The following is a 70,597-nucleotide window of genomic DNA, read 5'->3' on the forward strand; positions in this document are numbered from 1 at the left end:
AATTTCTAAAAACGTTGCTTTGGGCAGCAGCTGACACCACGACATAAGAATCTTCGCTGTGTGACTGAAGGGAAGTGGCGGCGGCCATTTTGTGCCTGAGCCCACCACACTCTTTTTCAGAATTTCCACAGGTTGAAAAAGACAGAGGACTTCTGAGTTAAACCCTATAATCTGCTTCTTCTCAACCCCTGCCCTTCATATCCCTGGACCTCGTCTGCCTTACCTGCCAAGCGAGTTTCTGATCTCCAAGGAGCAGGGCAGGGCGACCCAAAGGGTCAAAGGTCTGGATTCTATGCCCTAAGAGGAGAGAGCTGGGTATGTTTAAGTCTGGAGAAGAGAAAGTTGTGGGGTGACATGATAGCCCTGTTTAAAGATTTGAAAGGATGTCGTGTTGAAGAGGGAGCAAGCTTGTCTTCTGCTGTTCCTGAGACCGGGACGAGGTGTAATGGATTCAAGGTGCAGGAAAAGAGATTCCACCTAAACATTAGGAGGAACTTCCTGACAGTCAGGGCTGTTCGACAGTGGAATTCGCTGCCTCAGAGGGTGGTGGAGTCTCCTTCTTTGGAGACTTTTAAACAGAGGATGGATGCCTGTCTGTTTAGAAGAGCTTTGATTGGGTATTCCTGCATAGCAGGGGGTTGGACTGGATGGCCCCTCTGGTCTCTTCCAACTCCATGATCCTATGAGGGCCCAAATCTTCCCACCCACCGCAAAAATGTGGACCATGTTTCAGGATATTCTTCAGCCACACTTTTCCTAGATGGCAACAGCAGTCTGGATGAATATACGACGCATGTATACAGAACACTTTACTATACAAAGCGAGTGTGGTTCAGAGTTTGGACACGGATCTTAGAGACAGAGGGCCTTTCCCCACTTACCTTCTGCTGCGCGCTACTCGGGCCAAGTAGCGCGGGGTTCCGCAGTACTCCCCACTACAGGGGTGGCGACAACTCAGCCGCCCCGACGCTGCCGCTGTCGCGCCCCCTCAGCGTGCATCATTCCTGGTGCTGGAGAAAACGGCGCCTTTTGACGACCCCGCGCAGAGCACGAGGTCGTGGGGAGTGCCAGAAATGACGCACGCAGTGAGTAGCGCGCAGCGACGGAGGTAAAGGGAAAAGTGGGGAAAGGCCCTTAGGTTCTAATCCCCACTCTGCCATGGAAGGTTGCTGACTTCTTTCACTCTCCACCCAGCCTACCCTACAGGTTTGTTGTGAGGGCAGAAGGGAGGAGAGAAGGTCGATACAAGCCCCTTGGTGTGCCCAAAGTGGCCGAAGGTGGAGCATCAGTGAAGTAACTGAAATAAATAATAATGAGAAATGATAATAGCACATGAATGGTGCCACACTGAGCCCTCTAGGGAAGGGCGGTATACAACTCTAATAAACCATAACCCATACACAAATAAATAATTGACTGTGTCCCTTAAAGAAACACAGCACAAAGGCGGGTACATTTCCCATGCTCAGATATCTGCCCAAAGTGACCACCAGTAATAAGGAAAACTGTTTTGTTTTGTTATAATATAATGATCTCAATAAATAGGACTGTGGCGAAATAGGCTTGCTTTTGGCTGGCAGACCCTATTTCGCACTCTGCACACCCCCAGGAGTTACCGACTTTTCCTGGGGAGGGCTAACTTTCTCTCTGGGTATGCTGCCACCACCTGATCATTTGAGGACTGCCTGCTGGCAGACCCCGCCCTCCTTTGACCAGGTCAGGCTGGGTCAAGATATCATTTCCCCCTAGGTCAGGTAGCATTTCCTGATGTTTCTCTGGGATTTCTAAGTCCTCCAAATCTCTGGTACCTGGTTGGAGAAGGAGAGGATGAAAGAAAAAGGAAACGGAAGGCGGGGGGCGGGGGGGGGGGAGGAGCCATTTCTCCACAAGGACAATAACAGTTCCCGGTGATTCCTCTTTTGAACAACTTCCGTGACTTATAATCAAGCAGTAAATATTATTTCCACAAGCGACAGATTCCACGGTCTTCAAGCAGATTCCATGATCTTCAAAACAAACGTAATGTTCTTACTCTCTGGCAACCTGTAGTTGACAAATGGGGATACGTTGCTGTAACCTACTCATCCTCAGCTACACCAGTCTCCAGTGGAGACCCAGGAAAACGTCAAGTTTAATAAAATGACGGCTCGTCAGACAAATATGAAATCGCTTCGACAAATTAGCAAACCTGTCATTTAAACACAACAATTTTGCGTCGATTAGAGATAAATCATAGGCTCATTCCGCACATGCAGAATAATGCACTTTCAAACTGCTTTCAGTGCTCTTTGAAGCTGTGAGGAATAGCAAAATCCTCTTGCAAACAGTTGTGAAGGTGGTTTGAAAATGCATTATTTTGTGTGTGCGGAAGGGGCCATAGTGGATAACTCAAATTATACAAAATCTTCAGTGCCTTTCAAGAAAAACCTCAAAACAGTTACAATTACTGACAGTGCCCAGTAAATAAAGAAAAGCAAGAAAGTCCAGACAATCAATAATGCAGGGATTCTTTATTCCATCTGTTCTTCTGTGTAGATTGTAGCTGCTGAAGGTCTTTCTGCAAGTTGGGCCAGTAAAAAACAAGCAATTCCCTGAATTAAGTTGCGACCCTTCCGTCTCCTATTGCAGGCCAGATCAACTGAGGAGGGTGGGGCTCTTGAGTGATAATATGCAAGCAAGTTTACCGACTGCACATGCTCTGTGAGCTCTTGTCTCCTGGGCCCTGAGATCCAACCAAAACACAAATACAAAATTGGCATGGGTTACGCTGCCAGAATGTGACACCATAAGGCACCCCACTCCTTTCCCACTCTCAGAATGGCGCCCTGCATTCAGGCAGGCCTGCCTTCTACCCCTGCAAGGTAGGCCACCACAGTCAACACTGCTTCCAACCCAGACGGGAGGAAAAGCCCAGGCCCACCTGGGGCAGCGACTTCCTAGTACTCAGCTCAGCCACCCTCTGCACCGGCTGGACGCCTGCCTGCCTGCGCACGGGGGTGGCTCGACTCACGACAGCCCCGCGAGGCAGACGCGCGGAAAGGCCAGACTCGCGAGGTAACGCCGGCTCTCTTCACCCCACCTCCTCTCCAAGGGGCCGGCCCTCTTTCCTCCCCGGCCCGAGAGCCCAGCCTCCCTCTCCGCCCACTAGGCGGCCCAGCCCCTGCTGGAGGAGGCTGCAAGGGCGGCGGCTAACCTCATTGCTTCTCGGCCAGCCGTCGCTGCAGGCTCCTTTCTCCTTCCAGCCGCTCAGATCCGCCTCGGTGAGTTTTTTTTTCTTCTGATTCTTATTCCCTGTGCGTAACGGGGACTTTGGAGAGCCTTTGGCCGTGCGTACAACAAGAGCGCATTCGGTGCGCTTTGGCGCCCATGCCAAAACTTTCGTCTTGGCGCACAGAGGAAAAAAAACGGGGGCGGGGGTCCCCGAGAGAGCAAAATAATCTGCATTCAAAAGAAAAGAAGAGGGTTTTTTTTTCCAGAATTGGGATTTCTCCCATCCTTGCCCCCAAAAAGGCGAGACCTCTTTGGATCAGGGTGGCAGTTTTGGCGAGGTGGGGCCGTTTTGGAAAGCGATAGGAGAGGGCGTGGGCCGGGTAGGAAAGGTTGGGGGTCAAGAGGATGGAGGGAATGTTCCGTCTGATGCTGCCAAGAAAAAGGGGGATCCCCGGTTAGAACCAGTCAATGTCTCTGAGTCTGGCAAGAAGGGGGGGGGGTGTTAAGTGGGAGCGAAATTCCCATCTGATGCTTCAAAGAAGAAGGGAGATCCCCGATTAGAATCAGCTACTGTCTCCGGGGAGGACAGTTTGGGGAAGGGGGGGGGGTGAGTGGGAGAGCCTGCTACCTTTAAAACCCCAGACGTCCTGCTTTAAGGAAAAGGGGCCAGTCTCTAGGTGGAACTAGAGGGCTCTGCGGATCCTCCACAGGGAGCCAGTGGGTTCCTTGCCAGGAAAAAAAAGGGTGTGTCCTTAGGAGCCCTTTGCCCAGGGAAGTTGTGAAAGATCTAGAAGGTTGGAGAAGGGATGGGGCTGCTGGGGGGGATCGAACATGCAGCCCCAGGCCAGGTCCGACCTCTTGAAGGGGCTTATCGGGCCTGCTAGCCAGCTGCAGGCAGCCCCCCTCCCAAAAAAATATCTGGCTTTGCAAACCAGCTGTAGGCTCAGTAGTCCAAAGAGCTCCCCACCTTGGTGCTGATATGGTCTGGGGAGCCGGCTGAGGCGGTCGCCTCTCCCAGTGACATTCTGGGCTGGTGAATCCTCCAAGTTCAACAGCCAAGGTAGCAGCTCCACCCCACCCACCACCACCAGGGCCAATGTGCAGCCGTGAAAAAGGCAAACTCTATGCTGGGGATCATTAGGAAAGGAATTGAGAATAAAACTGCAAAGATTGTCATGCCCTTATATAAAGCCGTGGTGCGACCGCACTTGGAGTCCTGTGTTCAGTTCTGGTCGCCACATCTCAAAAAGGATATGGAAGAGATAGAAAAAGTGCAGAGAAGGGCAACGAGGATGATTGAGGGACTGGAGCACCTTCCTTAGGAGGAGAGGCTGCAGCGTTTGGGACTCTTTAGTTCGGAGAGGAGACGTCTGAGGGGGGATATGATTGAAGTCTATAAAATTATGCATGGGGTAGAAAATGTTGACAGAGAGAAATTTTTCTCTCTTTCTCACAATACTAGAACCAGGGGGCATACATTGAAAATGCTGGGGGGGAGAATTAGGACTAATAAAAAGAAACACTTCTTCACGCAACGTGTGATTGGTGTTTGGAATTTGCTGCCACAGGAGGTAGTGATGGCCACTAACCTGGATAGCTTTAAAAAGGGCTTGGACAGATTTATGGAGGAGAAGTCAATCTATGGCAACCAATCTTGATCCTCCTTGATCTCAGATTGCAAATGCCTTAACAGTCCAGGTGCTCGGGAGCAACAGTCGCAGAAGGCCATTGCTTTCACCTCCTGCCTGTGAGCTCCCAAAGGCACCTGGTGGGCCACTGCAAGTAGCAGAGAGCTGGACTAGATCCAGCTGGCTTGTTCTTATGTGGGGTCACCGGACAAAGCAGCCACCTCCCCACCCCCACCCCTCCGGGCCCAGCCTTGTCATATCTGACCCTGGTAACAAATGAGTTCGACACCTCTGAATAGAGGTTAGCAGGGCCCTTCTCCAGGTCAGAACTAGTACAGCCACACCCATTTCTGATGTCCTATCCGAGAAGATCTGCTTATTCCAACCCAGGATGAAAGAGAGAAAGGGCTACCTGAGGTTATGGCAGTTTTTCAAGGTTCCTTCCAGTTAACTCTTTCCATCCTGGAATCTGGCTGGTTTTAAATTTGCAAAGCGCGAATTCCACACTTGGGTTCTTGGAGGAATGATTGAAGTAGAGCCCTTCTAGGCTGCCATGCATCGGCCGTGACTTTACACGTGCGCACTCCTGTTTATGGCCGGCCTGGATGGCTCAGGCTACTGGTGGTTCCCAACCTGCAGCATGTCTGCCCTTGGGGTTATGCGTCAGAGTGTTTGGGGGTACATTTAAACATTGCATAATGCGTTTGCCAATTCAGGGGTACAATTTTAGGGACACGGGTTGACAAGGGGTGCACAAGTGAAGAAAGGTTGGGAACCTCTGGGTTAGACTGATCTCATCAGATACAAGAAATTACTCTAGTTAGTACTTTGAGGGCAGACCACCGGGGAAGTCTAAGGCTACTACGCAGAGGCAGGCGATGGCAAACAACCTCTGTTTGCCGCCGTAACTTCTCTGCCATGCTTCCAGGGCGTGGTATAGGCCCTGCGATATGAACACGGGAGCGGCCCTTTCTTCCACTTTTCCCAGGGTAACTCTGGAATAAATGAGGGGCACTTTAAAGACAGGTGACATGTAAGCCAGGAAAAGCTTTGGTGCCTCTCAGCTCATTTCATCAGAGGTTTGGAATTGCACCAAACTCGTTTGTATGCACTACAGAGGAATGTGTAGGCGGGATAGAATGCTACAAACAGAGCTTAGTTCAAAGTAGAATACAATCCGAAGCGTGGGTTAGTTTGCTCCAACTGGGTAAGCCCACCCCCCCCCATCTTTTCTTTACCTTTTAGGAGTCTCAAAATGGCTTACAATCACCTTCCCCTCCCCACCACAGATACCTTGTTAGGTAGGTGGGGCTGAGAGAGTTCTGAGAGAACTGTGACTATAGTCCAGGGGTCTGCAACCTGCGGCTCTCCAGATGTGCATGGACTACAATGCATGCTGGCAAGGGCGGATGGGAATTGTAGTCTATGAACATCTGGAGATCCGCAGGTTGCAGACTCACGGACTAGTCCAAGGGCACCCAGCAGGAATGTAGGAGTGGGGAAACAAATCTAGTTCTCCAGCCAAGAATCCACTGCTCACGTGGCAGAGTCGGGACTCAAGCTCGGTTCTGCAGATCGGAGTCCACCTGCTCTCAACCACCGCCCCATGCTGGCTCTCCCTCGACTGTTGTTCGAAAGCTGAGATGCAAATGTCATGCGTGGATGTAGCCAGATAAGCAGATGCACTAGGAAGTTACAGCAAGATAGCTGCGTTAATGAATGCGCGTGTGTGGGTGGAGATGTTAATGTTTGCAGCCGTTCCTTGGCACCGTCTTATTGCGTTTTCTTATCTCGCCCCGTCCTGCGCTCTGTTTTACATTTTGCCTGTCGATCAGCGATCGAGAAAAAATCACACCCACTCTGAGTTAAGTGTTTACTTGTCAACCCGGATCCTGTTTTGAACCGATGCCTCTGTAATATTTCCCCCCGTTTCTTATTACGATGTGCATAAATCGGCTTGATGGGCAAGTCCCGGGGCACTTGAGGAAGTGGGGTCTGACTCACAGAAGCATATGATTCAGTAAATGGCTTGAGTCCTTGATGAATCTGATGAATCCTTGAAATAAATACTGCTGGATGTACGCTGGATGTACGCCAGACTCCTGTTTTATTCCCTTGCGATGGTCGAAGGGGTCCGGAGCGGAATACGGCGGTGGGAGATTGCTCTCTTCGTTTTGTTTGAAACATTTTTTAATCCCTGGTTCGAGACGGCTTTGTTCGGGTGGAGATTGGAGAAAGGGAGTCGAAGCACGAGGGAAGGAGATGGCAGAACTGCCCCCTCCCTCCCACCCCCCAGCCACGCTTGCCAAACTGTGAACTACAGGAAATCACGCGGCTATAAGACGGAACAGATAAGAGAGGCTTCAGAAAATCTCTAATGCAGGCTAGTCTATCTGGGTGTGTCCGGCTTCACAGATCTGCAAATCCCAGCAGGCTCTAGCTGTTATAGGGAAAGTTGGAGTTGTGCATTGCGTAGGTGCTCAGGGGCACGAAACTCTAGATTTTTAAACTTGCAATTTTGGGAGCATGAGCCGCAGCCCACCTGGGGGTTGTTGAAGGTGGTCCACATGTTATCTTTGGGGCGGGGAGGCCAAATTGGACAGAATACGCTCTCGGAGCAGACGGAGGGGATGCATGAGGACAGACAGTTCTTCTGGAATTGGTGACCTACTTAAGATGGGCTTAGATCACATGTTGGCAGGGAGGCCTGGCTGTTCTCGTCCCAAGAGCCGCTCTGTCATCGTAAAGGGAGCCTTAACTCCTTCTTGTTCAGACCGGGAGGGTTAAGGGTGGGGGCAGACACGCCAGCGTGGGAGAGTGGTTAAGTGGTTAGCCTAGGACAGTGATGGCGAACCTTTTTGAGACCGAGTGCCCAAATTGCAACCCAAAACCCACTTATTTATTGCAAAGTGCCAACACGGCAATTTCACCTGAATGCTGAGGTTTTAGTTTAGAAAAAAGAGTTGTCTCCAAGGCGTGCGTTACTCGGGAGTAAGCTTGGTGGTAGTCAGTTGCTTTGCTTTGAAGCAACCGGGCAACTCTTCCAACAGGTGAATCACAACCCTGGGAGGGTTTACTCAGAAGCAAGCCCCATTGCCAGCAACCGAGCTTACTCCCAGGTAAAGGATCGCGCTTTAGTTCTTCCCATGAAAATCAGTGGGGTTTAACAGCGCTTAATAGAGTTACCTACACTGCTTCCACAAAATTAGGTCTTAGGTTTAATGCTAATAATCGAGCCCAGTGGCCCAGGCCAGCCTAGATGTGTATGGGAGGGGCACTCTGTTTGCACGTGCCCACAGAGTGGGCTCTGAGTGCCACCTCTGGCACCCGTGCCATAGGTTCGCCACCACTGGCCTAGGATCTGAGAAACCCGGATTTGGATTCCCACTCTGCCGTGGAAGCTTGCTGGGTCGCCCACTCTTTGGGTGCTATTTGGCTGCTACTTGGGTGGGAGCTCTCCAAGGAATACCAGGGGTGTGACGTGAAGGCGGGTAATATGGCGAGCCACCTCTGAACGTCTCTTACCTTGAAAAGCCCGCGGGGTCTCCGTAAGACTGCTGTGACTGGATGAAAATAAAATGAAAGCATGCCAGCCTCCGGGTGGGACTCGGGCCCCTTCCGCACACGCAGAATAATGCACGTTCGATCCACTTTCACGATTGTTTGCAAGTGGATTTTGCTATTCCGCACAGTAAAATCCAGCTGCAAAGTACATTGGAAGTGGATTGAAAGTGCATTATTCTGCACGTGCGGGAGGGGCCTTGGAGATCTCCTGGAATGGCAGCTCCTCTCCAGACTTCAGAGATCGGTTCTTCTGGAGAAAATGGCTGCTTTGGAGAAGAAGAAGAGTTTGGATTTATGCCCCACCTTTCTCTCCTGCAAGGAGACTCAGGGGGGCTTACAAGCTCCTTTCCCTTCCTCTCTCTACAACAGACACCTTGTGAAAAAGGTGGGGCTGAGAGAGTTCAGAGAGGACTGTGACTAGCCCAAGGTTGCCCAGCAGGAATGTCGGAGTTCGGGAACACATCTGGTTCACTAGATAAGCCTCTGCCACTCAGGTAGGTCCTATGGCAGGGGTCTGCAACCTGCGGCTCTCCAGATGTTCACGGACTACAAATCCCATCAGCCCCTGCCAGCATGGCCAATTGGCAGGGACTGATGGGAATTATAGTCCATGAACATATGGAGAGTCACAGGTTGCAGACCCCTGTCCTAACTCAGGATCCATCCCCAAATCTCCAGATGTTCCTCAACCGGAATCTGTCATGCCTACGCCCATATTTCCGGCCAGGGGCAACCATAGCTAGAGCCCTTGAGTGGTCCAAGAATGCCGATTTGCATGGTAGCCATTGGTTATCGTGTCTCTTTGGATCACAAGAAGAGGAACAGAGCAACAGTTCTACATCGAGTACCTGTCAAAGACTCGTGGAAAACCCAAAAGTGGCACTGGTACTATCCTGCTACGTGCCTGCTCCCCAGAAAGTCATTTTCAAAAGCTTGCTGCTATAGTGGTTAAGCCAGCGTGGCGCAGTGGTTAAGAGTAGATGGAGTTTAATCTGGAGAACCAGGTTTGATTCCCCGCTCCTCCACATGAGCTGCACACTGTAGTCCAGTGAGCTGGACTTGTTTCCCTGCTCCTCCACATGAAGCTTGCTGGGTGACCTTTGGCCAATCACAGTTCTCTCAGGACTCTCCCAACCCTATCTATCTCACAAGGGGTCTGTTGTGGGGAGAAGAAGGGAAAAGCCGCCTTGAGATGCCTTACAGCACAGGTGTCAAACTCGTGGCCCTCCAGATGTTATGGACTACAGTTCCCATCATGATGCTGGCAGGGAATGATGGGAACTGTAGTCCATAACATCTGAAGGGCCGCGCGTTTGACACCTATGCCTTATAGGAATCTAAGGCAGGATATAAATCCAAACTCCTCTTGTCCTTCTGTTTCTGTGCACTGTCTCCTCACAAAGAAACCGCTCCCGTTTGGGAAATCTGAGCGATGCTTGAAGATGCCGGGCAAAATTCCCCTCAGTGGGTGGGATTATGCGATTGTTTTGGCAATTATGCGGTGATTCAAAATGGGTGAGCTCTCTCCAGGTTACTCTTCTGGGAGGTCTGATGGTTCTGAGCGTTTGCTAAGGATCAGACGGGCAGTTGAACGTGCCGGCTCTTGTCGCTCCTGTAGGATTTTCAAGGCTGGAGATAAGCAGAGGTGGTTTGCCATTACCGGCCTGTGTAGCTACCTTGGTGGCCTCTCCTCCAAATACGAACCGAGGCCAGCCCTGCTTAGCTTCTAGTCTCCAATGAGCTAAGGCCGGTCTGAACTACTCAAGCTACTACACAGCACCTGTTGGTGGAAAGTGCCATTAAGTTACAGCCGACTTTTGATGACCCAGAAGACAAGAGACGTGCAGAGGTGGTTTGCCATTACCAGCCTGTGTAGCTACCTTGGTGGCCTCTCCTCCAAATACGAACCGAGGCCAACCCTGCTTGGCTTCTAGTCTCCAATGAGCTAAGGCCGGTCTGAACTACTTGAGCTGCTACACACCACCTGTTGGTGGAAAGTGCCGTTAAGTCACTGCCGACTTTTGATGACCCAGAAGACCAGAGACGTGCAGAGGTGGTTTGGCATGGCCATTGCATGCTTCTGCACGCCCACACTGGACTTCCTTGCTGGTCTCCCATCCAACTGTTAATCGGAGCCAACCCTGGTTAGCCTCAAAGATCTGAAAAGATCGAACTAGCCTGGGCCATCCAGGTCAAGCCAAGAGATGAGAAGAGGTAGTTTGCCAATGCCTGCGTCTGCATAGTGACTCTGGACTTCTTTGGAGGTCTCCCATCAGGGCCAATCCTCCTTATCTTCCAGGAACAGGGCAGATTGGGCTAGCCGGGGATAGCCAGGTCAGGAGGCAGAGGTGGTTTGCCATTGCCCTCCTCTGATTAGCAACCCTTTGGGGTTGCCCCTTCAAGTACTAACCAGGACCCACCCTTGTTAGCATCGGAGATCCGGCAAGATCAGGCTAGCATGGGCTGTCCAGGTCAGAGTCGAGACAAACAGAGGTGGTTTGCCGTTGCGTGCCTCTGCACAGCAACCTTGGGCTTCCTTGTGATCTCCCATTCAAGTGCTAACCAGGACACACTCTGGTTAGCATCTGAAATTCAACAAGATCAGGCTAGCATGGGCCGTCCAGGTCATGACTGAGACAAACAGAGGTGGTTTGCCATTGCCTCCCTCTGCATAGCAACCCTGCACTTCCGTGGTGGTCTCCCATCCATTCAGTATTCACGACCGACCCTGCTTAGCATCAAAGACCTAGCAAGATCAAGCTAGCCCAGATGGGTGGTAGCCTTATCAAAATGACCAAGGCTAGGGGAGTCTGCCCACTGTATTTAAAATCTGGGTAGTCGAGGAACAGTCAGAACGACAATATGTCCTGATTTCACATCAGCCCCTGCGAGGAACCCGAAGGTGGGGCTGAGCTTGGGAATACGCTGATCGAAACTTCGAGCACTACGCTCAGTCTTTCCTTTCCAGATGGTTATCTGTCTCCTTATTAAATTGTTGCAACTTTAATTAAGACTTGCTGCAAATTGCCCGTGCATAGTGAGCAGCTGTTTATAGATGCCCTTGGAACGGCAGATTCCATGGTAGTTTCTGGAGAGGTTGACGTGGGTTCTTTGCCGGTGATTTCCATTTTTTTTTTTAATCCCACACTTTGCCCAAAGAGCTCAGGGCAGTATATGAACCTAGGCTCCGAAACCTCCGTTTTAGCCACACAACAACCCTGTGAGGTAGGGATAGGTCAAGAGACAGCGCTGACTGGCCTGATGTCTCCCACTGATGGTGTCATGTTGGTGAGGGAGCAGTTTTCTGCTGCCTCAGAGGCTGGGACACGGAGTAATGGATTCAAGGTGCAGGAAAAGAGATTCCACCTAAACATGAGGAAGAACTTCCTGACCGTCAGGGCTGTTCGACAGTGGAATGCACTACCTCGGAGAGTGGTGGAGTCTCCTTCTTTGGAGGTTTTTAAACAGAGGCTGGATGAACGTATGTCAGGATCGGGAGTGCTTTGATTGTGTGTTCCTACATGGCAGGGGGTCGGACTTGATGGCCCTTGGAGTATCTTCCAACTCTACGATTCTATGAGTGGGGATTTGAACCAGACTCTCCGAAGTCCTAATCTAATGCTCAAAGCATGAGACCTCTCTCAAACGTGCACTGTGAAGCTCAGCAGACTGGTGGTGTGGTTTTAAAGACATTCTTGGATCACTTGTGAGCGCAGCTATCCGGAGATAGCTGAGGGCATTTTCTTAAGCACTCCCCAGAATCCTTTGCAGTGAGCAGCAGGTGCTGGGGCAGACTCCTCACTGTTGCTTAGCATGCAAATTGACGTGGAATGGGAATTTGGGAGTGGTGGGAAGTGCCGTCAAGTTACAGCCGACTTGTGGCACCCCGGTAGCTTTTTCAAGGCAAGGACTGAGGTGGTTTGCCATTGTTCACCTCTGCATCGCGACCCTGTTGTCGAAATAGCTGAACTTTAAATTGGATTCATGTTAAAGGTGGGATGCCCCCGAGCTCTTGAGGAAGGGCAAGAGAGATCCTGATGCATTTTTCTGTATTTTTCTCCTAGACAGGAAATGTTTAGACTTGTGGAAGACACCCTAAAAGGGTCTCTTGTTCTCTCTGTAGCCTCAGACTTCCTCCATTGTAAGATCTCTTTCCTGCAGGGTGTACTCTTAAGAGAGCCAGGGTGATGTGGCGGTTCAGGTATCAGACTAAGACCTGGGAAACCGAGGTTCGAATCCAGGTCAAGAGGCAGAGGTGGTTTGCCATTACCTGCATAGCAACCCTGGGCTTGTTAGTGGTTTGCCATTACCTGCATAGCAACCCTGGGCTTGTTAGCATCAGAAACTTGCTGTGAGACCTTCGGCCGGTCACACCCTCTCAGCCTTGACCCGGGCGAGTTATTTGGTTGGGGGACCTCCAAGGAATACCAGGGGCATGCCATGGAGGCAGGTGATGGCAAAGCCCCTTTGAATTGAAAACCCGACTGGGTTGCCATTTGTCAGCTGTGGTTTGACTGCAAAAAAAAAATAATACTCTTAATTCCTCATGTAAATCCATGCTGGAGAAATGAACCAGTTGGGGCCATGAGACATCTCACCAAGAAAATACCTGCTCCCCAAAATACCTGCTACAGGGGTAGTTTGGCAACAGCAACTTCCAGAAAGGAGTGGTTTCAGAATTAAAAGTCAGGCCTTTTCAATTATTGTTGTTAATCCGTATTAACGATTTTAGAGGGAAAAACATTTTCAATGACTAACAGCTAGAGCAGATCGTGTCCAGCGCCCCTTTCGCCCACAGTGGCTAAGGTGCCTCTAGCAAGCCTCCAAGTAGAACACAAAAGAAATAGCCCACCCCTACAGCTGAAATTTTGAGATATACTGCTTTTGAACATAGAAGCTCAATGCTTATCTATGGGAGTTCACATTGACTGAGAGGCTTAGCTCCGAATAGAAGTGTTTATTTACTCAGAGCATTTTTATGCCACCTTTCTACCCCAGAAGGGTCCACAAAGCAGCGAACGTAGAAAATATTATTTACACAATAAAAGAACATTTAAAATCTAATATTCAAGTAGAAGCCCGTAAACAATGCCAGAACGAAGGCCAATCACTGTTCCTGGTGTTATGCCAAAATTGATCCTATACCTTTCCACATATTACACCTCTGTGAAGAGAGAGAGAAGAAGAGGTGTTTGGATTTATATCCCGCCTTTCTCTCCTGTAAGGAGACTCAGGGTGGCTGACAAGCTCCTTTCCCTTCCTCTCCCCATAACAGACACCTTGTGAGGCAGGTGGGGCTGAGAGAGTTCCAAAGAACTGGGACTAGCCCAAGGTCACCCAGCAGAAATGCAGGAGTGCGGAAACACATCTGGTTCACCAGATAAGCCTCTGCCACTCAGGTGGACGAATGGGGCAAGATGTTTCAGCATTCCTATCTGGGTCAGGCTACAGATCAATTCAGTCCAGTATCCTGTTTCCAACAGCGGTCAGCTCGGAAGTCCACAAGTTTGCCCACATCCTTTTGCCATCAAAGGTGTTCAGGGGTACACTGCCTGAGAACATGGAGGATCCGTTGACCGGCACGGCTGGTAGAGCTGCTACGTTGTTGGCATTTTTCTAGCCCGGTTTACTGGACGTCTGAGGGACAGTCCCAAGATAGTTTGGCAACGAGGTCAGAAAGCTGATAGCTGTGTCCCGTGTGAACTGTTTCCGTTCTATCCATGGCTTAGTTTTGGCGGGCGCCACCCAGTTCCATCAAAACTCCCGCCCTTTTCTGTTGGCTGGGCCTTGTCTATTCCCCTCAGAAAGCTCCCTGTGCGAAACATGGTTTATGGATGAGTGTACAGATGGGAGTACAAGCTGGGGCGGAGGTGGTAACGCAGGAAGCAAGGTTTCGAACAAAGGGCCTCCCTGAAAGCAAACAAAGGCCGGCTTTCTATGCACGGTGTGCATACTTTGGAAGGCCTTTGAGACAGCCTGAATGGAATTCCGCCCATGAAAACCTCACTCCTCGCAACAAGAATGATGCTTCTGTCATACGCCCTGCCCCGAAAGAGCGGCCATCACTGGGGCAATGTGTCACAGCTTCGGTTGGGGTTCATTTTGGCTGCCTGAGTGAGGGGCTGTATGGTCTAGCAGCTAGAGCATTAAGAAATTGGAGACCCGTTCGCATCTCTGCTGACAAATCTCACTTGGTTTATTCTAGCTGAGCTGTCAAGTCTCAGGCAACTGAACGGCAACGCTGAAGGGTTTTCATGTCGAACACGAACAGAGGTGGTTTGCCATTAACTCCCTCTGCATAGCAACCCTGGACATCTTTGGTGCAGAGGTGGGATCCAACAGGTTCTCACCGGTCCCCGAGAGGGGGTTACTAGTTATTTGTGTGTGCCGAGAGGGGGTTACTAATTGGGTCCGCTTTTCCGCCTCCACGCCCTCGCCTCCCCGAGAGGCATCCTGCCTTTGAATGTGAAGGTTCCATATAGCAATTGCAACTAATAATGTCACTCCCTGAACTGGGTTAATCCCTTCCAGGCATCGCAATTCATTGATTCCCAGCCTTTCCTACCTTTTAACTCACCAGTCTCTATCAAAGAACCTGTGCGTTTCACCATTGCTGTGTGTCAGATTTGTGAGTTGGGGCATTTTCTATAATGTGATGATGATTTAGAAATGACCTGGTGCAAAAAAAAATTGGGGGGGTCGTGGTGGGGTGGCTGCCTGTGGGGGGGGCATCCAACTCAGGTTTTGCCCAGGGCTCAGGTTTGCCTAGGTACGCCTCTGCCCCCTTTGCTGAGGGGCGGGGGGCTGGCGAGGGAACCTGTTACTAAAAATTTTGGATCCCACCACTGCTTTGATGGTTTACCAACTAAGCGCTAGCCAGAGCTGACCCGGCTGAGATTCTGAGATCAAACAAAATTAGGCTAGCCTGATCTATCCAGGTCAAGGCAAGAAATGGACGAAGGTAGTTTGCCATTTCCTGCCTCTGCGTAGCAATCTTAGACTTCTTTTTTGCTTTTCCATCGAAGTCCTAATCAGGGCCAACCCTTCTCAGATTCTCAGATCCAATGAGATCAGACTAGTCTGAACCATCCAGGTCACAAACGGAGGTGGTTTGCCATTATCTGCCTTTGTATACCAACCCCTGGACTTCCTTGGTGGTCTCCCATCTCAACACTAGCCAGGGCCAGACCTCCTTCGCATCTAAAATCTGACAAGATCAGGCTAGCCTGGGCCATCCAGATCAGGGCAACGTTTACCCCAACTTAAAAACACACACAACACCCTTGCTCCATGTCAGAACTTAGCATACCAGGGAGAGGAATTCTTCCCTTGGCTTGCTGCATTTCTACATGCGGAGAGTCTATTTATAGTTGGGACAGAAGCTCTTCTGCCTGCAGTCTTCCATCTCTAGATGGTGCCAGGAAGACTGTAGCATGTGATTGCTCATTGTGACTTGAATGCCAGAGTGCATTGATTTGGATCGGATTTCTCGTGCACCAAACGCTTCAGGTATTGATGTTTCGACAGTCCACTGCCAGGCAGCTGCGACATGCGAGCTCCTTTTCTCGGCTGTGTTGGCAGCACCCTTTCAAACCAAAGCACGTTCATCTTGCTCCTTTATTAGCCTTGCCAACCTCCAGGTGGGGCCTGGAGATCTTCTGGAATTAAAACTGATCTCTGGGTGACACAGATCAGTTTCTCTAGAGAAAATGGCTGCTTTAAAGGATGGAGTCTGTGACATTATGGCCCAGTGTGGCTCCTCCCTTCCTAAAAACCACCCTCAGACTCCCCCTCCCCCATGTTTGGGATTTTCCCAACCTGGGGTTGGCAACCCTATTATATTTAGGGTTGTGTTTCATTTCTGGATCTCTGTGTAGTAGTAGTAGAAGAAGAGGAGGAGGAGGAGGAGGAGTTTGGATTTATATCCACCCTTGCTCTCCTGTAAGGAGACTCAAAGGGGCTTACGATCTCTTTTCCCTTCCCCACCCAACAACAAACACCCTGTGAGGTGGGTGGGGCTGAGAGAGCCCCGAAGAGCTGTGACTAGCCCAAAGTCACCCACCTGGCATGTGTGGGAGCGCACGAGCTAATCTGGTTCACCAGATAAGCCTCCACAGCTCAAGTGGCAAAGTGGGGGATCAAAACCCGGTTCTCCAGATTAGAGTGCACCTGCTCTTAACCACCACGCCACGCTGGCTCTCTTCCTCACTGCCATGCGTAGCTTCTGAAATGGTTGAAGGTATAGAGCACAGAGGAGGGGTCACGGGAGGAGTGGAAGAGAAAGGTATCATTACTATTATTTTGAATGTCGCAGCTGCCAGTTCTTTAGCTGGTTGTTTGCCTTTCATTACAATTCGGGCCTCACCCAGAGGCCTAGGATGTTGTAATGTATCGGCGTAGTATTCGTGCAGATCCCAGCAGGGCTGCCTTCTGGATTTGACAGACGTTGATTTTGTTGATTTGAAGAAGTTTAAAGTGCCGCCCTAGCGTTTTCGGGATGATACCCAGGGTGCTGAGTACAACTGGGATGACCTCAGCTGATTTGTGCCATAGTCGCTGGATCTCAACTTTCAAATCGTGGTATTTAGTGACCTTCTCGTATTCTTTTTCAACGACCCTGCTGTCGCCAGGTATTGCTATGTCAATGACGGTCGCTTTCTTGTCCTCGATCGCTCTGATATCCCAGTGTATTACCGTGTTTCCCCGAAAATAAGACAGTGTCTTATATTAATTTTTGCTCCCAAAGATGTGGTATGTCTTATTTTCAGGGGATGTCTTATTTTTCTGCTCCACAGCTGCATGCTCTGGTCGACGGGCACGCTTCCAAACAAAAACTTTGCTACGTCTTACTTTCGGGGGATGCTTTATATTTAGCACTTCAGCAAAACCTCTACTATGTCTTATTTTCCGGGGATGTCTTATTTTCGGGGAAACAGGGTATGTGCCAACACTTTGTCCATTGGATTCGAGAGTCCTACAAGATCTTGATCTTCTCATTTTCCGTGACGTTCTCTGGACAATGTTCCCACCAGTTTTTAGCTGTTCTTATGTTGTAATTCTTGCATTAATTCCAGTGGATCATCTTGGCCACTGAGTTGTTCGTACTCGGTCTGTGTGATCTTTTTGCAGCCGCTGAGGACACGATCTCCCGTTTCGTCGGCTTCCTTTCACAATCTACTCCTTGCATCACCTGAGGATTTTTAGATTCTGGCCTTGATCGTATTTGTCCTAATGGCCTGCTCTTGAGCTGCTAAAATCAGCGATTCCGTTTTATCACACAGCCCTCCCCTTTCGGGCTCGGGATGGTGGGCAACAGCAATAAAAACAAGAACATTAAAAACATTCAATATCCCAAATATCTCATTAATAAATATAAGTTGTCAGATGGCAATTGGATCCAGTCATCTTAATTATAGCATTCACAATATCAAGTGGCAATAAGACAGGCCTCCTGTTAACCGGAAATGCCTCAACCATATGCCTGGTGGAACACCTTCATCTTGCAGGCTTTGTGGAACTGCGTAAGGTCCCGCAGGGCGCGGACCTTCTCTGACAGAGTGTTCGATCAGGCAGGGGCCAGAGACGAAAAAGCCCTGGCACTGGTTGAGGCCAGAGAGACCTCCCTGGGGCCGGGGACCAATAGTAGATTTTCACTTGCTGAATGGAGTGATCTTTGGGGGACATACCAGGAGAGACAGTCCCGTATATACGCTGGTCGCGAACTGTGCAGGGCTTTGTATGATAATACAAGAACCTCAAATCTAATTCGGTGCTCCATCAGAAGTCAGTGCAGCTGGCGAAGGACAGGTTGTATGCAGAGGTGGGATCCAGCAGGTTCTCACCGGTTCCCGAGAGGGGGTTACTAATTATTTGTGTGTGCTGAGAGGGGGTTACTAATTGGGTCCGCTTTCCCACCTCCACGCCCTTGCCTCCCCGAGAGGCATCCTGCCTTTGAACGTGAAGGTTCCATGTAGCAATTGCAACTAATCATGTAACTCCCTGAACTGGGTTAATCCCTTTCAGGTACTGCAGTTCATTGATTCTCAGCCTTCCGTACCTTTTATCTCACCAGTCTCCATCAAAGAACCTGTGTGTTTCACCATTGCTGTGTGTCAGATTTGTGAGTTGGGGCATTTTCTATAATGTGATAATGATTTAGAAATGACCTGGTGCCAAAAAATTTTTTAAGGCCGTGGTGGGGTGGCTACCCATGGGGGGGGGGCATCCAACTTAGGTTTTGCCCAAGGCTCAGGTTTGCCTCTGCCCCCTTTGATGAGGGGGGGGGCTGGCGAGGGAACCTGTTACTAAAATTTTTGGATCCCACCACTGGTTGTATGTGCATCCACCATGAGGATCCAGTGAGAACTCTCGCTGCCGCACAGCATACAACTTGGAGCTATCCTTGCCCTACATAATTTGTGGATTTCCTGCATTGTGCAGCAGGTTGGACTAGATGTCCCTTGAGGCCCCTCCTCAGCAGCAGCCAGGCCTGATGTTTGCAAAGAGACCCTGTGAGAAAGCCACTCCGAGGCAGAGGAATGCATCTGCTCTGGCTGGAAGGGACTCTTCCGCAATCCCTTCCACGACAGTGTGGTGTTTGTCTGCTCCGGGACCTGTTCTTTCACGCCAACAGTATAAAACATGCAAATTTAAGCAGCAGTGGAATCGTTGCTGGGGCCGATGTGCATAATTTATTCCAGTTTTGTTTGGCATGGGGCAGAGTAGGGCAGAACCTCACGGCATCTGATCCCATGCCACTGTTATGAGGTCACCCTTTGAGAATCTGGCAGGTTGAGCCACACACACGCCGAGCATTCCTTTGCCACCCAGAGGACTAGAGCCTTGAGCTCTCGTTTTAAAATGAATGGTGAGATTGCACAATAGCAAGCCACCTCTGCTATTCCTGATTGCACACACGAGGGGGATTGTGTATGTGTGTATATTGTGTATGTGTGTATATTTCCTGGGCACAGGCAGCTGGTACACACTTGTGTAAGGGAAAGCTTTAACTTGTCCAGATGAGGGTGACCAAAATGGTAAGGGGTTCGGAATCCGTGCCCTGTGAGGAGCAGCTTCGGGAACTGGGGTTCAGTCTGGAGAAGAGAAGGTCAAGGGGTGACATGATAGCCGTGTTTCAATATTTGAAGGGATGCCGTGTTGAAGACGGAGCAAGCTTGTTATACTGCTGCTACAGAGACTCAGGCTCATTCCGCACATGCAAAATAATGCACTTTCCAACTGCTTTCAGTGCTCTTTGAAGCTGTGCGGAATAGCAAAATCTCCTTGCAAACAGTTCTGAAAGTGGTTTGAAAACGCATTATTTTGCATGTGCGGAAGGGGCCTCAGGCATGGAATAATGGATTCAAAGAACAGGAAAAGAGATTCCACCTAAACATTAGGAAGGACTTCCTGACCATCAGGGCTGTTCGATAGTGGAATAGGCTGCCTCAGAGGGTGGTGGAGTCTCCTTCTTCGGAGGTTTTTTAACAGAGACTGGATTTCCATTTGTTGGGAGGGTTTTGATTGTGTGTTTCTGCGTGGTAGGGGACTGGACTCGATGACTTTTGAGGTATCTACAAACCCTATGATTCTCTGTGTACCTACCAAACCCCCAAAATATCTTTGCATCTCGCCCCTGTTAAAAATATAAAGATATTGGGGGAAGGGAGACAAAAGATTTGTAACTTCCATGAAGAAAGGCAGTATTCTCCGTTATACTCCAGGATTCCCCCACGTGACGCCCGTGGCCACCTTGAGCACTCTTCCTGTTGCCCACCAAGAGTTTTTAGATAATAGAAGAGGAGGAGGAGGAGGAGTTTGGATTTATATCCCCCCTTTCTCTCCTGCAGGAGACTCAAAGGGGCTGACAATCTCCTTGCCCTCACAACAAACACCCTGTGAGGTGGGTGGGGCTGAGAGAGCTCCGAGAAGCTGTGACTAGCCCAAGGTCACCCAGCTGGCGTGTGTGGGAGTGTACACGCTAATCTGAATTCCCCAGATAAGCCTCCACAGCTCAGGCGGCAGAGCTGGGAATCAAACCCTGTTCCTCCAGATTAGATACATGAGCTCTTAACCTCTTACGCCACTGCTGCTCCTGCCACATGGCAGGGCCATGTGGGGTCTTTTTTGCCCAGCAGGGCTTCAGATTGGCAAGGCATTCTGTTAAAGAGAGCTTCTTAAAATGTTGAAGAGTTTTAGATATGCATGACCTCACTCGGTGAGATGTTGTGGTTGGCGCAGCCTTTTACGGCAGCCATTTTGAGGTTGCGCCCACCATCCAGAGATGCTGACCGGCTAAAAACAGTTGGGGACCGAGGCATACCCGGCACTGGAGATAAACATCTGTGAAGGGTCACCTGTCCTTATTATCCATGGCGTAGTGGTTAAGAGCAGGTGGATTCTAATCTGGAGGAACCGGGTTTGATTCCCCGCTCTGCCGCCTAAGCTGTGGAGGCTTATCTGGGGAACTAGACTAGCTTGTGCACTCCAACACACGCCAGCTGGGTGACCTTGGGCTAATCACAGTTCATCAGAGCTCTCTCAGCCCCACCCATCTCACAGGGTGTTTGTTGTTAGGGGTAAAGGGCAAGGAGATTGTCAGCCCCTTTGAGTCTCCTACAGGAGAGAAAGGGGGGATATAAATCCAAACTCTTCTTCTTCTTTTGTGCGTGCCCAAAACGTTTGGCTAAGCTCTATTGGAGACAAAGCACTAGGTTAAACCGGAGGTGGGATCCAACCAGTTCTCACCACTTCTCTAGAAGTGGTTACTAATTTTTTCTGAGTGCCGAGAAGGGGTTACTAAAGCAACCTCCCTGCCCAATAGGGACTGGAGGTGCGTGTGTGTGGCGGCGCCACTGTTTGAATCCCACCACCATCGGAACCTGTTATTAAAATTTTTGGATCCCACCACTGGGTTAAGCGGTTCTTCATTCCAACCCAGCAAGGCAGTTCTGAAGTTCCTGCGATCCAAAGACCGAATTCTACAGCCAGGGCACAGAAGTGCGATGTGCAGAATCTAACAAGCACCCCAGTCTTCTCAGGCTCTTTGAAAAGTAAAAGCAAAGTTTCTAGTCCCAAAGATTTCAAAAGGCATCCATGAAGGAAGGCCGGGATCAAAAACAGAGGGGCCGGGATCGAATGCACCAGAATACAAGGCGTGCTGAGTCCGCACTGTAAATTTAAAACCGGTTCAACACGCACAACTTCCTCCAAAGCCCGATGAGGAAGGGGCCGAGGATGATTTAAGCGGACGGTTTCTAGGCCAGGCCAAGGACTTCCTCTTCCGCCCCAGAATAAAGTCTGTTAAACGAGCTCTACTTTTTTTTTTGCATGATTTACGGCGTGGTCCCAGACGGAGTTACACCCTTCCGAACAACTTCAGTTCTGTTTAGGATTGCACTGTAAATCAGGGCTCCGAACGAGCGGCAGACGTCCGTCTCCAATGTGACATTTCCCAAGAGCCGTTTCCCAAGAGGCTGCGGCTGACGGCCAGACAGGCGAGGGCTCTAGATGCTGGGAGGGGAGAGAGCAGGGCCGTGGGTGGTGGCAGCTGCCCAGGAGGGTGGGGCCGGGAAGGGAACGTTGCCAGGGCCTCTTCAACCCCTGTTTATTCGTCGTGGCAATTGGCAGCAAACGTTTAATTTTCCTGTCTCCCTTCCCCGCACCCCAGCTCTTTGCAAAGGCAACTTCCCCTGTCAAAGAACATCGACCTCCAGAGAACACCCAGCAGGCAACAGGAAACTGCTGCGGTTAAACAGAAATGCCACCCGTGCCTGTCGTCAGGGGTTCCTTTTTTCCGCAGTTCTCCCCTCTGGTCCCTGTAGGCCGATTTTTTAAAAAAACACTTTTGCCTTGCCTCTCGAGTGGTTAAAGGCCTCTGAACGTTTTTTGTGGGAGGCCCACGTAGTGTAGTGGCTGGAAGGTCAGTTCGAGACTGGAGGCCTGAGTTTGAATCTTCCCTCTTCTGCAGAGGCCAAGTCCCCCATTGCGTGTTCCTTGCGCTGTTGGTTATTCAGAGATGGGATCCAGCAGGTTCTCACAGGTTCCCGAGAGTAGGTTACTCATTATTTGTGTGTGCCGAGAGGGGGTTACTAATTGGTGATTTTGCCATGTGATTTTTGCCTTAGTTACACCCCTCCTCTCAGCAGTAGCGTGCAGAACTTGAAGCAGTCTAGCAGGAGGTGCACCGGCGTGCGCGGCAGCCTGCACCTGCGTGCATTCGTTTCCTGCCCAAGGACCGGCGCAGCGGCTGCGTCCTTGCCACAGCCCCGCCCAGGAACGCCCCGCCCCTGGAATGCCCAGCAACGCCCCCGTCGTGCCCCGCCCAGCCCCGTTGGCGCTACGCCACGGTTTGAATCCCACCACCATGGGAACCTGTTACTAAAATTTTTGGATCCCACCACTGTGGTTATTGCTTGGCCAAAACGACCTCGCAGGGTTGTTGTGAGGCTGAAGCTGATGGGAAGAGGGTGAACAACCTATAGCTGCAGTCTAGAGGTCTCCCAGAGTTACAGCTTTTCTCTAGACTAAAGAGATTGGTTCCTCAACAGAAAATGGATCCATCCGAGGGTAGACTCTATGGCTTTATACCCTGCTACCTCCCTTCCTGAAACACCTCTTCCTCAGGGTCTATGCACACATTAGGGGGAATTTCCAAACCCAGAATTGACAGTTGTGGCATTAGGGTTCTGTACAGTTCTGAGGAAAACTGGAGTAAACGTGAAGGGGGAATAAGTATATATATGCATTCATCTCCAGGGCAAACTTAAAATGGGTTTAACAGTTGTGCCTTCCTTCCTTTGGAGAAACTGTCACAATTAAAACCAGTTCAGATTTGCCTGTCTGAGTTCCAAGATGGCAGAAGCGGTTCGATTTTGACTGCTCAAGATGGCAGACATTCTCGCACACGAAATCTGTCTCAGCTTGGATCAGACTTGGAGCTGCCCTGAAAAACCCAGGCCAGAGAGTCCAACTCCTCGAATCTTCGGCTGGGTAGTGGGTTTTCGATTCCCAAGAGTTTTGACAAAAGATGTTCTTGCAGGAGGCACGTTCAACCTTGATGAGTATATGGAATGATGCTGAGTCATATCTTTTAATATTTTATACGTATTTTTATATTGGGTTTTGTTGGCTTGTGAGATCAATTTATTGTGATGTTGTTTTAAGAATCGTAAGTCGCCGTGAGGCCGATGGGTGAGCGGGCAGATTTTTAAAAACATAATAAATAAGACAACTCCCTTGAGGACAATTCCAGATGTTAAACTATATCAGCTGCACGTCTTCCACTCCCAGTGATTTCAGCTACACCTCTATCGCTTCCCAGACTGTTTGGCAATCCGAGTTTCAATCCTGGATGGATGCGAATAGATTTAAGGTTTCGGGGGTCCAACAGACCAAAGAAACATTTTCCCTTTTTTTAGTCTACTGCAACTTCACTCATTGTTGAAACTGATTTCAGGCTGTTTGACTAAACTGCCTCCTCTGAGTCCTTGGAGATGTCCACCAAGAACAGAGTGTGCCCGGTGTGTGGCTAAAAGAGTCATTTTTAGGGGCTCATAAATATGGAGCAAAGAGGAATATTCGTTGAGCTGTTCTAGAATTTTCTGGTCATGCAATTTTCCCTGCCTGGAGTCTTAGATGGTGGTCAAAATTATAAGATGACTTCGGACACAGGTGTCAAACTTGCAGCCCTCCAGATGTTATGGACTACAGTTCCCATCATCCCCTACCAGCATCATGCTGGCAGGGGATGATGGAAAGTGTAGTCCATAACATCTGGAGGGTTGTGAGTTTGACACCTATAACTTAGGAGCTTCGAGATGGCTCTTGCCCCAGAAGCAATAGAACTGTATACTAGAAGTCCCCAATCTTTTTGAGTGAGTGGGCCAGCGGCGTAATTGCCTAAAATGGTGCCCGGGGCAAGCACAATTGCTTACTCCCTCCCAGGCGCCAGATTCTGTTCCTTGTGTGTGTGAAGCAGCTGCAACCTCTGTGCATGTCCAGAATGCCTTTTTCTTCCAGCTGCCGCCTTCTCAGATTTTAAGATTGAAGCACAGCTGGTGCAGACCCCTACGAAGGGGTCAAATTGAAACTGGGCGTGCTGTGGACGATTGCAGCTGGCGAGCAGATGGAATGGGCTGGCTCACAGCCAAGCACAGCATTGGAAACATCCGAGAACCGCTCCCTCGGGCAAGTGTGTTGGGTAACCGTTCACCCTGCCCGGCGTCTCGCCCACCTCTTTCATCCCGCCCTAAGCCTTGCACTGAGACGTGTCGCAGTGCAGCTGTTGAAAACTGGAGTCGTCACAGGCCAGGTGTGGGGAACAGCAGCAAGGGAGGGGGGGCAGATTTGAATGCAAGGAACGCTAGTGTGGAAAGAGACATGGCTATTGAGGTTTATAGAAACTAAATGGAGCCTCACCCCCCTGACATGGATGGCCCAGCTAGCTAAGCAGGGTCGGCCCTGGTTAGTATTTGGATGGGAGATCACCAAGGAAGTCCAGGGTTACTATACAGAGGCTGCAGCAGCAAACCACCCCTGTTCATCTTTTACCTCAACCTGTATGGCCCAAACTGTCCTGGTCTCATTGTTCTTGGAAGTTAAGCAGGGTTGGCCCTGGTTTCATACTTGGAAGGATGTCTACGGTTGCTACGCACAGGCAGGCAATGGCAAACTACCTCTGCTCCACTCTTGACTTGAAAACCCCATGGGTCCAGGGTCTAGCCCTGACCTGGATGGCCCAGCCTAGTCCAAGCTCATCAGGCCTTGGAAACTAAGCAGGGTCAACCTTTGTTCTTAGAGGACTAGCAGAAGAGACGACTGTCGAAAAGCCCTTACTGTCAGAATGTTTTTCCTAAACATCAGGAAGAACTTCCTGACAGTCAGGGCTGTTCGACAGCGGAATGCACTACCTTGGAGTGTGGTGGAGTCTCCTCCTTTGATAGTTTTCAAACATCTGGCAGACATTCTCGCACATGAAATCCGTCTCAGCTTGGATCAGACTTGGAGCTGCCCTGAAAAATCCAGGCCAGAGAGTCCAATTCCTCGAATCTTCGGCTAGGTAGTGGGTTTGTCTGTCAAGAGTGCTTTGATTGTGTGTTCCTGCATTGCAAGGGGGTTGGACTTGATGGCCCTTGGGGTCTCTTCCAACTCTATGATCCTATAGCTTGCAATAATGTTCTGTTGTTCCCAGCAGAGGAGAGGACTTGAAATAATGGGTTTAAATCATGGGCGGAAAGGTACCAAGTGAAGATTAGGATTTTTAATGTTCTGTTTTTCCTGTGAGTTCAGCAGTGGAATGGGCTGAGGAGGAGGGAGGTGGTGAACTCTCCCTCACTGGCAATCTTCAAATTGCGGCTGGATGAACACTTGTCTGGGATGCTCGTCTAGGTTGATGCTGCATTGAGCAGTGGGTTGGATTAGATGGCGTCGATGGCTCCTTCCAGCTCTATGATTCTATGAGGTCATATCCGGAAAAGGCCTTGGCCTCTATGCCCTGACGTTTAGCCTCCCAAGGAAATGGTTGGCCACCGTGCAAAATGGGATGCTGGACTAGATGGACCACTGGTCTGCTCCAGCAACATTCTTATGATGTAGGAAACATGATACTGGATGGGACTGCCTTTGAGCCTAATACCATAGAGCTAGGGTGTCCAATTCTGCCCCTCCAGATGTTCATGGACTATGATACCTATCAGAAGCAGATTCTGCCCTCCAGATGTTTGTAGATACAGGTTCTGCCCCTCCAGATGTTCATGGACTAAGACACCCATCAGATGGGTATCATAGTCCATGAACATCTGGAGGGCAGAGTTGGACACCGCTGCTGTAGAGTGCGTGTGGGTGTAAACACTGTCAAGTTGCATCCGACTTACGGTGACCCCATGGGGTTTTCAATGCAGGAGACATTCAGAGGTAGGTTGCCATTGATTGCTTCGGCGTCGTGGCACTGGTAGTCCTTGGAGGTCTCCCACGCACACGTTCCTGGGTCAAGGCTGAGAGAGTGTGACTAGCCCAAGACCTCCTCTTCAGAGGTGGGATCCAGCAGGTTCTCACCGGTTCCCGAGAGTAGGTTACTAATTATTTGTGTGTGCCGAGAGGGGGTTACTAATTGGGGATTTTGCCACGTGATTTTTGCCTTAGTTACGCCCCTCCTCTCAGCAGTAGCGCACAGAACTTGAAGCAGTCTAGCAGGAGGTGCACCGGCGTGCGTGGCAGCCTGCGTGCATTTGTTTCCTGCCCAAGGACCAGCGCAGCGGCTGCGTCCTTGCCACAGCCCCGCCCAGGAATGCCCCGCCCCCGGAATGCCCGGCCACACCCCCGTCGTGCCCCGCCCAGCCCCATTGGCGCTACGCCACAGTTTGAATCCCACCACCATGGGAACCTGTTACTAAAAATTTTGGATCCCACCACTGCTCCTCTTGATTCCTTAGTATCATCCCACTTCTACAGATATATGCTGTGAAGAGAAGAAGATGAGTTTGGATTTATATTTCTGCAGGACCACTTCTCCCAATGACCCCTTGGAGAGCATTACACTCAGGAAATAACAATCCCCTAGAGATCCCTGGCCCTAAAACCCAGGGCTTTACTGATGGGACACTTTCAAATGAGACCATTGTGGGATCTAGCTCAGTTCCATAGGACGTGCAAGATGAAGCTGTTCGCCAGGCCTACAGTTGAGAACAGCAATGGTATTTCCGTCTTAATCTGGCCTCTTATTTTTCAGTCTTTTACAGTTTTCAATTTTCAGTTTCTTAGCTTTTAAGTTTTGTTTACTTGCGTCATTCCTTGAAGAAGAAGAAATGCTTAGATTTATTTACGGCTTAAGGGCACAAGCCTCTCATTAAATGAAACTGGAGAACTGAAATCTTTCTGGGGCAGAGCCAATACCCAGTGGCATTTCAGCTTGAATACTGACAATGGCGCACTGGACTGGATCTAGCAGCACCTGCAGTTAAGGATGAGCCCAGAACTCCATTTAAAAATTTTGGGAAGGCCAGTTCAGACTGAGACAGTGGCATTCGGGAGGAGCTTTTTGGAAACCGAAGCAGCTCTGGGAAGATGTTATTTATCCTGTGTGGGCTGCTGCACCTGCAAAGATTGGCTCAGGAAATTGGCCCAATGCCGAAGGCTGACAGAAGAAGTTTATACCTCGCCTTTCTCTCCTATAGGGAGTCTCAAAGCGGTTTACAAACTCCTTCCTTTCCTCTCCTCACAACAGACCCCTTGTGAGGTTGGTGGGGCTGAGAGAGTTCAGAGAGAACTGTGACTGACCCAAGGTCCCCCAGCAGCCGAGGTGGGATCCAGCAGGTTCTCACAGGTTCCCGCGAGTAGGTTACTCATTATTTGTGTGTGCCAAGAGGGGGTTACTAATTGGTGATTTTGCCACGTGATTTTTGCCTTAGTTACGCCCCTCCTCCGCTCCTCAGCAGTAGCGCGCAGAACTTGAAGCAGTCTAGCAGGAGGTGCACCGGCGTGCGTGGCAGCCTGCGCCTGCGTGCATTCGTTTCCCGCCCAAGGACCGGCGCAGCGGCTGCGTCCTTGCCACAGCCCCGCCCAGGAATGCCCCATCCCCAGAATGCCCAGCCACGCCCCCGTCATGCCCCGCCCAGCCCCATTGGCACTACGCCACAGTTTGAATCCCACCACCATGGGAACCTGCTACTAAAATTTTTGGATCCCACCACTGCCCAGCAGGCTTCACGTGGAAGAGTGGGGAAACAAATCCAGTCTACCAGAGAAGAGTCCACCGCTCATGTGAAAGAGTGGGGAATCAAACTCAGTTCTCCAGACTAGAGTCCACGGCTACAACCACTGCACCATGCTGGCTCTCAAGAAGCTGGATCAGGTGTTTGAAGTGTCTCTGTGCAAAGCACATGTCGAAGTCTGGTCTCTGTGTCCATCAGACGCTGGCATGACCAGTATCCCATCTTAATGATGGGCCTCCTTTAGTTCTGTGGGGCAAAGAAAATGGACTCCTGTTGACAAGCCAGTGTGATCTAGTGATTAAAGTGTCAAAACTACGCTCAGGCTGGAATTCCCACTCTGCCGTGAGAGTTAACTGGGTGACCTTGGACCAGCCACGCTCTCTCAGCCTAACTTAACCCGCCTCATAGGGTTGTTAGAATTAAACGTAGGAGAATTGTATAAACTGCTGTGGGTTGCTTGGGGAGAAAAACAGGGTACAAATGGAGTAAATAAAATAAAAAATAAACAGTGTAAGAGCAGCAGCCTGCATTTCTGTTAGGACCAGGAGCCCAGTGCTTTCTCACAATATATGTTTTCAATGTACATACAGATAAAGTAGCTTACCTGTCATTCCTTCACCCTAGGGAACTCTGGGAATTGTAGTAACAGCGAGAATTCGAAGGGCTTGCACCAAACTGTGATACCCAGGGCTTTGGAGAAGAAGAAGTTAAAAACAGTGCAGGGCTGATACACGCCTGTAGGGACAGAACGCAATCTTTCTCCCATCCTTTCTCCCAGTGGTGTAGGAGGTTAAGAGCTCATGTATCTAATCTGGAGGAACCGGGTTTGATTCTCCACTCTGCCGCCTGAGCTGTGGAGGCTTATCTGGGGAATTCAGATTAGCCTGTACACTCCCACGCACGCCAGCTGGGTGACCTTGGGCTAGTCACAGCTTCTCGGAGCTCTCTCAGCCCCACCTACCTCACAGGGTGTTTGTTGTGAGGGGGGAAGGGCAAGGAGATTGTAAGCCCCTTTGAGTCTCCTACAGGAGAGAAAGGGGGGATATAAATCCAAACTCTTCTTCTTCTTTAAAAACTGTGTCACACAGGCAGCGGAATGGTGGGTTTTGAGTAAAAAGGAATATGCCCTGCAAGGAAGAAATCTAGGGGAAAGAGCTGCACCTTCCCTTGCCATGCTGTTTTTCTTGTTGCAAGACCTGGCCCAACACTATTTTGAGCGGTTTACAGAGGGTAGCTACGTTGGTCTGCAGTAAAACACCCTAATTCAAGTCCAGTAACATCTTAAGAGGCCAACAATATTTTCAGAGCATGAGCTTTTGAGATTCAAAACTGGTATCTGATGATGGCCGCTTGCACTCAGAAGCTCATACCGGTCTCTTAACATGCTGACGGATTTTGATTTAGTATGTTTAGGACTATGTCTGAAAATGGTCCTTGGGATAACACATACCACAAATGCCATATTCCGGCCACGATCTAAAATACGCCAGTTCCGCTATCGCTGTGACAAAAAGTGCTTTAATATTCTAAATACCACTATCCCTTTAAATCTCCAACAATGCGCAGTATACAATGCACAATGTGCAAAGTGCAATGTATTGCGATCTCCCTAGATTAGCACAATCCTTCACCCAGAGTCCCCGATGAGTCCCATGTCTTCTGTTTACGACATCCTTAAGCAGTTGAGGAGTCTTAATATCCCCGGCTCTGTCCTCGCCTGCTCAGTGAATCAGCTGTTCTCGACGGCACGGCGGTCTGCACTGTAGCTGTGAAAGCCGGGAGGGTCAGAAGAGGGTTCCGCGTTTCCCCAGGGGCTTGGCCTGGAAAATGGATGAAGGCAGCCTACGCTTTCCTCTGGTGCCAGCCTCAAGAAGAGGGGGCGGTGGGGTGGGGGACAGCTCCCTGGCTGGAAATCTCGCCCTGGGAACGTGGCCAACGCCTCTCCGCCTTAGGCAGCGCCTTCCCCGGATAGGAACCAGATGGGCTGCCCGGCTTGCAGATGTTCCTGACAGCCGACGGGACTGCTGATCAAAGATAATAAAGCGGCAGAGGTCAGGGCAGTGGGGAGGGGGGTGGAAGGAATGTTTAAGGTGAGGGGCAGCTGAGCTCATCTGCTCAAAAACCAGCTATTCGGGATTCGGTTTTTGGCTTTGCTGCCTCTGGTCTGCAGAAGGTATTTCCCAACAGATCAATTGCGGGGCTGATGAGTGTTCAGAAGATGGAACAATGCATACGCGGGGTCACCTTGCAGCTGAAACAAACAACATCTCAGACTTCAAGCAACCACCTGCCTACCTTTTTTCTAGTCCCTTAGGGGCACGACCAGAGGTGGGATCCAGCAGGTTCTCACAGGTTCCCGAGAGTAGGTTACTAATTATTTGCGTGTGCCAAGAGGGGGTTACTAATGGGTGATTTTGCCACATGATTTTTGCCTTAGTTACGCCCCTCCTCTCAGCAGTAGCGCGCAGAACTTGAAGCAGTCTAGCAGGAGGTGCACTGGCGTGCGTGGCAGCCTGCGCCTGCGTGCATTCGTTTCCCGCCCAAGGACTGGCGCAGCAGCTGTGTCCTTGCCACAGCCCCGCCCATGAATCCCCCGCCCCCAGAATGCCCAGCCACGCCCCCGTCGTGCCCCGCCCATCCCCATTGGCGCTACGCCACAGTTTGAATCCCACCACCATGGGAACCTGTTACTAAAATTTTTGGATCCCACCACGGCTTCCTTCCCTTTCTCATCTTTTCCCTTCCTCTTTTCTTTTCCCTTTTTTCCTCATCTTACGCCGAGTTAGCTACTGGTAGATTATTAAATTTTTATCCCCCATCGGAGATCGCACAGCAGGCTGAAACGGAGAAAGGAATGGGGCCAGACACTTCGAAATCGTTTTTAATTAGTTGGTTGTCCCATTTTAAAAGGTCTGTATTGCCTTATTGTGTTACGTGTCGATCGTTGACTCTTAAGTATTTTGTCTGACCGCAGGCATTCTATTGGCTATCCACAAGATGCCCCAAGCCCAGACTGGGTGAGGTAGGGCAGGATAACAAACTAAAGTGAAGTAAAAGTGAGTGATTCATACCCTCACCCCCAAAAGAGAAATGTATGGCCTTTCTTCAGAAGGGCTTGGTGCTTAGTGGATAAGATAAGGAATGTAGCAAGTTATTTATTGTTTTACAACAGCAGAACCCAACTGCAATTTCACACACCCGCAGCGTGGCAGGGTGTTTCTGGCAGGGAGAGTAGGTTTTTTTGGAACTCCTCCTTGAACCCAAGCAATCGTAGCATATTGAATTAGGGTAGGGTTGTCCCTGGGAATATTTCCCCCATTCCTCTCGCCCGTCCCTAACTTACTTTCCATCTTGGAAAATCGGCCATTAGTAAGTTATCAGAATGTTTTAATGTTTGTTGTGGTTTTAATGTATATAAACTCTGGTTTGATATTTGTTGCTAGCTGGCCCAGCATTTGTCCATGATTCTCCACATCTTCTCCACATCTTCTGGATGTGGAGAGCCTTGAAAACCCTCTGGGGTCACAACTTGACTATAACCAGCGTACTTTAGCCCTGGTGAACTCTTCTGTGCTCTGACTTGGGTGTCCCAGGCTAGTTGGATCTCAGAAGCTAAGCAGGGTCGGTCTTGGTTAGTATTTAGATGGGAGACCACCACAGAAGTCCTAGGTTGCTCAGTTCAGGAAGGCATTGCAAACCACCCCTGACCATTGCTCACCTTGAAAATCCTACAGGGCCACTACAGTGTAGTGTAGTGGTTACTAGTGGTGGACTCTATTCTGGAGAACAAGGTTTGATTCCCCACTGTTCCACATAAGCCGTGGACTCTTTATCTGGTGAAATGGATTTGTTCCCCCCCCCTCCTCCATATGAAGCCTTCTGGGTGACCTTGGGCCAGTCAACAGTTCTCTCAGAACTCTCTCAGCCCCACCTACCTCATAAGGTGTCTATTGTGGGGAGGGGAAGGGAAAGGAGTTTGTAATCCACTTTGAGACTCCTTTAAGACTGATAAAAGCAGGCTATAAATCCAAACTCTTCTATAAGTCCTGCACAATTTGATGACACTTTCCAGTACCAATTTTATTGGGATATGTCAGACAGACCTGGTCCAGAAATGCTTTTCTCTAGAGTCAGGTGCCTTCACTGGTGCAAGAGGATCCTTGCGCTGAGGCAAAGCGCTCTTATTAGCGGAATAATTTCACAGGATCCACTTGCTATTTCAAGGAACGGCTTAATGGCTTAATCCTTAAATTGCTGTCTTGCGGTTTTGTGCTAATTGGGGTGAAATGTTGAGATAATTCCAGCAGAGGATTGGGCCTGAGGGTTCGTTTTCCATTATTTTATTGTAATTCTGGTTAGCTGGGGTGGTTTTTAAAATCTTGCATCTCCCTTTTTAAAAGGCGCTCGTAAAACGACAGCTAAGAAGTTTGGCATGAAATGAAATCACCGGCAGCGGGTCCAGTATTAAAATCTTTACAAAGCTCTTTTATAAATTATTCTTTGGCCCTTATTTACCACCCGTGGTTTGCTTTAGCCCAGTGGTAAGTATCTTTCATAAAGAAACAGGTTTTTTGGAGTGAATTTTTATATACCCTTAGACCAAGGAGCTTAGAGTAACATGCATGGTCTGTCTCTCATCCCTAATTTTCCCCCCAATTTTCATTTCCATACCATGCCGTGATGTAGGAGTTCCAGTGATCTTTAGCACAGCATCTTCCATTGTATTTGAAGTTACTTCTTTTCCCAAAGCAAAGAACTCATCTGGGGGTTCTCTTATGGTGCCCACCAACACCTTTTTAAAAGTTCGGTGGGGCAAAGGTCAATTCTGATAATGATGGATGGACCAGTAGAGTCTGATTCAATATAAAGCAACTTTATGGGTCCAAACTGAACACAAGTCAGCAGTGTGATATGGCAGCCAAGAAAGCCAATGTGATTCTGGGCTGTATCAGTAGGAGTATAGTGTCTAGACTCTAGATAGAGGGATGTAATTGTACCTCTCTATTCTGCATTGGTTAGACTTCACCTGGAATATTGTGTACGGTTCTGGGCACCACAATTCAAGAAGGATATTGACAATAGGTCCAGAGGAGGGCAACCAAAATGGTAAAAGGTCTGGAATCCATGCCAATGAGGAGAGACTTAGGGAGCTGGGTATGTTTAGTTTGGTGAAGAGAAGGTTAAGAGGTGACATGATTGTCATGTTTAGATGTTTGAAGGGATGTCATGTTGGTGAGGGAGCAAGCTTGTTTTCTGCTTCTACAGAGACTAGGACTAGTCATGGGTTCAAGGTGAAGGAAAAGAGATTTCACCTGAATATCAGGAAAAACTTCCCTGACAGTAAGGGCCGTTTGCTTCGGAGCGTGCTGGAGTCTTCTTCTTTGGAAGTTTTTAAAGAGAGGCTGGATGGCCATTTGTCAGGAGTGCTTTGATGGTGTGTTCCTGCATTGCATGGGGTTGGACTGGATGGCCCTTGGGGGTCTCTTCCAACTCTATGATTCTATGAAATAACTATTCAATTAATGTCTTCATTGTATATGCATGAACCTAGAGATAACTTTTAATCAAAGATGAGTTAGCTGGAAATCAGTGGGTTGTGGGGGTTTTATGCTTGTATGTTTTGTTTTGTATGCGAAATTTAAAAATTACTTTTAGAAAAGAACATCTCTTGCCCTAAATAAAACCCACGAAGGCTTGACACAAGTTGGTTGAGACTTGATGGCGCTATTATTATTATCCTCTGCAAGTTCTGCATTATAACTACTGTACCGCACTGTCTGCCCCTGTAAATGGCTCTCCAAAGGTTTCGTGGGAGGGTTTCCCAGCAGCGGCGATCTTTTCGAATGGCGATCCCTGGATCTCAACCTGGCCTCTTTCGCACACCAAGCAAGCGGCTGCTGGGCCCCTTTAGCTGGGATTCAGCTTGGGCTCACACAGATGGTTGCCGACATGAGACAGGTGTTGTTTGCAGCACAGGTTGGGTACCGCAGGGGGGAGCAGCATATATGCACTCAGGACACATTGGTGTTTGAGCATTAAAGCCTCCAACGGGGATCACAACAGGGGACTATGAACCTAAATGTAGAATGTAGGAATGGTTTCTGGCATCGATGTGTCAGCGAAGAATTGGTTGGTTGGACTAGTTTCGCTGGACCTCTTGGCTACTGTTTGAATCTTCTATCCATCAAGGGGTTAAATCTCTCTCTCTTTCTCTCTCTCTCTCTCTGGCATTAGACAGGTGCCCAAGAACAGAGCCAAGATGCCCTCTCAGCTGGAACACGCCATGGAAACGGTGCTTTTTACTTTTCACAAATTTTCTGGTGAAAAGAACTATCTAACAAAGGAAGACCTTCGGCAGCTGATGGAGAGGGAAGTCCCAGGATATATGGAAGTAAGTGGATCTTAGACTTTTGGGATAGGAGCGGGGTGTGTGTGTGTGTGTGTGTATATATATATGTATATATGTATATAAACTCTGGTTTGATATTTATAATAACATTAAACACAGCAGGCTAAAAACAACATTTACACATAATTACTAAGTTAATTTAAAACAATTTACAAATCTATAACCATAAAAACACAGCAGCCAGCAATATTATATTTGCACCATCTATGCATATTCTGACTGTTTGCCAACATTCCATGACCACCCAACTGTGGCCATGGGATTCAGGCGGCAGGCAAGCGTCCACCTGTCCTGTCACACATGCATTAGTCAGAGCGGGTGTGAACATTTCTTTAGAATGCCCTGCAAAAATTCTAAGCCGCCTTTGAAGAGGAACTTTTGGCTCCTTTTGTTACAGTACTGCATGTGACCCAGCAAATTCATGGCAGTGTTTTAAATGTACAGGTTGAACAGATGAAAAGCAAGTCGGTGCCCAAGTAGGGAAACACCAGTCCCAAAAGCAGCCTCGTTCAAGCGTCCCAATATCCTACAGAGCTCTCTGTGCTCACCACCAGCCCCAGCCATCTTCTCCAGCAAATACCAAGCTCAGGAGATTTCCTCTCTTTCCTCAAATCACTCCCCACAACCTGTGCCCCATGGCAAAACAAAATGGCGGCCACGGTACCTAGGTGCTCGTGCGCATATGTCAACAGGAATACACTTCGGAGATGAGATGCATCCGCCATTCGCTCAGACGTTTAATCGGTGGTGGGATTTCAGCAGGTTTGCGCCACTTCAGCAGAACTGGTTGTTAAAATGGTGCTTGTAAACAACCAGTTGTTAAATTCTCTGAATCCCACCACTGCATTTAATGACCTTGGAGAATAACAATACCAGGAATTCACTCTAGCCCAGGGGTAGGGAACCTGCGGCTCGAGAGCCGCATGCGGCTGTTCTGCCCTTGCACTGTGGCTTCACGAGCCAAGCTGCCGGCCCCATCCTTGCCCGCCCTGCAGGCAGCAGGGTGGGCGCACCAACTGCCCATGGTTGGCTGGGCCGCGCCGCGGGCTTCCCCTCTCGCCTGCCCCGTTGGAGTGGGGTGGGTGCTTTCCTGGCGGCCGGCAAGGCCGAGCCGCCGGCTTCATCCTTGCCTGCCCTGCAGGCAGCGGGGGGGGGGGGGGGGCGCATCCATGCGCTTTTCAGAATGAGCGGAGTAAAAGGTTAAAAAAACCCCTATATATATATATAGTGTTATCTTTATTTTAAATGTCAAAAATCATTTGCGGCTCCAAGTGTTTTCTTTTCCCGTGGAAAATGGGTCCAAATGGCTCTTCGAGTGTTAAAGGTTCCCTACCCCTGCTCTAGCCAAAATTTAACCAAAGCATCCCACAAAGGTTTGAAAAGAAACAGGCTGAGGCATCCAAGATTGGGAGCAAAAAATGGGAATGCACCCTTGTAAATGAGACTGTTAGCCTGTATTTAAACCAGAGGACCCCAACACGATGCCTGTGAGTACCATGATGCCTGATTACGGTTTTCCTGGCACACGCCAAGAGCTTTTGCCTAGCAGTCGTTCTGATTAACTGCCACAGTTTGGGCTGTGTTTTTTTAAAAACATTGCTCCAGTAGCTGCTGCCACCACAGTGTAGGGATCTTCACTGTATGACTGAACATGTCGGCAGCCATTTTGTGGCTGGCTCCACCTCCTGTCGAAGCCATTTTGCAGCCGCCATTTTGCACTTTTGCCCGCAAGCTTGGTCAGAATTCCAGAGGTGCCCGCAGGCTTAAAAAAAAGGCTGGAGACCCTTGGTCTAAAACAACCCCCCTTCTTTTTCCCTCCCCCCTTTCCCCCTGTTTTCCTCCCCAGAACCAGAAAGACCCAATGGCCATTGACCGGATCATGAAGAGCATCGAGGAATGCCGGGATGGGAGGATCACCTTTGAAGGGTTCCTCTCCCTGTTTGCTGGCCTGACCAACGGCTGCAATGAGTATTATGTGAAGAAAATGAAGCCGTGTGGGAAGAAATACTGAGAAGACGGGCGGCAGCTTTCCATCCTCCAAAGCACTGAATCCACGCAGTATGGCGGATAGCCCCCAGAGAACTTCCTTATCCCTCCAAAGCTAACCCACGGCTACTTGAAAGCGCCTCTTGTGCATCAAATGTAACTGCAGTTGGGTGTGGGAGAATCTCAACCCCCCCATCCCCCCCCTCCAAAATATTTGAACCCCCAAATCTCCCTCCCTGTTCCAGGAACCAAACCATTGGCTTGCCGTTGCCTTATGTTATATCCTCTGCTTAGACTATCAAATAAAACATTTTAAATGGAGGGCTTTTTTTAAAAAAAAAAGAATCTGAATGTGTGTTATTCTTTGCGGTTTGTGCCACATTTGGAAGAGAAGGTGAGGTTGCAGGGACTGAAATTTCAAATGGGAACGTTGGCAAAAACCATAACGCCTCAACTTGAACACAGATCTGCTGTGGAGTTTAAAAACTGCTCTGCAGAGGTTTAAATTGCCATTCTCCTGCTACGGGTGAAGCAGGGAACAGACGGTGATTATCCTTTTAAACACTAATAGGCCACGATGGGTCACAGGGGTTTCCAACGGGGTGCTCACGAAGAGTTTTAAGAAAGATTACTCCGGTCCTGTACCATCTTCATTGGCTGCCCATTGAGTTCCAGGTCAGGTTCAAGGTGCTGGTTTTGACCTTTAAGGCTATAAACGGCCTTGGGCCAGGACCGCATCTCCCCATATTGCCCCGTTAGGACACTCCGATCTTCGGAGGGGTTCCTATTAGAGGTCCCTGGCCCGAAATGCATTTGGCTGGCTTCCACTAGGGCCAGGGCCTTCACAGTCCTGGCATCCCTCTGGAGGAACAGGCTCCCGAAGGAGATCAGGGCCCTGCAGGACTTGTCGAGTTTTCTCAGGGCCTGTAAAACGGACCTGTTCCACCAGGCAATTGGCCAGCAGGGATGAAAATCATCACCCCAGCCTCCAGTGGGCTCGGGAGGGGGGGGTGTGGGTGTGTGTGTGTGAGAGAGAGAGAGAGAGAGGATTTTATCACCATCTGTGTTTCTGTTTTCAGAATCGTAAACAGGTTTTAAACACTGTTATATTTATTCTCCGGTATACATTACCCTGAGCCCTTCAAGGGAGGGCGACTAATAAATCGAATTGGATGGATGGATGGATGGATGGATGGATGGATGGATGGATGGATGGATGGATGGATGGATGGATGGGAGGATGGATGGATGGATGGATGGATGGATGGATGGATGGATGGATGGATGGATGGATGGGAGGATGGATGGATGGATGGATGGATGGATGGATGGATGGATGGATGGATGGATGGATGGATGGATGGATGGATGGATGGATGGAGGGGTGGGGCACTTATCCAGTGGGGCTTTCGATTGTCCATTTGACTTCGGATGGACTGCAGAGCGCAGCAGGCAAGCCGCAGCACTTGCCTACAGCGCCGCGCATGCTAGTTAAGAGTCTTCCCTGTGAGACTGCAGATAAGCTGTGTGGATGCAAGAAAATATGTTTATTTTAAAAGGCAACCATACAGCCAGCTGATCCAGCTTCACACAACCTCCCTGCCCTTATACCCAATTTGAAGATTTGGCCCATTGAACGAACCTTTCACATTGCTCACAAAGTTGAATACTTTGGCCACCTTCTGTGGCTGACACTTTCCCCCTCGAGCAGCCAGTGTGTCTGTGAACGTTCTGTGATAGTACTGTAGAGTTCCGCCTCACTCCCAGGTCGCTGGCTTGAATGAAAGCCAAACGCATCATTCGGGCTGCCCAATGGCCAACATTTTACTCGTCCAATGAGGACAACTGCATTCAACCTGGTGTCCGGTATTATAATTTGATATGCCAGCATGCCCAAAATTCTTCCCTGCTCCACGGTTGGAATTCCTGGAAAACAAGAGAAGACCCAGCAGACTGGAGGAGGGCTAATGTCCCGATTTTCAAAAAATGGGGGAAAAGAAGGCTGGATGGCCAACTATTTGGAGTGCTTTGATTGCATCTTCCTGCATGGTTGGACTTGATGGCCTTTGTGGTCTCTTCCGACGCTGTGATCTTTTATGATTCTACCAGAGTTTAATACAAGATATTTCCAGCTGGAGAGATAGCACATGGGGGTAGAGTAAACCCCTCTTCCCCAATATTACAACCCTGATCCACATTTTCCTTTCCCTACAGCTGCTTTTCAGAGCCCAAAGTTGCTCTTGGATGGCCAGATGTTGCCACCACTGGAGTTTACAATCATAGGCTCTTAGTGGGACAGAAGGGCTAGAGAAAAAACAGATTCTGAGTGGAATTTCAACAACTGTAATATGCTTACTAAGGCCCCTTCCGCACACGCAAAATAATGCATTTTCAAACCACTTTCACAACTGCTTGCAAGTGGATTTTGCTATTCCGCACAGCTTCAAAAAGCACTGAAAGCAGTTTGAAAGTGCATTATTCTACATGTGCGGAATGAGCCTAAATGTTTGGGGTTTTTTTCACAGATCCTCAAGTATTCAAGCCAGAAATTGACAAATGTTTATTTACTTGAATAAATACTTATTTGAAAGAATATTTATTTGAAATAAACATTTGTTTGAAAGAATAATAAATGTTTATTCAGTAGATTTTTTTTAGCAAGGTGTATTTAATAAGACTATTACAGTTGTTGAAATGTATTGGTCTTCGTTGACCTATAGCTACTTGGCACAGAGTGGTATTTTCTACATCTACTTGGAGGCCAGCAAACCCAGAGGCTGGGGTTAGGGGCTGTTTTGGGGGATATCCTGGCAAAGGAAGAAACCCTGGGGAGCTGATCCCTTGGTGAACTTCCCAAAGGGGCGATCCTCACAGATTGCAAACTGACACACCCCAGATGTCAAGTGCTTGCCAAGATCCCAGGCCTGCTAACCAAGAACAATCATGCCACAGCAACACCCGTCTGCCTTGCTTAGTTTTCTAGTTAAGCGCAGGGGTGGGGAGGCAGGCGAGGAGCCAGATCTTCCATTTTTGCTCAGTTGGCTTTTCGTTTCTAGTTCAAAGCTGCAAACGTTTGGTGACTCAGCTTTCCCGCTATGTCCTCAAACCGCTGGGCTGCAGTCCCGATTGTCAGCCCTACATTTCTCCCCCGTTTCAGTAGTAAAGCGAACAGGGTGGAGCTCGTCCGTTCTGCAAACAGCAGCTGTTTTCTCCCAGCCTGAGCAGCACACCCGATGCCTTTGCGTCAGGAGAAGTGAGTGGATTTGCCTGTTCTGGCTGGGAAGATTCCTAGAGATCTAGGATGGAGCCTGAAAAGAGCAGGATTTGGCGAAGGCAGGGACCTCAACAGGTATAATGCCATAGAATTCTTCCTTCCAAAACATTTCTCCAGGGAAACTGGTCTCTGTTGTGTGGAGATCAGAGGATCTTTAGGCCCCACCCTGGAGGATGACTCCTAGGAAAAGATTCATGATTTATTTAATTCATTAATCCCAGAGTTGGAAAAGACCCCTAGAGTCATCTAGTCCAACCTGCTGCCAATGCAGGGACTACTACAATAATATTCCCGACAAGCAGGTGTCCAACTGATACTTTAAAACTTCTGCATGTCTAAGGCTGTGATGGTGAACCTTTTGGGCTCTGTGTGCCAAAAAATTGGGAACTGTTGTTAGGACCCCTGGCCTGTTCAAGAAAAGCACTTCGGTGTGAGCAAAAATCTTGATTAAGAAACAGCAGTTCAAGGAAAAATATGGCAACAGGTGTGTATTGACAGAACTGGGGAACTCTCCCAAAAACCCCTGTCAGATAGGAAAGAGGACTCACCGCCCCGCCCCGCCCCAAACCACACCTCCTATCCCAGAGGAACTTGACTCTTCCCTCTCGGCTGGAAAGGAATGGGGCTGGCCCTTCCTTATCGCATTTTATTCCATCCAAGCCAACACAGGAGATAGCACCAGATGTCTAATGGCAACAACAGGTTGTAGGTTCCCAGGACTGCATTCGAGGTGGGAGGAGGGAACACAAACTACCGTACCCCACCTCCTGTCAGGAAGAAGAAGAGGAGTTTGGATTTATATCTCCCCTTTCTCTCCTGCAGGAGACTCAAAGGGGCTGACAATCTCCTTGCCCTTCCCCACTCACAACAAACACCCTGTGAGGTAGGTGGGGCTGAGAGAGCTCCGAGAAGCTGTGACTAGCCCAAGGTCACCCAGCAGGCGTGCGTGGGAGTGCGCAGGCTGATCTGAATTCCCCAGATAAGCCTCCACAGCTCAGGCAGCAGAGCTGAGAATCAAACCCGGTTCCTCCAGATTAGATACACGAGCTCTATAACCTCCTACGCCACTGCTGCTCCTGGGGAATTATGGTCAGGCCTGGAATATGACGGGGCATGACAACTGCCTAACTTGAGTCTACTGGCATGCCTCACATACACACACACGAGCAAAACAGAAACAATTATTTTCCTATTCGTTGGGGAATGGGAGAGGCCTTGTGGGGGAGTGGGGAGGCGTGTGCCAGGACCAGTGGGGAGGATGGCGTGGTGTCCATGGCCCGCCAGCTCTGGCTTGGTGCCAGCGTGGTGTAGTGGTTAAGAGCAGGTGGATTCTAATCTGGAGAACCGGGATTGATTCCCCAACTCTCCTCCTGAGTGGCAGAGGCTTATCTGGTGAACCAGATGTGTTTCCGCACTCCTACATTCCTGCTGGGTGACCTTGGGCTAGTCACTGTTCTTCACAACTCTCTCAGCCCCACCTATCTCACAAGGTGTCAGTTGTGGGGAGAGGAAGGGAAAGGAGCTTGTCAGCCACCTTGAGTCCCCTTACAGCAGAAAAAGATGGGGTAGGAATCCAAACTACTACTACTCCTCCTTCTTGAGCCAAGCCAGCAAGATAGTGGACAGGAAACTGGTTTCTACTGAGAAGTGCCAGCAACCAAGTGACAGTTTTCATTGTCATAAACCCACATATTTTCCTGTCAATAAGTCCAGAGGTGGGATCCAGCAGGTTCTCACCAGTTCCCGAGAGTGGGTTACTAATTATTTGTGTGTGCCGAGAGGGGGTTACTAATTGAGTCTGCTTTTCCATTAGAAATTCCATTAGGTCCAAAAATCATAAAGTCCTGTTGTTTCCTATGTGGCTGGTTAGCAAAGGTAGAAAACAGGATAATTCTCCCTGTTGGGCTGTTTTAAAAACATGTTTTAGAAATATGGTAAGTGGTAAAGTTCCTTGTTTAAGGAAAGTATCCTTCTTTTGATTTCTAGAAACAAAATTAAGTATTTGAAAGTATTAAGTATTTGTCAGGCAGTCAATCAGAGGAGAAGTAGTTGTTTCTGTTGGCAGTAGACGATAGGACTTGCTAGAATGAGTTTAAATTATGGACAGAAAGATACCAGCTGGAAATTAGGAACTTTTTTTTACAGCAAGAGTTTTTTACAGTAACAGAGAAATTATTAATGCCCCGCCCCCGGAATGCCCAGCCACGCCCCCGTCGTGCCCCGCCCAGCCCCACTGGCGCTACGCCACTGTTTGAATCCCACCACCATGGGAACCTGTTACTAAAATTTTTGGATCCCACCACTGAGTAAGTCCCTGCCTCATCCAAGCTTCCCAATCCCTTGCCCGCCCTCTTCCAGCCCCCAAATAGCAAACCAGGGCCGTGGGGCAGTGGGTGACAACCTGGCATTGCCTTGCCATTGGAATGTGAGGGACTCGCTTCCAACCAACGGCCACGTTTGTGAGTCCTGCAGGCCCATTGGTTGGAAGTGACTGGTCGACTCATTCCAGCCCTGAGGCAATTATGTATTGGGATGAGTGAGCGTGTAGGTTTGTCTATTCTGGATGGGGAAATAGCTGGAGATTTGGGTGTGGAGACTGGAAGGTGGGGTTTGGGGAGGAGAGGGGGGTGACCTCAGGAGAGTATAGTGCCACAGTGAGAGCAGCAGTGGCGTAGGAGGTTAAGAGCTCGTGTATCTAATCTGGAGGAACCGGGTTTGATTCCCCGCGCTGCCGCCTGAGCTGTGGAGGCTTATCTGGGGAATTCAGAGTAGCCTGTGCACTCCCACACGCGCCAGCTGGGTGACCTTGGGCTAGTCACAGCTTCTCGGAGCTCTCTCAGCCCCGCCTACCTCACAGGGTGTTTGTTGTGAGGGGGGAAGGGCAAGGAGATTGTCAGCCCCTTTGAGTCTCCTGCAGGAGAGAAAGGGGGGGAGATAAATCCAAACTCTTCTTCTTCTTCTCCCCCCCCCCCACCCCGCCAAAGCGGCTGTTTCCTCCAAATGAAGTTATTTCTGTAGTCTGCAAAACAGTTGTAATTCTGAGAGATCTTCAGCGGTCACCTGGAGCTTGGCATCCCTAAAAGGGGCTGTGGGATCACACCTGGCTTACGGGGACCCTGTAATTCTGCAAGGGCAAGAACGGTTTTTCGTACAAAGGAAACTTCTGACCGCCTTCACTTTGTCCCGCTGGTTCTTCCCCCCTACGGTTGCCAGCTCAGGGTTGGGAAACACCTGGAAATTTTGGAGGTGGAGCTTGAGGAATGTAGGATTTGGGGAGGGGAGGAACTTCAACGGGGTAAAATGTCACACAGTCCAACGAGGCCATTTTCTCCTGGGTGAACTGATCTTCGTCGCCTGAAGTTCAGTGGTAATCTCGTGAGATCTCCAACTATCTCCTGGAGGGGAGCAATCCAGACCACGGCCACACAGCCCGGAAAACCCACCACAACCAACCCAGGAGTGCATCCCAGGGAAGGGAAGGTTACTCGAAGGGCTCAGCATGGCATAACCCCACAGGGTCCACCCTGTACATTTTTCCCCCCCAAGGCAACTCCTCTCTGTCACCTGGGGTGCTTCCGCATTGTCGTGGTCGACCTGAGATCGACTAGAGTCCCACCCGAGTCCTCCGCACACTAGATTTACGCAGCTGGGCCGGACTCGTGGTCCTGACGGTTCGACTCACGCGATCCCTCTCGGGCCGCTGATTTTCACCAATTCTGCTGGGAGGTCGAGTCGACCATCATGGACTCCGGGTTGGCGCCGAAATGCCGAGGCCGGGCGGAATGCGGAATCTCCGCCGACTCGACCGCAGCCATCCAGCCAATCAATCTTATTAGTATGTTCGCAAGCATGACGCGCAGAAGCTCCCACGCCAGCCTCAGCCGCCGCCTCAGCTCAGCAACGTAGAGTTCTACTCTGGCAAACGGAAAAAAAAAACCGCTGCATCACGCCACGCCATATAGAACGGCAGCCAATCGGAATGAGTAGTGGAAAACGCGGGCGGAGGTGGTCCCGCTTCTGGAGCTCGGCTCAGCTCGTAAGCTGAGTCGAGCTCAACAAATCCAATCGGAAAGCAACGCGAGGGAGGTGGTGGTCCCGCCTCTCCTGAGCTCTCGACTCTGGAGACACGGTAGTCGGCTAGCCAAAAGCGGAGGAACGGGAGGACTCGCCGGAAGTCAAGGTAAGATTCACGACACGAAGGTGGCCAAACCTGAGTCCACTCGTGTGTCCGGAAGGGCTCCTGGAGATCAGTTGTCATTCTCGGAGATCTCCACGCCTCACCTGGTGGTTGAAAGTTCTCAGCAAGGCCCTGTCTCCTCAAAACTGCAATCGAGCCAACCCTTTGGTGCGCCTGGCACAAGCATGCCTCTGTTTAATGGGAAACAGATGCTCCGCACACTGTCAAGGCACCCCCTTCTACACACACACACACACACACACTCACACTCACACACACCCCTCTGGGTCAGTGTGATTCACTCGTGCGGTTCTCGCACTGAGTGTTCCATCCAAAATATTTGACGTTGCTCCGGAGACGGCAGGGCTGTGGGCCGGGCGTGGCACTGCCTTGCCGCAACAGCACCGATTGCTTATTCAAACCGCCTGGCTGCTTGCAAACGGGACGGTTGGGCACGGCAGAGGAAGTGGGTTTCCTGCACGATGGAATGCTGGGTATCGGGAGTGAGATGGCGACAGCCCCAAATGCCCCCGCACCTGGCCACAGCCCCCAGGCGGTGGATAGGAATGTGGGTAGCCCATCCCGCTGTAGTTATTTTCCCCCCTTCCTGACCAACAATCACCTTGAGAAGGATCTGGCCCTTCCCACTCTCCAGCACATTTCATTTTATTTTATGATTTTACATTTTATGTTTTTATTACTATTGATTGTTTCCTGATTGCTTACTAGACCTGTATGACAATCATTAAGTGCTGTACCTTATGTACAAATGTATTTTCTTTTATGTACACTGAGAGCATATGCACCGGAGACAAATTCCTTGTGTGTCCAATCACACTTGGCCAATAAAGATTCTATTCTATTCTATTCTATCCTCGGTGATGATGAATAAATCTCTCCTTTTCGGGGAGCGGAGGGGGGTAATACCTGAGGGTTCGGGCAATCCTGGACTATCCTGGTGACCGTAGGGTCACCGTTAGTCAGAAGTGACTTGGCAGTGCTTAACACACACACACGATTTTGCGGACTACAGCCAGAGAGTCCTAAAATCCCCTTAACGTGCGCATTGGCCGTTGACAATAATTTCCTTTGCCACTCTGGTGTGGCTGTACATATCCGCACAATGAAAGCTTGTGCGTGCACAGAAACAGCAGGGGCAGTGGTGGGTGGGTGTTTGTGTGTGTGTGTGGGGGGGGGGGGGACTTTCCCTGTTTGTATTCTGGATTTGCCAGCTCTGAATCTGGCTACAGACCGGCAAGAGTTACATTCTGGCACTCGTGGCCCTGCTGAGGAGGGAGAACGGTGAAGAACTCCTCTTGTGGTTTCCCCTGAGAAGCGCCAGTAACCAAGTTACCATTGTCATAAACTGACTCACAGGTTTTCCTCTGAGCAAGCCCTTGACTCATCCTTCCGGAACTGCAAAGCGGAAAATATCACAAAGACAGCCCTGTTGTGCAGTGGTTAGAGCAGGGTAGAGACCTTCCAACTTACTCAAGAGCCATTTTGGACCCATTTTCCTTAGGAAAAGAAAACGCAGACGCCAAATAATTTTTGACATTTAAAATAAAGATAACACTGTATATATTGGGGTTTTACCTTTTACTCCACTCATTCGAGAAAGCGCATGGATGCACCAGCCTGCCTGCAGAGACGGCGAGGCAAAATGGGGCCAGCGGCCTTGCCGGCCGGAAAACACCCGCTCGAAGCGGGGTGGGCAAGAAGAAGCCTCGCGGCACTGCCCGCGGCGGGCAGTGGTGTGCCTGCCCTGCTGCCTGCAGGGCAGAGACGGCGGCTCGGCCTTGCCGGCCACGGGGAAAGTGCCGCCCAGCTCGAGTGAGAGAGGAGAAACCCATGGCACAGCCAGCCATCGCGGGCAGTTGGTGTGTGCCAGCCCTGCGCCACGGGGCGGGGCAAGGATGAAGCTGGCAGCTTGGCCCTTGGAGCCGCAGTGCAAGGGCAGAAGAGCCGCATGCGGCTCTCGAGCCGCAGGTTCCCTACCCCTGGGTTAGAGCGTTGCACTCACTGGAATCTGGGGGACCCGTGTTCAAATCCCTCCCTTTGCTGCAGAAGCTTGCTGGGTGACCTTGGGCCGGTCGCACATGCTCAGCCTACCTCACTGGATTGTTGTGCGGATAAAATGGAGCCATCTTTGTGCTCAGAGAGGGAAAGAATCCTGATTTTCACCCGGATCAGAACTGCGTGCCCACAAAGTCAGGTCTCAGGGACTGGGAAACAGAGGATATGGGCAGAGAAGAGGCTGTGGTTCAAATGGACGGCTCAAGTCGGAGCCAGAGCTACAGTTGCCAACTGAGTGGAGAAATTCCTGGAGTTTGGGGGTTGAATTTGGAGAGGGCAGGGTTTGGGGAGGTACCTCAGTATGGAGGGTCCTACCGTGTTTCCCCGAAAATAAGACAGTGTCTTATATTAATTTTTGCTCCGAAAGATGTGCTATGTCTTATTTTCAGGGGATGTTTTATTTTTCCACTCCACAGCTGCATGCTCTAGTGTTCTGTTCAACGGGCATGCTTCCAAACAAAAACTTTGCTACGTCTTACTTTCGGGGGATGCTTTATATTTAGCACTTCAGCAAAACCTCTACTGGGTCTTATTTTCAGGGGATATCTTATTTTCGGGGAAACAGGGTATGGAGTCCACCTTCCAAAGCTTCCTTGTTCTCAAGGGGCACTGATCTCTGTAGTTGGGTAGGTTGGCTACCCGACTGAGGGTGTTTGGAAGTTGGCAACCTGACCGGGGAATGTCCACATTCCAGGTTAAAGGGGAGAAAGAAGCTGGGCCGAGCCAAATTCCAACCTAGGGTGGGCTTAGATTGGGGTTGACACATTCGCATTCCACCTGCAGTCCAACAGTATCCTGCCCAGGTCATGTTCTTCTTTCTCCAGGACGCACTCCAAAGATATCTGCCACGCCGGGGTGATAACAAGCATTTTCTTCCAAGGAGGAGAAGGCCTCTCCTGTGAACCCGGGTCGCATCCAACCATCACCTCAAAGGCAAACAAAAAGGAGTCCTACAGAGTTGTGTTGTTCAGAGAGCCAGCGTGGTGTAGTGGTTAAGAGCAGGTGCACTCTAATCTGGAGGAACCGGGTTTGATTCCCCGCACTGCCACTTGAGCTGTGGAGGCTTATCTGGTGAAATAGATTAGCTTGTGCACTCCAGCACATGCCAGCTGGGTGACCTTGGGCTAGTCACAGCTTTTCGGAGCTCCCTCAGTCCCACCTACCTCACAGGGTTTTGTTGGGGGGTGGGGAGGAGATTGTAAGCCCCTTTGAGTTTCCTTACAGAAGAGAAAGTGGGGATATAAATCCAACTCTTCTTCATCAGTTCTTCCTGGGATGAAATTAACAAATATAGAATTAAGTCATCATCTTCCACAACCTTCCCAGTAGATGAGGCTATCATGTCAATCCTTAACCTTCTCATCTCTAAACTAAACATACCTAGTTACCTCAGGTGCTCCTCATAGGGCAGGGAATCCAGACCTTTTACTATTTTGGCCACCCTCCTCTGGACCTGCTCTAGCTTGTCAATATCCTTCTCGAATTGTGGTACTCAGAACTGGACACAGGATTCCAGGTGAGGGCCAACCAATGCAGAATAGAGTGGTACTATTGCTTCCCTCAGTCTAGAGCCTAGACACTATAATCCTACTGATGCAGCCCAGAATTGCATTGGCCTTCTTGGCTGCTGCATCACACTTCTGACTCATGTTCAGACTCCCCAGTCCCTTTCACAGGTACTGTTGTTCAGCCCGGCAGGACCTCTCTTTGAAGCCCTGTGAGATTGCTACGTAGGGTCTCCTCTTTGGCCCCAGATCAGAGAAACACACCCTGATTTGCAATTTCCAACTTGGATAAGAGGTCAACTTTAAGAAATAAAATAAAACAGGACGCACTTAAACTCTCATCTGAGATCCCGGCTCGTGGGGTAATAGGGGGTGGGGTTGCCAGCTCCAGGTTGGGAAACCCCCAGATATTTGGGGACGGAGCCCAGGGAGGACACAGTGGGGGACAAGGCCATACGGTCTACTCGGCAAAGCAGCCATTTTCTCCAGAGGTGGTGATCGTAGTGGCGTAGGAGGTTAAGAGCTCGTGTATCTAATCTGGAGGAACCGGGTTTGATTCCCAGCTCTGCTGCCTGAGCTGTGGAGGTTTATCTGGGGAATTCAGATTAGCCTGTGCACTCCCACACACGCCAGCTGGGTGACCTTGGGCGAGTCACAGCTTCTCGGAGCTCTCTCAGCCCCACCTACCTCACAGGGTGTTTGTTGTGAGAGGGGAAGGGCAAGGAAATTGTCAGCCCCTTTGAGTGTCCTGCAGGAGAGAAAGGGGGGATATAAATCCAAACTCCTCCTCCTCCTCCTCCTCTTCTCCTTCTCCTTCTTCTTCTCCTTCTTCTTCTCTGTAGTCTGGAGAAACTGTAATTTCAGGGGATCCCCAGGTCTCACCTGGAGGCTGACATCCCTACCCCACCTAAACCCATATTTTGTATGGGAGTGAGATGGCGACAGCCCCAAATGCCCCCGCACCTGGCCACAGCCCCCAGGCGGTGGATAGGAATGTGGGTAGCCCATCCCGCTGTAGTTATTTCCCCCCCTTCCTGACCAACAATCACCTTGAGAAGGATCCGGCCCTTCCCACAAATTCCTAGCTTAGCCCCGAACCACAATAGCCGTTTAATAATTCAAAACATTCTTTCTGCAGCAATAATGGCCGCAAAGACGTCCACATTCCGCGGAGTTCAATAATGGAGTTTGGAATGTAAATATCTTCAAACGGCCTCCCTCGAAAAGCTTCTAATCAGAACAAGGCTTTGAGCCAGAGGCGTGTGTGGACAGAGCTGCGTTCACGTAGAGAAATCTCATTTCCATTTAAATGCTGAGTGAAGCTCCTAGTCCACGTTGTTACAAAGATCGACTTGAAATCTGGGTATGGGTACATCTGCCCTGGAAAGGCACTGAATCTTATTCTTAGTGATCATAAAGGTGAGTCTCAGCTGAAGAATTATTTTTAAACGAGCAACAAAACGAGGAATCACATTTGCATCGTTTATGTAGAGGAATCCAGGAGCCCCAAGGCAGTTTTAGCAAGCCGTTCTCCTTCAACTGCACACTGCCACCCCAACAGGTTCCATGGCAGAGTGAGAATTCAAACCTGGGTTTCCCAGATCCTAGTCTGACACCTTAGGAGCAGCAGTGGAGTAGGAGGTTAAGAGCTCGTGTATCTAATCTGGAGGAACCGGGTTTGATTCCCAGCTCTGCCACCTGAGCTGTGGAGGTTTATCTGGGGAATTCAGATTAGCCTGTGCACTCCCACACACGCCAGCTGGGTGACCTTGGGCTAGTCACAGCTTCTCAGAGCTCTCTCAGCCCCACCTACCTCACAGGGTGTTTGTTGTGAGGGAGGAAGGGCAAGGAGATTGTCAGCCCCTTTGAGTCTCCTGCAGGAGAGAAAGGGGGGATATAAATCCAAACTCTTCTCCTTCTCCTTCTCCTTCTCCTTCTCTTCACTACATCAGGCTGGCTCTCTCCAGTAATTACAACACTGGCCAATTTACAGTGTTGTTGTAAGGATGATTGGAGAATCCATAAGTGGAGGATAATAGATATATTATGGTTGCCAACCTCCAGGCCGGAACTGGAGTTCTCCCAGAATTACAACGAACCTCCAAAGATCAGTTTCCCTTGAGAGAAAATGGCGGCTGTGAAGGGAGGATAAACCATCACATCCCGACTGAACTCCCTTCTCTCCCCTTGCCCCGCCCTTCTCAAGCTCCAACCCCGAAAACATCAGGAATTTTTTAACCCAGACTTGGAACCCTAAGCATTCAAACACTGAAATCCAAACCAACACTAACCATTGGGCAGATGGTGGGACTATTGCTGTCTCTTTAAGAGCAGTACAGAAGGGAGAATTTTGGCAGGCTCTGCTTCTCCTGATGCAATGTGTCAACAAAGGGAGGGGCAGTGCCTGCAGACCCCTCCCCAATCCCCTTCAAACTAGCAACAGAGCACCCCCTCTCCTTCTGCGAGCAGCCTAAAGCTCAGGCAGAGATATACCCCTTTGGCACGGCCCAAGCCGGAATTGCAGGCATTATGGTTGAAGCAGAGCGCTTTAAAATAAATCTTCCAACTGCTGAAACGTGGTGTTCTATTCCCCCCTTCCTTTGCCTGCCAGCCTGCGATCACATTTCTGTCTAACGGGCTCTTTGCCATGAGTCTTAAAAGCTTTTGCAAACAGCAGTCAACAATGCAGTTGGGAGCGAGGGAGGCCGGCTGTCTGGCGATATTGGAACAATGACTGCCTTTTGAGGGGGGAAGAGAATGCAAGTCGAAAGGTCCTGCAGTTACGAGTTGTCAGCTCTGGGTTAGGAAATACCTGGAGATTTTTTTGTGGGGGGGGGGGGTAGATCCTGAAGAGGGCAAGTTTGGGGTGGAGAACTTTAGTGGCATTCTAATGCCAAAAGATGCACCCAGTGGCAGGATCCCAAAATTTTAATAACAGGTTCCCATGGTGGTGGGATTCAAACTGTGGCATAGCGCCAATGGGGATGGGCGGGGCACAATGGGGGCATGGCTGGGCATTCCAGGGGCGGGGCATTCCTGGGTGGGGCTGGGGCAAGGATGCAGCTGCTGCGCCGGTCCTTGGGCAGGAAACGAATGCACGCAGGCGCAGGCTGCCACGCACGCCGGTGCACCTCCTGCTAGACTGCTTCAAGTTCTGCGCGCTACTGCTGAGAGGAGGGGCGTGACTAAGGCAAAAATCACGTGGCAAAATCCCCAATTAGTAACCCCCTCTCGGCACACACAAATAATTAGTAACCTACTCTCGGGAACCTGTGAGAACCTGCTGGATCCCACCTCTGGATGCACCCTCCAAAGCACCCCATTCTCCAAGGGAACTGACTTCTGTCAGCTGGTGATGAGGAGCGACGGTTCCAGGGGATCCCCAGATCCCCCCCTGGAGGTTGACATCCTTAAACTGATCTCTATCGTATGGAGATCAGCTGTAATCCGAGGAGAACTCCAGCTGTTACTCCAGAGAGCAACAAGCTGTCTACCCTTTTCTCCCAGGCAGCAGCTGGGCAACGAAAGACAGGAGGCAGGAGACTATTTAAACCCGACAGCATCCTTACCCTGTTTCCCCAAATATAAGACATCCCCCAAAAAATAAGACATAGTAGAGGTTTTGCTGAAGTGCGAAACATAAGGCATCCCCCGAAAGTAAGACATAGCAAAGTTTTTATTTGGAAGTATGCCCGACAAACAGAACACAAAAAATCCCCTGAAAATAAGACATAGTGCATCTTTGGGAGAAAACATTAATATAAGACACTGTCTTATATTCAGGGAAACACGGTATTAGCAAAAAGAGAGAGCTCTCTAACAAAGAAAAGTCAGGTCCTTCCATGGGTTAGATTCTGGGATTGGATTTTTCCATCGATACCTGAAAGCATACATCCCAAGAGCTGACTTCACCCTAGAGGTGTGACGCCCATAACTCTTCCCATCCATCTGGTGCTTCCACCTTCCCCCACAAATACATTCTGCTCAAATACAAAGTTAATAGTTTGCTCCTCTATTATCTTATGGGAGGTGTTCGGTCTCCTTAAGGAAATGCAAAGCAGCAGTCTTGAAAGCAATCGAGTGAAACAACGCCTTATCTTGAAAGCAATGGAGAGAAAAAAAACGCCTTATCTCTTCGTACAAAGTCTACATGACTAAATATTTTTTATAATGACCAAAACTCAAATATAAAATGGCCGGTGACAATAGCATATACAGTGGAACCTTGGTTTTCGTTGGTAATCTATCCGAAAAGAATTGATGAAAACCGAAACCGATGAAAACCGAGGAAAACTCTTCCATAGGAATCAATGTAAATCCAATTAATCCGTTCTAGTCACTCCAAAAAACATAACAAAAACACATTTTTTGGTGAATAAACATAGTGTTTAATACTGAAAACAGTAACAAACAATAACAACTAGGCCCAGCTTCAGAGCCAGTGGACCAATGTAGCACCAGAAAGCTGTCCAAAGAGGTCTGTTTCTGATACCTCTTTAAGATTTGTCTGAAATGGGGCAAGACATTGTCATTAAACAAGTTGCAGACACAGGCTGCAGCAGCTTTGTCCGGGTGATTTTTCTCCACAAACCCTGCACCTTACTGCAAACTGATGAAAACCGAGGCAAATCGATGAAAACCAAGACAAATTTTTCACTGAAAAAATCGATGAAAACCGAAGGCAATAAAAACCGAGGTTCCGCACACACACACACACACATATGTATACATATGTGTATATATATGCATATATGTATGTATGAATGTATGTATGTACCCTGTTTCCCAGGAATATAAGACATCCCCTGAAAATAAGTTGTAGTAGAGGTTTTGCTGAAGTGCGAAATATAAGGCATCCCCCGAAAGTAAGACGTAGCAAAGTTTTTGTTTGTAAGCATGCCCGACAAACAGAACACAGAAAAATACGACATCCCCTGAAAATAAGACATAGCGCATCTTTGGGAGCAAAAATTAATATAAGACACTGTCTTATTTTCGGGGAAACACGGTATATATAACTGAAATGATATTCCTAATTACAGACTACCCTTTGAAGTCCTAATTTACAACTTGCATCTGACGCCAAGGTGCTAATCAGCCAGCACAACTGCCTTCAGTTCTCCTCCTCCACTTATAAGGTAGATAAGCCTAAGATTCTCTCCGCAAAACCTCCTAATTAGCCTTGGTGGACACGCTCGGTGTGCTGCTCCACATGGCCTGCTTAACTGATAGAAACAAAACTTTGGTCAAGCTCATGGAAATTAAGGCTTACTGCAAACCAATTAAATTATTATTTTAATTTCTCAAGCCTCCCCGTTACTACACAGCTGCCACCTGGAGGCTGGAAACGCACATTCCGCTGCTTCTTCAAACCTCTCATTCGTTCATTTATTCAAAAGTATACATACCCTGACTTTCTACTGCCATATTCGAGGCTGCTTAAAAAACACAACAAAACACAATAACATACACAACAACAATGCAATAACGATAAAACTGATCACGATAAAACCCAATGCAATCAATCACACCATTCCATTAAAAAATCAAGTCTCCAATAAAATGCACCCATAAAACCTGAGTCGCTGCTTGTTAAAATCTAGCTGTCAAAAGCTGTTTGAAATAAAAACATCTTCACCTGAGGATGGAAGGAAAGCAAGGAAGGAGTTCCCTGGGCTTCATGCCAGTCTCCGGGTCATAAAAAGCCGGTTTTCCGAGACAGCCTACCAACCCCCATTGCTTCACAATACATGCTCACACAGGGATTCAAGGACATTCTGCTAAGGACAGCCAGAATGGCTTCAAAAGCCTATTCTTTTCTTTTTAAATGAATTTTATTGAGATCTAAAATACAAATAATGATTTCTTAAAGACATACAGCGTATATAATCACATGAATACAAATGAAAACAATTACAACACAAACAAACCCAACTAAATGTAGGGGGAAATCCCCCCTCTTATGTTTTTTTGTAAACTTTACTGCAATTTATGCTGCTTCAAATTCCTATTCTAATTACTTCCCAATGCAAAGGTCCATTTGGTATGCGGGGGAAACAACCCTGGCACACCAGAGTTAGGCATTGTACAGTCGCAAGAGTGCCTCTGAGGACGTGCAGAAACCCACAGGCAAACCTTGGGCACGCCGCGGTTCCAACAGAGGGACGCGGCCACACTCTTCGCCCAATCAGCTCCGTGCATTCTTCAGAAAAGGCTGCCCAATCAGCGGCAGGAATCAAAGTCGGAGACTATTAGATTGACATTCCTCAACCCAATCAAAATTAAATATTTGAGGCGAGGGCGGGAAGCGTCAGGACAGCCAATCATACTATTAAAGCGGTGGGGGCGGGACAGCCATCCGCCCCATCAAAGCCTGCCCAAGACGGCGCATGCCCAGAGCTGCACGTGTTCTGGAGCTTTGGAGTACAGCCGAGGAAAAACGTGTTGCTTGTTTAATAGAGGCTTGGAGGAGAGTTAGTTCAATGCAACACAATAAGGAATTGTCCTCTTGAGTAATACTTAGGGATCAAATTCATCCCCGTTTGTCCATTCAGCAGCTGTCAGGAACGGCACGCACCCTCACTCTGGGCGGCTCCTACGTGGTTAAAATTGCACAATAATCCCTTTTCTGCGAAATAATGTCCCAGTCCCACGCCGCCTGGTTCCACTCTGTCTTTGTAACAAATATGTTTCCCTGTTTAATTTGACTTTATCTCGCCGAACTCTTTGGAGAATCATCAATATGATTACTCACCAAAGCGCATATTGAAGTAGTGGTATGAGGCTCCTGGACTTTTGTTGTATTCAGATCGGGGGGGGGGGGGGGGGTCAGTCCCATTTCCTCCAGGGCTGTTTTAGCAGTAGAGCCCAGCCCACCCCTGAATGCCTCCCCACCCCCCTCTGGTGGCAATTGGAAATGGGGGGCACGCAAGTGTGGGATGAATTTCAAATCTGTTGACCTCTGGCTCTTGGGGATTGTTTAAAAAAAAAACACAATTTATGTTTTTTTAAAAAAATGGATAGAAATTAACAATACGGGTGGGTGGGGGAAGAAACCAGAATCAAATTGTAGCTGCAGTTAATTCTAGGAACTCAGAAAACAAAATCATACATATAATATTATATAAAAAAATTAAAACCCAGTTACCAATATTGGCTATTCTTACCATAGGTTCGAATAATTCAACATTACTTGAATTTGTTTCACTGATGCCCTGCCTTTTTCGAGATTTGATTGTGGAATCTGGCTGACAATTTTGCTGGAACTTTTCTGTCTGATTTTTCTTTTTAACGACAAGTCGTCTCGACTGGGTCTTGGGAAGCCTGTGGCTTCTCTGGTCTTGAGGATGATTTCAGAAGCACAAGATTTGGATTGTGGGAAACGGCGGGTGGGCAGTGCAAGAGAAAGCAACAAGGGGATAGAAGGATGAGGAAGGAAACAGGACTCTGGAGCAGGAGGCGGAGTCAGGTGTGTTCGACCACAGAACAGTTCTCATTCCTTCATTAAAGGAACAGATGCACTAATGCCTGAAGCGCTTTCCCCTTCTGCCATTCGCCCACACATTCAGCTTCTCTGAGCATTTGTTCTTGGGCCTGGAAAGCCAGGGGAAACTTCTGGGCCTCAGCCCCGACTGTAAACGGTTAACAGAACTGCAGGGCATCATGGGAAAGGAGGCGGAGATATGCAGATCAGCAGCCAATGCCTGTCGGAACCCTGGCAGTGAACATCACAAAAGTGACAAAGTGGAGAGAATCTTCCAAATTATGACTTCAGGTTGTCTTTGGGGGGGTGAAGACCTGCCAAGCAGCAAGAGCTGTGTTTGTGGAAGGGGAATGGAGGTGTTGTGACCCCAGTTGGGCTGGCAGTGGTGTTGGGCCCCTCCGGCATTGCTCACCCTGCCCACGAAGGGCCTTCTAATGGGTACAAATGTCCTTTTCCAGGGAGGCAGTTTTATCGCTTCTCGGCCTATCGGCTAAGATCAAGTGTAGTATCCGTTCTTATCAGTTTAATCTGGTTTTGAATGGATCCACACGCGATCCTGGTCAGGCCACCACCCTACTAAGGGTGACCTGCTGAAATCACTGCTCCAGAAGAGATCGCCTGCTGATTCAGATCAAAGTGTAGCAACTGCCTTGTGGTCAGTCCAATAGGGTGGCATGTCCCCCATTGGCTGCAAATAGGCACATCTACACAAGATCTTGCTTATTTCCACTCCCCCTTGGGGACACCTGCTGAAATTGCTCCCAGAACTGAAGACCCATGCGCCTTCACCTTCCTGCCTGTCCTTTTAAGGACACCGAAGATGACGACCCCGGCTCATCCCTGGACAGAGGCGGACCAGACCAGCCTGGAGGCCACCCTGAAGATGCTTCGAGGCCTGACGGATGCTGCTACAGGACAATGGCGTGACTGAGGTCTCCCATGGAGGCGGGGCCAGGATCCACACCTCTCGGTGAGCCCTTGCGGCAGGCCGCATGCCCAGGCTTCCTGTGGGGGAGGCAGCTGCACAGCCCCTGTGCTCTGAGCCAGTCCCGTCCCACCTCGACCAGCAATCTTGAGCCGTCGGAGCCCACCTCCCGGCCTCTGTCTGGAGCTCTCCTGCATGCAGGAGCTCCCAAATGCTAGGAAGAAGAGAGAGCGGGACCCTACTGGCATACCCTCCCAAAGAGAAGCCCAGGCCCAAGCTGCTCAAATACCCACAGACGGAGTCCATATGGATGTGAGCCATGTGTGGTCTCAAAGCCAAATACACGACCCTTCCAGGACTCGCCAGGCACTACAGCTACATGCATGGAAGGGAGCCCCTCTTCGCCTCTTGAGATAGGGAGGCCACCTTCAAAGAAAATGAAGGGTGTAGATCTACCACCACAAAACCTGTGGCCGCCAGGTTCCAAGGATAACAACCCACAGCGGCCCCAGCCTCCCGGAAGAAGGAGCTGGAAGAAGCCAGCAGCTTTGCCCTTCGCCAGATCCTCCGCTTCAGCGCCACTTCTGCCGAAGTCCCACCTGACTCAACAGCCGCCCATGCCAGCGCTTCTGCCCCAACAGAGGAGAAGCCCCCAGGCAGCTGCCTAGCTGGCCCCCCTGCTTCATCTGCGCCAACAACCAACCTCGAGCCGACGACAAAGAAAAGGACACGACGCCAAAAACAACAGAAGACCAAGCCCTGTTTGACACCGCCATTGGTAGGTCCCAACTCCGGAAGGCCTGCCCCACCCAAACCTGCCCCGGCACAGGCCGCTACTGTCAGCCCAGCCGAAGAAAGGCCTGCCTCGAACCTGCAACCCACACCAGGATCCACAGAACCAAGCCCACATCAGTCGCAAGCTAGACTGCAACCAGCACCCCCTGCGCAGCGAGAACTGCCAGCAACTCCAGCCACACGAACCCCACTGCTGGCCCACCAGCCCCAGCCTGTTCCCAGCAGCCAGGAGGGAGACAACCCCCCCACACCGTGGCAGGCCGACTGGATGCGGCGCTTAGGAGAGGCCAACACCTTTGAAGACCTGGAACAGACCATCCAAGAATTCACATCAGAACTCTCCAGGGGAGCAGAGCCGCCCGCTTGAGCAAAGAAAGCCTTGACGGTAGTACCCCCAACAAATACCGAGCCTGGCCCCGCACCCACCCGAGGAGGGAGAAGGAGGCAAGGTGCGGCACACAACTCGACCCCCAGGCCGCATCCCACATCCAGAAGCTCTGCCGTGCTAACAGAACAAGGCCGTGCGAGAGGTCCTGGAGGGCCCCTCCCCCTTCTGCACCATCCCCGGAGAGGAGCTCCACCGCTACTTCTCCAGAATCTTCAACCAAACTAATGTTCAGGAAGCCCAACGCCCTGATGATCTACCTGCGTTGCCCCACGTGGAGCCGTACATGTTCCTGCGTAGTAAGTTCACCGCCGAGGAAGTGGAGGCAAGACTACGACGAACAAAGAACACCGCCCCTGGGAAAGACGGCATCCGCTGGCTTATCCTCAAGCGCAAGGAGCCCCCCCCACTGCCGCGTGCTTGCAGCCATCTTCAAGCGGCTGCAAAGGCCCTTCTAGGCGATGACCCAGTCCTTTCCCTAAAAGGTGACCCAGCAGACCCGGCCCGTCTGTGCAGCACCATCTACAAGATGTACGCCAGCTGCCTTGCCGCCCGCATCGCTGACTGGGCCATCGCAGGAGAACTCATCAGCGATCAGCAGAAAGGCTTCATGTCCTGCGAGGGCTGCCATGAACACAGCTTCGTCCCTGCAAAATTATTAGCTTGACACTTGCCGCGGCGTTCCAGAAGACAATCTTTTGGTTGGACCTCTCCAGCGCCTTTGGGTCCGCTGAACACATCTTTGCCACACTGGAAGAAATGGGTATGCCAGAGGACTTCCTAGCCCTAGTGAGGGAGATCTACAACAGCTGCACCACCATCAGAGCCACAGAGGGGGGAAGCGGCTGGGAATCCCCATCCGCCGTGGTGTCAAGCTTGGGAGCTGCCCCCTGAGCCCCATGCGTCTTCAACCTGGCCATGGAACCCCTCGCCACATCTCCAAAGGCCCAGGGGGTTTCCCACCCACCACAACAAGAAAGGTGACTGTCACCAGCCTACGCCCGATGACCTGTTGCTGATTGCCGAGAGCGAAGAGCTCCAACAGATGCTGGGCAGCTGCCACCTCTGCTGCCAGCTGGATAGGCCATAAACTTCAACGCCAGCAAGTGCGCCTCCCTCCATGTCCCGCGGAGCCCAAAAGGACCGGGTTCTACCCTCCGCCTTCACCATCCAGAGACCCAGCCAATAGTCCACCTGGCTGGCCGAGGGAGGCCTACTGCCACCAGGGGACACCTACCGGGTTCAGGGCCACACAGACCACCTGAAGCCACCATCCAGAGCATCATCTCCGATGCCAAAAAAACTGGACTCACCGCTGCTTTGGCCCCCTGGCAAAAGATCCGGCCCTGAACACCTTCCTGCTGCCCCGGATCTCGCGCGGTGAGGCTTTCGGCCGTGCCCAAGGTGCCCCTGAACAAAGCTGACGGTACCATCACAGCCCTGCTAAAGAAGTGGCTCAACCTCCCCAAGAGAGCCACAAACGACATCCTTCGCGTGCCCCATCGCCAGGGAGGTGCCGGAACACCAAGGATGGGGGACCTGTGCGACATCTCCGTGGTCACCCACGCCTTCCGCCTGCTGACCTGCCCAGACTCAACTGTTGCAGCCATCGCAGACGGCGCCCTCCGAACAGTCGCCCGGAAGAGACTAGCAAGGGACCCCACCAACGGAGATCTCGCCACCTACCTCAACGGCTGCCTAGAGGGTGAGTTTGGCCGGGACGGGGGAGACTTTGCTTCGCTATGGACCCGTGCCAGGAACGCCACACGCCGTCTCAACAGGAAGATTGGCTGCCAGTGGGCCTGGGACCAGAACTCAAACACCCCCGCAGTAGCCCTCCGTCGCGGCAACCCCCCTGAACTAACCATCGTCCAAAAAGGCCAGAGGAAATTCCTGGAGCGGCATCTAAAGGACTCCACCAGAGAGAAGTATGCTGCGGACCTGCAACGCAAACCAGACCAAGGCAAGGTGTTTGAGGTCACCTCACAGTGGGACGCCAGCAACCACTTCCTGTCCCGGGGAGACTACACCCGCTTTGCCGACTGGCGCTTCATCCACAGGGCCCGCCTCAACGTTGTCCCCCTCAACGGAGCAGTCAGGCACGGGGGCCGAGACAAGCGCTGCCGCCGCTGCGGCTACCCCAACGAGACTCTACCCCACGTCCTCTGCGGATGCCCCCCCCACTCCGCCGCCTGGCAGCTCCGGCATGATGCCGTGGTACACCGCCTGGCCAAAGCCATCCCCACCTCCAAGGGCACTGTGACCCTGAATAGATCGGTGCCAGAGTTTGGAGGCCGGCTACGGCCAGACATTGTCATCCGAGATGAGGAAGAGAAGAAGATCACCATAGTGGACATCACCATCCCATTTGAGAACCGGAGGGCTGCCATGCAGGAGGCTAGAGAGAGGAAACACCAAAAGTACGCCCCACTGGCAGAAGAACTCAAGGCTAAGGGTTACGACACCTCAATCCATGCCCTACTAGTGGGAGCCCTCGGCGGATGGGACCCCAAGAACGAGCCTGTACTGAGAGCCTGTGGGGTCGGGAAGAAATATGCCAAGCTGATGCGCCGATTGATGGTGTCTGACACCATTCGATGGTCAAGAGACATCTACGTGGAACATATCTCCGGCCACCGCCAGTATGTGACCCCAGCTCGCCCTCCCAACCACAGGGGAGGGGAGCCACTCCCGGCCTGCCCCCCTATCCCAGAGGGGGGAGACCACCCGGCTGACCTGCCCTCCTACCCCAGTGGAGGGAGGTCGCAATGCCCTGATTACCCCTGCCGCATCGGCGGGGGTGAACCTGAGACTGGCCCTCTCCCAAGCCGATGGGAGAGGGCCCAGGCCGCCTCGACACCCGAGGCGGTCCACAGTTGCGGACAAGCCCAGAGAGATTGGAGCGGACAAGCCCAGATAGACAGAGACCAGGACCAGACGGAGGCCAACACCGTGAACCTCCAGATTCGCCATCAATGTGTCCAGGAGCACCGCCGAGAACCCTGGAGGGACCAGCGACCCCACCGTGACTGCCAGAGGGGAACCACCGGGCCCACAGGTGAGACCGCCTAAGTGCCGCCATCCGCTGCTGCAGAAAGGCCTGCTCCCCCATCATGGACTGTGATCTTGCAGGCCTGGATCATATGTTCTCCCCTGCTATGAACTAGTTGCTTATGGCCCTTCAATGTGTGCCATCCCAATGTGGACTATCTGCCTATGGACCTTAAATGTAAACCCCAATGATCGTTGTCTATGGCCCTTCAATGTGTGCCATCCCAATGTGGACTATTTGCCTATGGACCTTAAATGTGCACCCCAGTGACCGGACTCCCAGTGCATGCTGATATATTCCTGCTTTGTATTACCTACTCCTTGAGTTATGCTTTGCATTCACCCGCATTTCCGGGAACTGTCTGTATTTGCTCCGTATACATTTCCTTTGATGACGTGTTATAAATATTCTCTAAATAAAGTCAATCTGTTCTTATCAGCTTAAAATCTGATATGTCCTCTATTTGAGGACTATATATTAAGCTGATTTTTGGGACTGGGAGATGGAATAGGGGCTTGCTCCATCCACTCCATGCATCAGCCTGGTATTGTAGTACCTCCAGGAATGGTGCACCTCCCCACCCTGGGGAGAAAAAGGCTGGTTAAAAAGTAGACTGGAAAATGAATGTGGTGGGAAACGCTACCACAACCAGATGAATTCAACTTTCAAGCCTTTGATCATAGAGATCGGAGAGTATTATTTTCCTTCCACTTGTTTGGTTCTGTAAACGAAACTCCTCTTTTCTTGTTTCTTGTCATTTTCTTCTTTCCTACCACGGCTTTTTGCACAAAACTATTGCAAAAACCCCTTAAATCTGATCTCATTTGCTAGAACAAACTTGGGAAGCAAGAAAAGAGTTTGGGATGACTGGATGATTTCAAAATAGGCACAAGTTATTTGAGATGTGCACCATCCCCCTCCCCCCCCCCCCCCCCCAGCTATTATTTGATAAGAAATAAAATTATTTTTAAAAAGATGAACGTGGTCTCGTTATTCATTTTACTTTTCTGTATATTAGAGCCCACTGATTGGGCGGCCTTTTCTGAGGAATGCATGGAGCTGACTGGGTGAAGCAAGGGGCCACATCCCTCCATTGGAGTCGGAGTGTGGCCGAGGTGGGGCCTGTGGGCTTCTGCATGCTCTCAGAGGCACTGCTGCGACCGTACAATTGCCTAACTCCAAGTGAACCTTTGCATTGGGAAACAATTACCCTCAGCTGTCCAGGTGCAAAGGCATCCGCCTGTTTCCCTCTAACCACTGAGCCCCCCACTGCTGGCAGCCCGCCCAGCTGCCCAAAAGTGCAGGTTTATTCAAAATAAATAAAATCAATGCATCCATTTTATTTATAAAATCCTCATCTGGTCCCCACGTCTCTAGGCGGCTGGCACAGGTTTAACAACGATCAAAAACACAATAAAGCATCATAAATAAAAACATAACAATTAAAATAATACAAGTAACATTCAAATAACTCCACCCTCTCGCTCACACACACACACACACACACACGGCCCCAGCCTACTGCAACTTCTCAAGGAGGGCTGCACCTAAATTAGATCCCCCTGCAGCCAGCAATTCATCAGGTGCAGCCCTCCTTGTGCAGTTATCGGTAAAGGGGGGTCTAACCACTGCACACAGCCCTCTCCCAGGTTCCCTTATCTCCTTTGGCTTCCAGATCTCCCAGAATTACCACTGATCCGCAGACGACATTGTCTCCACCGTCCACAATGGTGGCCTTGGAGAGGAGACGCTGCGAGATTGAACCTCTACACCAATCAAAATCGGAGAATATTAGACGGACATCGCTGAACCCAATGAAAACTAACTATTTGAAAGGAGGGCGGGGGAAAGGGGCAGGACAGCCAATTACACTGGGATTTGAGCGGTGGGGCGGGACACCGATATCCTATTGGAGGATATGCTTTGATTGAAATGTATACGGCGCACGAAGGCGTCTTTGCGTTGCCATGGTTACGCGTGACGTTATTTCCAGTTTTGCCCCCGGAAACGGAAGCTAGAAGCCGCATGGAAGGAGGAAGGAAAGGAAGGAGGGGGCAAGGTAACTAGCCGGAGGAAGTACCGGGGAGTGGGGTTTCATCCCAAATTTGTTATTATGATCAGTATTAGTAGTAGTAGTAGTAGTAGTAGTAGTAGTAGTAGTAGTATTTATTTTATTAGTAGTAAAAGTATGATGGGAGGTCAAAGGTCATGCTGAAACAGGTCACTCCAAGGTTATTGGGCAGTTGGAATGGCCTTCATTCGTCTAAGGTCTATTTTATTTATCTCTTTAATACGTTCATCCTCTGCTTTTCTCCCCATTGTGGACCCAAAACGGCTTGCATTATTCTTTCTTTTATCCTCACAACAACCCTGTGAGGTAGATTAGGCTGAGAGGATGTGGCTGGCCAAGGTGAGCTTCCCTCGCAGAGGAGGGATTCGAACCTGACTCTCCCAGATCCTAGTCCACAGCTCTTTCACCCCAACCCTGTGAGGTCGGTTAGACTGAGCGGGTGTGACTGGCCCAGTCCTGTAAACTTCCCTTGTCAAAGGGGTTTCGAACCCAGGTTTCCCAGATCCTAGTCCCATGGTGGTGAACCTTTGGCACTCCAGATGTTATGGACTACAATTCCCATCAGCCCCTGCCAGCATGGCCAATTGGCCATGCTGGCAGGGGCTGATGGGAATTGTAGTCCATAACATCTGGAGTGCCAAAGGTTCGCCACCACTGTCCTAGTCCAAAGCTCTTTCACCTCAGCCTGGAAGTTAGGACAAGCTGGAAGAGTGGGAGTGGCCCAAAAGCATCCTATGAGGTTCCCCTGCAGAGGGGGGATTTGAACCCAGGTCTCCTAGACCCTAGTCCAGGGGTCTGCAGCCTGCGGCTCTCCAGATGTTCATGGACTACAATTCCCATCAGCCCCTGCCAGCGTGGCCAATTGGCCCTAGTCCAAGCTCTTTCATCACAACTGATCTGACACTAGCCAACGCACCACACTGGCAGTTCGTGTCCCACAGCTGGTTTTGTATTATTTTAATTGGGTGGGTCGCTGTGTTATTCTTAGTAGCAGAACAAAATTAGAGACTGGTGTTTTTTGTCTGGGGAATAAGCTTTTGTAAGTTAAAAGCTAACTTTCGACTTGGGAAATTTGTCGTAAGCATGTCTGTGACTCTCATCCAGCCCTTCTTCCCCTGACAAAATGAGTTTTGACTAGCAAAAGCTGGTTAAAAAAATTGCCTCTAGGTTTGGAATTTTATTATTTGAGCTCTAAGCTGCCTTGAGCAGGACTGTGATGAAGCAGCTTAGGAACCTCCTAAAATCAATTCATTTAGAAGCTGAAATAAATAGATTTATAAAATTATCTATGGAGTAGAGAGTGAAAACGACTGTATAAAATCTTGCTGGTCTATAAGTGCTTCTGGCCTCATATCTAACTAAAAGACAGAGGGAAATAATTACTTTGCCCACCAGTTGAGGAATTGTCTACCATATGGGTGGTGAGGGCTGCGAGCAGAGACAACTTTAAAAGGGGGACCGACAGATTAGTGGAGAAGAGGCTCATCAGTTAGCTATGATGGCTGAAGAGAGCCTCAAAAGCCAGAGGAAGTAAACCTCTAAATGCCAGGGACAGAAGGCAACATCACCGGGAAACTTTAGTCTCTGTGTCTCATTTCTTCACTCTTCAGGGCAACTGATTGGCTGTTGTGTGAAACAAAATGCCAGGCTGGATGGACCCGTGTTTTGATCCAGCAGGCTGTTCTTAGATTTTTAACAATTTAAAAATACTTTTTCTCATGGGGACCAGGAGGAATATGTCACGTAATGGCATTACCGGTAACTTAATGGCATTATGTTTCCTTTGTGATACTGAGAAAATTCAAGCAGAGATCTCCGAGAAGCTGTGACTACCCCAAGGTCACCCAGCTGGCGTGTGTGGGAGTGCACAGGCTAATCTGAATTCCCCAGATAAGCCCCCACAGCTCAGGCGGCAGAGCGGGGAATCAGACCCGGTTCCTCCAGATTAGAATGCACCTGCTCTTAACCACTACGCCACTGCTGCTATAGAGACCCCAAAGGCCATCAAGTCCAACCCCCTGCAATGCAGGAACACACAACCAAAGCACTCTGGCCATCCAGCCTCTGTTTAAAAACCTCCAAAGATGGAGACTCTGCCACTCTCCGAGGCAGCGGATTCCACTGTCGAACAGCCCTGACGGTCAGAAAGTTCTTCCTGATGTTTAGGTGGAATCTCTTTTCCTGCACCTTGAATCCATTACTCTTTAGTATAAACCTGAATGGGCTTTTTTAATGTTCTTCATTGACAGGCACGTCATTCCCTTCCCACCATCGGCCCCGTGACTAGCCGGAAAAGCAGCTGAAGCCTCCTGCAGTCCGCCACTCTGAAATCTCCACGATGCATTTTGCGCTCAGGAGCTCTGGTCTGATGGCAGCAGGTCTGGCTTGCCGGGCAGCCGCCAGCTGCAGAGCTCGAGCTCCAACATTCCACAGGGGCTCGCTGCGTCCCATCCATACACCAGTCTTCAGTGCCACGGTATGTATCGGGCTGTGAAATAGGGTGGGGGTTTGTGCACTGACGATAAACAAAAAACACCACCAGTCCTGCTGCTTAAGAACACAAACTTTGATACTTACTACTAATTTACTAAGAGAATTAAAAAGTGAAAATGAGTGCGCTACTGTCCAAAACAGCTATCAACCTACATATTTATCGAAAGATACAAACCACTAACAAAATACATAAACAGAAAATACGATGGTATACATAGGAACAGTTCTTTTTGTTTTGGTGTGTAATGAAACACAGCTTGAATGGAAAGATACAGTCCTTTCCCGTCAGCATGCACGAAGGACTTAGTTAGCGGTTACAATGGCTGTACACCTTCTTTGGGAGTGCAAAAAATTCAGCGTGAGGAATTCTAAAATGCCATTCACGATAATGCGATGTTTTTGTGAGCTCTTCCTAAGTAGAATGCTGGGACCGTTGGGTACAGCAGTGTGCGATGGGGTTTTGCGCACAGCTACCGTATATACTCGTGTATAAGTCGAGTTTTTACACCCTTTTCCTGGGCTGAAAAATGCCCCCTCGACTTATACGCGGGTCACCACTAATTGGTACCTGCAATTCCAAGATGGTGCCGCTTGTTGCTGCTTGTCTGGGTGCACGGCTTCCCAGGAGGGAGAAAGGGGAGTCCCCGCGAGCTTCTCCGGCCTCGGCTTCCAGAAGGGCTTCAGAGAGGCGCCCGAGGGCGCTCTTCATCTCGCTGCTGCAGAAGCCAGCAGTGCAGGGCCCATCCCCTCCCGGGAAGTCCGGAGGGCTAAGAGGCCCGAGTCCCCGCGGCAGCTTTCTCCCGGCCTCGGAAGAGGCTGGGAGGCTGAGCGCCAGGGCGGCTCTTCATGCGGCTGCAGAAGCCGCTTGTGCGGGGGCAACCTCCTTTTAATGCAAAACAAGGGGAAAGTTGGCTTTTGGGTGCATGCCTGACTGAGCCCTCCCGCTCGGAACTCACACTTGTTTCCCCCCCACACACACACACACACAACAACCCCCCTCCCTGCCCACAAATTGAGGCAGACGTCAAGCTGCTTCCTCACAGAATTACAGCAAAGCTTTGTGTTCTAATACGCTTGCTAATAAGGAAGCTTGCACCTTCCTCCCAGAATCTTTTTGGATTCCTCTTTCCCCCCATATTCCTACTTCTTTTGAAATGTTACAGCGTGTTTCCATGGAGACAGTGTCAGGCTCTGCTGTCCCAGGAGGCACCGAGACTGAGGGGAGGAGGGCAGGCTCGGGGGAGTTGGGAGGGGCATATAGAGACGCAAGCTGGGTTGGAAGGCAGAAAAGGCGGGAGAGGGAATTAGGCAGCAGCGTGGTTGTTGAAGAGGAACACGAGAGAGCGGGAAGGAGTTGAAAGTCAGGAATAGAGAGGCCCAAGGAGGAGAAGGAACAGAACGAGGGGAAATCGGAGAGAGAGGAAGCACCCAGTGGCAGAAAGGTAGGTGGAGTAGTTCAACCCTGCAAGCACTACTTCATGTAAGTGGTGATGCACCTTTAAAAATCCAAGTACCTAAGCTCCCGGTTTCATCAGGGTCTGGCTTCACATTCAGATTTCTGTCTTTATGGTTATAGACCAATAGTAAAGCATGGAATAAAACAACACAAGTTCCAGAATAATAAAATGGAGGAGACAAGTGTATGTTTTTCCAAGTGCTCTTCCTCTCACAGTCTGTCATCTCCCCCCTTTCCCCCGACCACAAAACTGCCATTGAGGGCTGGGCGAGTTTGTCCAGAGGCATTGGATCCAGTGGGAGGGGCGCTTGTAGGAAGGAATAAGCAGCAGATCTGCTTAATGGAATCTGAAGCTAATGTTACTGCATTTTGAAGTGGAGTTTCTATTTTCCACAGGCCAAAGCAAGAGGTCCTTTTAGTGGCCCACAACATTAATTGCTATTAAGATTATCCTTGTTCTGACTTAGGTGGGGTTTTAACTGGTGCCGGGTTTTAACTGGTGTTTTAGCTTGGTTGCTGATTGAGCTGAGGTTTTTGCACTTTTAAAGTTATGTATTGTTAAAGTTATTGCTGATTGACCTATGGTTTTGCACTTTTAAAGGTATTGTTGCACTTTTAAAGGTAGTTTACTGTTTTTCTTTGAAATAAATTTTCAAAAACATTTAACCGACTGATGCCTCAATAAATGTAATTTTATTGGTATCTATTTTTTATTTTTGAAATTTACCAGTAGCTGCTGCATTTCCCACCCTCGACTTATACGCGAGTCAATAAGTTTTACCAGTTTTTCGTGGTACAATTAGGTGCCTCGGCTTATACGCGGGTCGACTTATCTGCGAGTATATACGGTACTTTTGGGCAAAATCAGGGCTTTTTAGTCTGTGCGGTCGGAGAAGCTTGGCAACCCAAGGTGCCTTGTGAACACACTTCAACTTTATAGAAAAGAAACAGTCCGTTATAGACCTAAAGTCTCTTAGAATCATAGTGTTGGGAAAGACCATACAGACCATCTAGTCCAACCCCCTGCTCAATGCAGGATCAGCCTAGAGCAGTGGTGGCGAACCTTTGGCACTCCAGATGTTAGGGACTACAATTCCCATCAGCCCCTTCCAGCATGGCCAATTGTAGTCCATAACATCTGGAGTGCCAAAGGTTCGCCACCATGGGCCTAGAGCAGGGGTCTGCAACTTGCGGCTCTCCAGATGTTCATGGACTACAAGTCCCATCAGCCCCTACCATGGCCATTCGGTCAAAAAGAGGTTGCCGGTGCAAACGGACTGCATTTTGTTGCCTCGTTCCCACAGAGCTACATACCAAAGATGCAATTGGCCATGCTGGCAGGGGCTGATGGGAATTGTAGTCCATGAACATCTGGAGAGCCACAGGTTGTAGACTCCTGGCCTGGAGCATCCCAGACAGGCATTTATCCAGCTGCTACTTAAGAACATAAGAACATAAGAACAAGCCAGCTGGATCAGACCAGAGTCCATCTAGTCCAGCTCTCTGCTACTCGCAGTGGCCCACCAGGTGCCTTTGGGAGCTCATATGTAGGATGTGAACGCAATGGCCTTCTGCAGCTGTTGCTCCCGATCACCTGGTCTGTTAAGGCATTTGCAATCTCAGATCAAAGAGGATCAAGATTGGTAGCCATAAATCGACTTCTCCTCCATAAATCTGTCCAAGCCCCTTTTAAAGCTATCCAGGTTAGTGGCCATCACCACCTCCTGTGGCAGCATATTCCAAACACCAATCACACATTGCGTGAAGAAGTGTTTCCTTTTATTAGTCCCAATTCTTCCCCACAGCATTTTCAATGAATGCCCCCTGGTTCTAGTATTGTGAGAAAGAGAGAAAAATTTCTCTCTGTCAACATTTTCTACCCCATGCATAATTTTGTAGACTTCAATCATATCCCCCCTCAGCCGCCTCCTCTCCAAACTAAAGAGTCCCAAACGCTGCAGCCTCTCCTCATAGGGAAGGTGCTCTAGTCCCTCAATCATCCTCGTTGCCCTTCTCTGCACTTTTTCTATCTCCTCAATATCCTTTTTGAGATGCGGCGACCAGAACTGGACACAGTACTCCAAGTGCGGTCGCACCACTGCTTTATATAAGGGCATGACAATCTTTGCAGTTTTAGTATCAATTCCTTTTCTAATGATCCCCAGCATAGAGTTTGCCTTTTTTACAGCCGCCATGCATTGAGTTGACATTCCCATGGAACTATCAACTAAGACGCCTAAATCCCTTTCCTGGTCTGTGACTGATAGCACTGCCTGTGAAGGGGAGCTCACCGCCTCCCCACGCAGCTGATCCCACTGTTGCACAACTCTTACTGTAAACATTCTTTCCTAATATCCAGTCAGAACGTTTCTGCCTGTAATTTATACCCATCATTGCTAGTTCTGTCATCTGCTGCCAACAGGAAGAGATCCCTGCCCTCCTCTTAAGTGAAGTTTTTCAAATACCGAGCCGTGAGTGATGCCAAAGACCCCGCCTGAGACCATGGAGAGCGGCTGCCAGTCTGAGCAGGCAATACTGACTTGGATGGACCCAGGTTCCACTTCAGTAGAAGGGAGCTCTGTGCATTCACACGCGCTGAGCCTCGGTCGTCTTTCCCCTCAACGTCTGGTTCTTGTCGGTGCTCTGATGTGCTTTCCTCCCCACCCCCAATTTTTATTTCCAGGCTCACTTCTGTCAATCCAAGCAGCGGAAGGATTATGCCCTCCCCAACCCTAGCTGGAGCCAGGACATGGTGGCTCAGTTCAACAGGTACATGGAGATGACGAAAGACGGGACATGGAAAAGACTGCCTTCATACCGGAACTTTCTGGACCATATGCCAGGCAAGAACAGTTTGATGTCTGCATACATTGTTCTCTGTCCCAGTAAAAACCACATTTTTTAATTATTATTTGCCTTTGAAAGAACTTCTTTTTATTGCTGAGACTTTTAAACGCTTGGAAACAAGAAACAAGGGATTGCTTTTAAAGGAACACCGTGCAGCTTATTTAGATTCATATTTAGATTCATGCTAGATAGAAAAAGTGCAGAGAAGGGCAACAAGGATGATTGAGGGACTGGAGCACCTTCCTTATGAGGAGAGGCTGCAGCGTTTGGGACTCTTTAGTTTGGAGAGGAGACGTCTGAGGGGGGATATGATCGAAGTCTATAAAATTATGCATGGGGTAGAAAATGTGGACAGAGAGAAATTTTTCTCTCTTTCTCACAATACTAGAACCAAAGGGCATTCATTGAAAATGCTGGGGGGAAGAATTAGGACTAATAAAAGGAAACACTTCTTCACGCAACATGTGATTGGTGTTTGGAATATGCTGCCACAGGAGGTGGTGATGGCCACTAACCTGGATAGCTTTAAAAGGGGCTTGGAAAGATTTATGGAGGAGAAGTCGATTTATGGCTGCCAATCTTGATCCTCTTTGATCTGAGAATTCAAATGCCTTAACAGTCCAGGTGCTCGGGAGCAACAGCCGCAGAAGGCCATTGCTTTCACATCCTGCATGTGATCTCCCAAAGGCACCTGGTGGGCCACTGTGAGTAGCAGAGTGCAGGACTAGATGGACTCTGGTCCGATCCAGCTGGCTTGTTCTTATGTTCTTATGCTTATCCTGGCAGAAGGAGACAGAAAACAAGCAGAAAGAAACAGAATTTAAAGCAACAACATGCAGCGTATTTAGATTCATATTTAGGTTCATGCTTCTTCTGACAGAAGGGTCAAGTGTGCTACTCACTTTGGCAGATTTCATTGTATGAATAAAAATTGCTTCAATGAACTATTTATTTATTTACTGCATTTAGACCCCGCCAGTTCTTCCGAAGGACTCAGGGCGGCTTACAGATAAAAGCAATAAAACAATACGCTACAGTACAACAAATAGAAGAAGAAGAAGAGGAGGAGGAGGAGTTTGGATTTATATCCCCCCTTTCTCTCCTGTAGGAGTCTCAAAGGGGCTTACAATCTCCTTGCCCTTCCCCCCTCACAACAAACACCCTGTGAGGTGGGTGGGGCTGAGAGAGCTCCAAGAAGCTGTGACTAGCCCAAGGTCGCCCAGCTGGCATGTGTGGGAGTGCACAGGCTAATCTGAATTCCCCAGATAAGCTTCCACAACTCAAGCGGCAGAGCTGGGAATCAAACCCGGTTCCTCCAGATCAGAGTTCACCTGCTCTTAGCCACTGCTCTTAGCCACTACGCCACAATGCAATAAATAAGTATAAAAATATAACACTATACAGATTACAAACAGCTGGCTAAAAATCTCTCTGGGGACATAAGAACAGACGCACGTGCCGTATTCAGACGGGGTCGGGCGCGATTTAGAAGAAGGGATGCCCAGCTGGCCGGGCAGCAAAGGCCTGGCGGAACAGCTCTGTTTTACAGGCA

The 70,597-nt window shown here is 49.8% G+C and overlaps 2 protein-coding genes, 1 non-coding gene and 1 pseudogene across 5 annotated transcripts in view; all 4 read left to right on the forward strand.

The window, feature by feature from the left end:
* The first annotated feature begins 3,134 nt into the window (after positions 1-3,134).
* S100A10 (S100 calcium binding protein A10) lies at positions 3,135-36,721 on the forward strand. Of its 2 annotated transcripts, none has more exons than XM_048519455.1 (3): positions 3,135-3,260; positions 34,350-34,502; positions 36,367-36,721. In XM_048519455.1, the coding sequence occupies exons 2-3, from the start codon at positions 34,371-34,373 to the stop codon at positions 36,529-36,531; spliced, it is 297 nt and encodes a 98-aa protein (XP_048375412.1). In that variant the 5' UTR covers positions 3,135-3,260; positions 34,350-34,370; the 3' UTR covers positions 36,532-36,721. The 2 variants fall into 2 exon arrangements, with proteins under 2 accessions (XP_048375412.1, XP_048375404.1); XM_048519447.1 differs by having other exon boundaries at positions 3,137-3,260; positions 34,346-34,502.
* Positions 36,722-55,491: 18,770 nt separating this feature from the next.
* On the forward strand, positions 55,492-55,598 carry LOC125425517 (annotated as a pseudogene).
* Positions 55,599-60,558: 4,960 nt separating this feature from the next.
* Positions 60,559-60,756, forward strand: LOC125425496. Its single transcript, XR_007243375.1, has one exon. It is a non-coding gene; the product is annotated as a U2 spliceosomal RNA (small nuclear RNA).
* Positions 60,757-62,185: 1,429 nt separating this feature from the next.
* LOC125439233 (acyl-coenzyme A thioesterase THEM4-like) overlaps positions 62,186-70,597 on the forward strand; it is a 13,202-nt gene continuing 4,790 nt past the window's right edge. Inside the window, exons 1-3 of one of the 2 annotated variants that reach the window (XM_048508247.1) lie at positions 62,186-62,237; positions 64,499-64,725; positions 68,882-69,041. In XM_048508247.1, the coding sequence (XP_048364204.1) occupies positions 64,588-64,725; positions 68,882-69,041 (298 nt within the window). In that variant the 5' untranslated portion in view covers positions 62,186-62,237; positions 64,499-64,587. Of the gene's footprint in view, positions 62,238-64,498; positions 64,726-66,039; positions 66,185-68,881; positions 69,042-70,597 lie in introns of those variants that run through there. The other variant, XM_048508256.1, reaches the window with a different exon arrangement.

The sequence above is a fragment of the Sphaerodactylus townsendi genome, linkage group LG01 (genome assembly GCF_021028975.2).
Source record: "Sphaerodactylus townsendi isolate TG3544 linkage group LG01, MPM_Stown_v2.3, whole genome shotgun sequence".
NCBI classification, from domain to species: Eukaryota; Metazoa; Chordata; class Lepidosauria; order Squamata; family Sphaerodactylidae; genus Sphaerodactylus; species Sphaerodactylus townsendi.

What these genes read in the sequence shown, in the direction of transcription:
- S100A10 (XM_048519455.1), top strand. Translation starts at nt 34,371, where the DNA reads ATGCCCTCTCAGCTGGAACACGCCATGGAAACGGTGCTTTTTACTTTT. An exon ending in AAGTCCCAGGATATATGGAA is followed by an intron (nt 34,503 to 36,366) that starts GTAAGTGGATCT and finishes TTTCCTCCCCAG; the next exon opens with AACCAGAAAGACCCAATGGC.